The 68,743-nt window shown below is 43.8% G+C and overlaps 1 protein-coding gene across 1 annotated transcript; it reads right to left on the bottom strand.

Annotated features, from left to right (window-relative positions):
- Positions 1-17,086: 17,086 nt before the first annotated feature.
- Positions 17,087-25,219, bottom strand: LOC138663567 (oocyte zinc finger protein XlCOF8.4-like). Its single transcript, XM_069749813.1, has 6 exons — positions 25,074-25,219; positions 24,762-24,941; positions 24,555-24,678; positions 24,374-24,471; positions 22,180-22,270; positions 17,087-18,476 (listed from the first exon to the last, which is right to left on the bottom strand). The coding sequence occupies exons 1-6, from the start codon at positions 25,149-25,151 to the stop codon at positions 17,545-17,547; spliced, it is 1,503 nt and encodes a 500-aa protein (XP_069605914.1). The 5' UTR covers positions 25,152-25,219; the 3' UTR covers positions 17,087-17,544.
- Between the last annotated feature and the right edge of the window lie 43,524 nt (positions 25,220-68,743).

Genomic DNA, 68,743 nt, shown 5'->3' on the forward strand with positions numbered 1-68,743 from the left:
AGCGTCTAGTGGTAGTAGGTGGAGGTACACTAGACATGGCGACATTTGCCTCCAAATTGTCCTTTAAGGGGACAATTACTATAGGCTCATCCACCCACTCGGTAGAGCTCTGCGTGGATTCTGGGGCGGAGGGCAAGTTTATGTCTTCTGCCTTCGCCCAACGTCACGCAATACCCCTGGTGATGCTAGCTCAACCAGTAACGGTACGAGTGGTGAATGGGTCGACACTGCCCTCACAGATAACACACCAGACCATCCCTTTTACTCTGTCCATGTCACCATCCCATCAGGAGATTATATCTCTGCTCGTCATTCATGAGGGAATTGATGAGGTCCTGTTGGGGATACCCTGGCTACGGTACCACTCTCCTCATATCGAGTGGTCCTCAGGCAGAATTCTGGGATGGGGTGAATCTTGGGGTAGGTGTCAGAGGGAGTGCGTTCAGGTTGCCACTACTGAGATACCCGCAGATCTATCCTCTCTCCCCAAGCAATATTGGTCCTATGTGGACGTGTTCTCCAAAAAGGCGGCAGAGACCCTTCCGCCCCACCGCCCCTATGACTGTCCGATTCATCTCTTGCCTGGTGCTGAGCCTCCCTGGGGTCGAGTCTATCCGTTATCTCTCCCGGAGACGGAGGCAATGTCTCAGTATATTCAAGAGAATCTGGCAAGAGGATTCATTAGGAAGTCAGTGTCACCTGCAGGGGCTGGGTTCTTCTTCGTGCAGAAGAAGAGTGGAGACTTACGTCCATGCATAGACTACAGGTGTCTTAACGCCATTACCGTTAAGAATAAGTATCCTTTGCCCCTGATATCTGAGCTTTTTGATAGGCTTCGGGGAGCAAGGGTATTCACTAAATTAGATCTGCGGGGTGCTTACAACCTGATTCGCATCCGTGAGGAGGACGAATGGAAGTCGGCTTTTAACACCAGGGATGGGCACTATGAATATCTGGTGATGCCCTTTGGGCTCTGTAATGCCCCAGCCGTTTTCCAAGACTTTGTGAATGACATCTTCCGGGATATGCTTTCCACCTCGGTCGTAGTCTATCTGGATGATATTCTCATCTACTCTCCAGATATTGACTCCCACCGGAGAGATGTTTGCAAAGTCTTCGACCTCCTATGGGCAAACTCCCTCTATGCCAAGTTGGAGAAGTGTGTGTTTGAGCAGGAGTCCTTACCTTTCCTAGGCAATATCATCTCCGCTGTTGTGAATTCTGCTTTTGAGCTACCTCTGGTGGTAGTAGATGGTAATGCAGTTGTTCCTGGGCCGCAGTCTTGGACAGGTGTATCTGCTAATTGCAGTTCTGACTGGGGTATTTAGGCTTGCAGGACTCATTAGTCCTTGCCAGTTGTCAATGTGTTTTGGGATATTATGGATCTCTTTCTGGCTTCTCCTGCTTGGTTGCCATTTCAGCAAAGATAAATGTCTGTTTCTTTTTCTGTGGCACACTGCTGTGTGCTTGTTTTTGATTGTATTCCTGCTCTGAGTGTAGGATTCGCTGGAGTTGCAGATTTACGCTCCTACGTCTTTAGTTAGATGTAGGAAGTTTTTGTATATTCTGCTGTGGATATTTTTTGAAGGGTTTTAATACTGACCGCACAGAACTCTGTCCTATCTTGTCCTATGTAGCTAGAGTGGCCTCTTGTGCTAAATCCTGTTTTTCTGCCTGTGTATGTTTTTTCCTCTCCAACTCACCGCCAATATTTGTGGGGGGCTGTCTATCCTTTGGGGTTCTGCTCTGAGGCAAGATAGTATTCCTATTTCCATCTTTAGGGGTAATTAGTCCTCCGGCTGTGACGAGGTGTCTAGGATTGGTTAGGTACACGCCACGGCTACTTCTAGTTGCGGTGTTAAGATCAGGATTCCGGTCAGTATAGTGACCACTTACTCCAGCGAAAGTTTTCATGCTGCTCCAAGGTCACCGGATCTTAACACTCCGCCCAGGGATTGGCTATGGATCCTGCCAAACTACAGGCTGTGATGGACTGGCAGGAACCCCATTCTCTCAAAGCGGTGCAGCGCTTTATGGGGTTCATCAATTACTATCGCCAGTTCATTCCCCACTTCTCAACTTTGGTGGCTCCCTTGGTTTCCCTCACCTAGAAGGGGGCAAATCCCAAGTTGTGGTCTGAGGAGGTCTCCAAGGCCTTTAACTCCATTAAGTCACACTTCGCTAGCGCTCCCATCCTACATCGCCCCGATGTAGATAAGCCATTTATTATGGAGGTGGATACCTCATCCGTTGGTGCTGGAGCAGTCATCTTCCAAAAGTCCAAAAGGATGCTCAAGGTCGGAAGCATCCTTGCTTCTTCTCTAAGACCTTTTCGCCGGCGGAGAGGAATTATTCCATCAGGGACAGGGAGTCGCTAGCTATAAAGTTGGCTTTCTCAGAGTGGAGACATCTTCTGGAGGGAGCTCGCTTTCCCTTCCAGGTGTTCACAGACCACAAGAACTTGGTATATTTACAGACAGCCCAGCGGCTAAATTCTCGTCAGGCTAGATGGTCCCTGCTCTTCTCCCGGTTCCATTTCACCCTCCATTTTCTTTCCGGGGAGAACGTTCGTGCCGACGCTCTCTCTCGCTCTGTAGTGTCATCAGAGGAGGAGGAAGAGGAGCCTCGGCTTATTGTCCCTCCAGAGAGCCTGAGAACTGTGGCTCCGGTTTCGCTAGAGTCTGTGCCCCCAGGCAAGACTTTCGTTCCATCTAATTTGCGACCGGAGGTTCTCTCTTGCGCTCACTCGCCCAGAGTGGGTGGACATTTTGGGACCAAGAGGACATCTGAGCTCTTGGCGAGGACGTACTGGTGGACGCATATGGCCCGTGACGTCGGGGACTATATTCGGGTGTGTGTCTCCTGTGCCAAGAATCGGTCTCCTCGGCAATGGCCTGCTGGGCAACTGTACCCCCTGCCGGTGGCAGACAGGCCCTAGGAGATGGTTGGGATGGACTTCGTGGTAGGCTTACCCAAGTCTCATAGCAATAGTTAGCTGGGTAGTCACAGACCATTTTTCTAAGATGGTGCACTTGGTTCCGCTTCCACGGTTACCTTTTGCACGGGCTTTAGCGGCGTTGTTCGTCAAACATGTTTTCCGTTTGCATGGCATGCCTGACAAAATTGGCAGTGACAGAGGTCCTCAGTTTGCGTCTCGGTTCTGGAGAGAACTCTGTCGTTTACTCAGCATTGAGCTTAATCTCTCTTCTGCTTATCATCCTGAGACGAATGGGTTGGCAGAGAGGGCCAACCAGATTCTGGTCACATACTTACGACATTTTGTCTCCACCATGCAGGATGACTGGGCATCTTTGCTACCTTGGGCGGAATTTGCTTTGAACAACACCATAGCTGACTCTACCGGGCAGACTCCTTTTCTCCTTAATTACGGCCAGCATCCGCGTGTTCCTGTGCCCATGCCCATGTCATCCACCGATTCTAAGGTGGCAGACTGGGCGGTGGAGGCATGTGACATTTGGGACCGCACACATGATGCCATCCGGGCCTCCAAGGAGAGAATGAGGGTTTCTGCTGATGCACACCTGCGCCCTGCTCCGACCTTTGCTCCTGGCGACTTAGTGTGGCTCTCCGCCCGTAACAGGCTGCGAGTTGAGTCCACTAAATTTGCGCCTCGCTACATAGGCCCTTTCAAGGTTCTGGAACAGGTCATCCCTGTGGTCTATGATTTGGCTATTCCTCCGCACCAACCACACAACTGAAGAACCGATATCAAATCTTTGTAGAGGATGAAGATGGCACACCTAAGAATGAAGCAATACCAGCAAGCAAAAAAGAAAAGGGCACACAGCAACAAGTGACAGCAAAAAGTACAGCCAAGAAGCAACGAAGAGTGGTGGTGGTGGGAGACTCACTACTGAGAGGCACCGAAGCAGCCATCTGCAGACCGGACATAACTGCAAGAGAAGTATGCTGCCTTCCAGGTGCGATGATCAAGGATGTGACCGATAGGATACCAAAGCTCTTCAGCTCCAAGGACGTCCACCCATTTCTTCTGATACATGTTGGCACCAATGACACGGCAAGGAAGGACCTACCGACAATCTGCAAGGACTTTGAAGAGTTGGGGAAGAAAGTAAAGGAACTGGATGCACAGGTAGTTTTTTCTTCTATCCTTCCAGTAGACGGGCATGGCACCAGGAGATGGAACAGGATCCTTGATGCAAACAACTGGCTAAGACGATGGTGCAGACAACAAGGATTTGGATTCCTGGACCACGGTGTGAATTACTGGTATGATGGACTCCTCGCCAGAGACGGACTACACCTCAACAAACCTGGGAAACACACATTCGCCAGAAGACTCGCTACACTCATCAGGAGGGCGTTAAACTAGAAGAAGAGGGGACGGGAAGAAAAACATTAGACTCGAACAAAGACGACCCAGGAAAACATACTCAGAAGGGAGGTAAGAACATTTCTAAAACAATCCACAGTGAGGAGATTGGAACAAAACAAAATCCTCTAAACTGCATGCTCGCCAGAAGCCTGACAAACAAGATGGAAGAACTAGAAGCAGAAATATCTACAGGTAACTTTGACATAGTGGGAATAACCGAGACATGGTTAGATGAAAGCTATGACTGGGCAGTTAACTTACAGGGTTACAGTCTGTTTAGAAAGGATCGTAAAAATCGGAGAGGAGGAGGGGTTTGTCTCTATGTAAAGTCTTGTCTAAAGTCCACTTTAAGGGAGGATATTAGCGAAGGGAATGAGGATGTCGAGTCCATATGGGTTGAAATTCATGGAGGGAAAAATGGTAACAAAATTCTCATTGGGGTCTGTTACAAACCCCCAAATATAACAGAAAGCATGGAAAGTCTACTTCTAAAGCAGATAGATGAAGCTGCAACCCATAATGAGGTCCTGGTTATGGGGGACTTTAACTACCCGGATATTAACTGGGAAACAGAAACCTGTGAAACCCATAAAGGCAACAGGTTTCTGCTAATAACCAAGAAAAATTATCTTTCACAATTGGTGCAGAATCCAACCAGAGGAGCAGCACTTTTAGACCTAATACTATCTAATAGACCTGACAGAATAACAAATCTGCAGGTGGTTGGGCATTTAGGAAATAGCGACCACAATATTGTGCAGTTTCACCTGTCTTTCACTAGGGGGACTTGTCAGGGAGTCACAAAAACATTGAACTTTAGGAAGGCAAAGTTTGAACAGCTTAGAGATGCCCTTAATCTGGTAGACTGGGACAATATCCTCAGAAATGAGAATACAGATAATAAATGGGAAATGTTTAAGAACATCCTAAATAGGCAGTGTAAGCGGTTTATACCTTGTGGGAATAAAAGGACTAGAAATAGGAAAAACCCAATGTGGCTAAACAAAGAAGTAAGACAGGCAATTAACAGTAAAAAGAAAGCATTTGCACTACTAAAGCAGGATGGCACCATTGAAGCTCTAAAAAACTATAGGGAGAAAAATACTTTATCTAAAAAACTAATTAAAGCTGCCAAAAAGGAAACAGAGAAGCACATTGCTAAGGAGAGTAAAACTAATCCCAAACTGTTCTTCAACTATATCAATAGTAAAAGAATAAAAACTGAAAATGTAGGCCCCTTAAAAAATAGTGAGGAAAGAATGGTTGTAGATGACGAGGAAAAAGCTAACATATTAAACACCTTCTTCTCCATGGTATTCACGGTGGAAAATGAAATGCTAGGTGAAATCCCAAGAAACAATGAAAACCCTATATTAAGGGTCACCAATCTAACCCAAGAAGAGGTGCGAAACCGGCTAAATAAGATTAAAATAGATAAATCTCCGGGTCCGGATGGCATACACCCACGAGTACTAAGAGAACTAAGTAATGTAATAGATAAACCATTATTTCTTATTTTTAGTGACTCTATAGCGACAGGGTCTGTTCCGCAGGACTGGCGCATAGCAAATGTGGTGCCAATATTCAAAAAGGGCTCTAAAAGTGAACCTGGAAATTATAGGCCAGTAAGTCTAACCTCTATTGTTGGTAAAATATTTGAAGGGTTTCTGAGGGATGTTATTCTGGATTATCTCAATGAGAATAACTGTTTAACTCCATATCAGCATGGGTTTATGAGAAATCGCTCCTGTCAAACCAATCTAATCAGTTTTTATGAAGAGGTAAGCTATAGACTGGACCACGGTGAGTCATTGGACGTGGTATATCTCGATTTTTCCAAAGCGTTTGATACCGTGCCGCACAAGAGGTTGGTACACAAAATGAGAATGCTTGGTCTGGGGGAAAATGTGTGTAAATGGGTTAGTAACTGGCTTAGTGATAGAAAGCAGAGGGTGGTTATAAATGGTATAGTCTCTAACTGGGTCGCTGTGACCAGTGGGGTACCGCAGGGGTCAGTATTGGGACCTGTTCTCTTCAACATATTCATTAATGATCTGGTAGAAGGTTTACACAGTAAAATATCGATATTTGCAGATGATACAAAACTATGTAAAGCAGTTAATACAAGAGAAGATAGTATTCTGCTACAGATGGATCTGGATAAGTTGGAAACTTGGGCTGAAAGGTGGCAGATGAGGTTTAACAATGATAAATGTAAGGTTATACACATGGGAAGAGGGAATCAATATCACCATTACACACTGAACGGGAAACCACTGGGTAAATCTGACAGGGAGAAGGACTTGGGGATCCTAGTTAATGATAAACTTACCTGGAGCAACCAGTGCCAGGCAGCAGCTGCCAAGGCAAACAGGATCATGGGGTGCATTAAAAGAGGTCTGGATACACATGATGAGAGCATTATACTGCCTCTGTACAAATCCCTAGTTAGACCGCACATGGAGTACTGTGTCCAGTTTTGGGCACCGGTGCTCAGGAAGGATATAATGGAACTAGAGAGAGTACAAAGGAGGGCAACAAAATTAATAAAGGGGATGGGAGAACTACAATACCCAGATAGATTAGCGAAATTAGGATTATTTAGTCTAGAAAAAAGACGACTGAGGGGCGATCTAATAACCATGTATAAGTATATAAGGGGACAATACAAATATCTCGCTGAGGATCTGTTTATACCAAGGAAGGTGACGGGCACAAGGGGGCATTCTTTGCGTCTGGAGGAGAGAAGGTTTTTCCACCAACATAGAAGAGGATTCTTTACTGTTAGGGCAGTGAGAATCTGGAATTGCTTGCCTGAGGAGGTGGTGATGGCGAACTCAGTCGAGGGGTTCAAGAGAGGCCTGGATGTCTTCCTGGAGCAGAACAATATTGTATCATACAATTATTAGGTTCTGTAGAAGGACGTAGATCTGGGTATTTATTATGATGGAATATAGGCTGAACTGGATGGACAAATGTCTTTTTTCGGCCTTACTATGTTACTATGTTACTATGTTACCTTGGTATCACCGACACCTTTCACGTTTCTCTTTTAAAGCCCGTCTATATGTCCCGGTTTTCCAAGTCATCTGCCGGGACATCGGGTTCATCCACGGGTGAGTTTGAGGTGAATGCTATCGTGGGGTGCAAGGTGGTATGTGGCAAGAAATATTATCTGGTGGACTGGAAGGGTCACGGCCCAGAGGACAGAACCTGTGGAACACATTCGGGCTCCACTCCTCGTTGCAGCCTTTGAGCGTAGCGAGGCCCAAAGAGGAGGGCCCTAGGAGGGGGAGTAATGTTAGGAGTCGAGTTCCCACCGCTCCACAGGGGGAATCTCGAGCCGTGTCTGCTGCGGTCTCCCATTCTGCATCTGCCGCAGTGGAGCTTGCTCAGCGGAGACGTCGGTCCCAGCATCTCACTCAGCCTGATACTGTGCAAAGGGTTACTCTGCCTTTTCAGGCTCTGCTATTGCACCCTGCACTGGTCTGCGGTGAGCAGGCTTTTCTGGGACTAAGTCCTGCTTTGCACACACTGAGCATGCCCAAGGTAAGATCTCTCAGTGGAGGTCTAGGGTCACATGCTCAGGTACTGCAGCGACTTCCATTGGTCCTCCAGGAAGGCCCTGTACCTGATCAAGTTCTGTGGCAGCCTTCCATTGGTCCTTCTTGGAAGGTCCTGTACGTGCTGCAGCTATAAAAGGTTCGCATGGCCGCACGGCCATGCGGTAGTATCACCTCATGTCATGAGCTTGTTAATTGTGGTTGCGCCTGTATGTGTGTGTTCAGGGACCCGGCTGAAATAAGCCCCTAGAATACTTTCACCTCCAGTGAGGAGTATTGTATGTATGTATTCAGGGACCCGGCTGAAATAAGCCCCTAGAATACCGGCTCCTCCTGTGAGGACTGTTTGTATGCTTTTCTAGGTGCGTCACCACTGACTGCCTCCAGCTCAGCAGTTAGCTGTGTTCCCCTGTGATGCTAACAGGGCACAGCATCTTATTTCCAGTGACTCTGTGCAGTTAACAGAGTTCGCTTATACCGCCATATAGCGCCGCCATTTGCCAGCAGCAGGTTCCTCTCCTGCACGGTGGACCCCGGGCTGCGAACACACCTATTTATACATATATATATATATATACATGGTGCGTTCCGCCAACCCTAACAATATACTCTGCATTTTGGGGGATGATATCATGTGTGGGAATACCCGATTATTTCTTCCATTTATATTTGTGGATATTTTGGGGGTATGTGTATATGCCTCATGATACCTATCCCTGGATTGCGTTAACATGCCTGCTGATAGGTGTTTGGTATGACCGGCTCTATATGGACACTCTCTCTGGTTGGGTATCTATATATATAATTGTCTAAGGGGTACTTCCGTCTTTCTGTTGGCAACTTCCGTAATGGAAATCCCGCGTCGCTGATTGGTCTTGCCAGCTGTCTGTCATGGCTGCCGCGACCAATCAGCGACGGGCACAGTCCCCCCCCTACTCCCCTGCAGTCAGTGCCCGGCGCTCGCTCCGTAATCCCCTCCAGTCACCGCTCACACAGGGTTAATCCCAGCGGTAACGAGCCGTGGGTACCGCACTCCGTTACTGCTGCTATTAACCCTGTATGTCCCCAACTTCATTAATATTGATGCTGCCTATGCAGCATCAATAGTAATAAGATGAAATGTTAAAAATAATTTAAAAAAAAATTCTCACCTTCTGTCGCCGACGATGCGCTTGCGCCGGCCGCCATCTTCCATTCCCAGAGTTGCATTGCGAAATTACCCAGAAGACTTAGAGGTCTCGCAAGACCGCTAAGTCATCTGGGTAATTTCGCAATGCATCCTGGGAGCGGAAGATGGCGGCAGCCACGCGCGCATCGCCAGAGTTTCGCTGGCTCCTAGGGGGTGAGTATATAACTATTTTTTATTTTCATTATTTTTTTAACAGGGATATGGTGCCCACACTGCTAAATACTGCGTGGGCTGTGTTAGATACCGTGTGGCTGCTATATACTACATGGGCAGTGTTATATACTCCGTGGGCTGTGTTATATACTACGTGCCCTGTGTTATATGTTATGTAAGCTGTTATATACTGCGTCACTTGTGTTATATACTGCGTGGCTGCTATATACTGCGTGGGCAGTGTTATATAGTACGTGGGCTGTGTTATATAGTACGTGGGCAGTGTTATATACTCTGTGGGCTGTGTGACATACTGCGTGGGCTGTGCTATATACTACGTGCCCTGTGTTATATACTGCATGGCTTGTGTTATATACTACATCGCCTGTGTTATATAATGCGTGGCTGCTATATACTGCTTGGGTTATGTTATATAGTATGTGGGCTGTGTTATATACTGTTTGGGCTGTTACATACTGCGTGGCCACTGTTATATACTGCGTGGCCTGTATTAACGCATCGGGTATTCTATAATATGTATGTATTTATATAGCAGCCACATAGTATATAGCACAGGCCACGTAGTATTTGCTATATACTACGTGGCCTTTGCTATATACTATGTGGCTGCTATATACATACATACATATTCTAGAATACCCGATGCGTTAGAATCGGGCCACCATCTAGTTTATATATATTTTCTCTTGGATGCAGTGAAGCATTATGTATAGAACTGTCCTGAGGATAGTGGGGACTGCCCTCTGGTATTTATAGCAATTATTAATGTGATGGTTTCATAAATGTGAAGGGATTCTATGAGCAGTTTTACATTCACCAGAGAGCCTGTCCATATGGGGTGTTTTGTGATGTGCTATTTATGCAGGATTTTTCATAATAATCATATTGCTGTACTGGTTTGCAATTGTGTGGGATGTTAGTTTTATGCCTTGATGGGTCGAATTGTGTTTATATTTGTTTATATTGGCATGTCATATTAATGCTTTTGTCCTAGGTTTATGTTTTTCCTAGGTATTTTCCTATATATGGGGCTGACCTTTTTCCATATTGCTTGATTTTGTATGCTGACCCAAAAATAAGGGGGATGTGTTATGAAGATTTCCATCTGGTTAATTCTATTGCTCTGTCTAGGCTATGGCACAATGAAGATATATGCAATACTATTGGAGACCACTGGGATATGAGCAGTGCTGTGGAATGGTGGCGCTCTGAAACAGGATGCATTATACCTTTGCTTTGATTGGACTAGAGGCTGTATGAGCGCATCCGTGGGAGTGGCCAGAACCATGGCAAGAGGGAATGCTTTATATTGATAGGTGGGATGATTTGTGTTTACATTCTACCATGGGGGCTTTGTTTTATGCAATTGTGATCTATGTTGTGTGTATATCACCGGTCAGGGTTAGTGATCTGATGTTAGATTAGATAGTAATGCAATAGATGCTCAAACAGGATTGTTTTTATTTATATATGTCTCTTTGATGGGATTGTATTTACTATTCTGTCTGTATCCTATTGGTGTTGTGTTAATTAGGGGGGTGGTATTTGCTTTATATAATGGTGGTTAGACACACTCTGTACTGTGCTTGCAAAAAGGTCTTCGGAGGCAGAATAAAATTTAAGACTTACTTTTCACCATTGTTTGAGGCGCTGTCATTTGACTTCTTATGATGGAGTGTACTTTGGGATGGACTCCCTGGTTATGACGTGCGCCTCTTTGTCTTAATAGACTTGGAAATTTTTTCAGGGTGCGGTTTAAACTCTTCATATTTTGATATCCATGTCTATTACAGTAATATGTCTATTATAGTCACATGTCTATTAGGGTATGTGCACACGATGCAGATTTAGTGCAGAACTGCAGCAGATTTTTCTGCAGCAGAAACGCTGCAGAACTGCGCTGTGATCACAGTACAATGTAAATCAATGTGAAAAAAAAAAAGCTGTGCACATGGTGCAGAAAAATCTGCGCAGAAACGCTGCAGATTTCAAAGAAGTGCCTGTCACTTCTTTTGTGCAGTTCTGCAGCGTTTTTGCACCCCTCCATAATAGAAATCCGCAGGTGCGTTTTTTATGCGTTTTTTGTGCGTTTTTGATGCGTTTTTGATGCGTTTTTTGTGCAGATTTGTGCACAAAAAACGCATAAAAAACGCACCTGGGGATTCTGCCAGGAGATGCAGATTTAGTGCAGATTTTATGCAGAAAATTCTGCACCAAATCTGCATCGTGTGCACACAGCCTTACAGTCACGTGTCTATTACGGTCACGTCTTATTACAGTCACATGTCTATTACAGTCACGTCTTATTACAGTCACATGTCTATTACAGTCACATGTCTAAAAATGGGCCACCTGAAAATATACAATTACAAATGTTTTCTACCAGGTAGGGATAATAAACATATGTTGAAATGTGTCAGATTATATATAAATAAAAAAGTGTTAAAATCTGTTAGTATTGAGGTCATGTATTTTTTGAGATGTGATCTGGTAATAAGAGGAGAAAAGAACCAAGACATGAATGACTACTTGTAGAACTATAGGTCGGTGCGATTAATAGTTGTGCTCGTGGGTTATTATTATTATTATTTATTGTTATAGCACCATTTATTCCATGGCGCTTTACCTGTGAGGAGGGGTATACATAATAAAAACAAGTACAATAATCTTAAACAATACAAGTCAGAACTGGTACAGGAGGAGTGAGGACCCTGCCCGCGAAGGCTCACAATCTACAAGGGATGGGTGAGGATACAGTAGGTGAGTGATACAAGTTGAAATGACCTGGTAGCTAAACATGGTTTAAATTATGCAATGGATGTTCCTCATGTTCTACATTGTGTTTTAGTGGATTTATAAATATTTATATCCAGGTTAATTTTATTTATTTTAAATTTAAAAAATTCAATAAAAAACACTTATTTGAATAAAAAGTACAGTGGGCTCATACTTCACTGCCCAAAGAGCAGACACCGAAAACGGAGAAAAAGATGGAGCCAACCGTCGCATCAGGGGGAAGCTCCAGGATGGCATTACCCTCAGTGCCAAGCTCAAAGACTGAGATCAACTCAGTTCAATATGTGAGAATTCACTCCACTCACAACTAACTGCTGACAGGAAACAAGAGAGGTAAGATACCAGGGTCATGGACAAGAAACCAGAGAGATAAGATTCCAGGGTCATGGACAAGAAACCAGAGAGATAAGATACCAGGGTCATACTGATGTGTATTTTTGTGGCTATTTAAATGTAGAAATATTTTTAAGCTAGTTAATTTTATTAATATTTTATTCCAATTGTTTGAATAAAAATAATTCTAAGCTCAAACTTCACTGCCTGAAAAGCAGGCACAGAGAGCAGTAAATCACCAGAATGAGCCGAACGCTGCGTCAGAGCTGGGAATCCGCTCCTGCTGAGGTCAGAAAGTGAGGTGAACGGAGTTCAATATCGTGGGAATCCATTCTGCTCAAAAATAGCAGTAAAGACAGGAGACCAGAACAACAGTGCACCAGGACCACAGAGAGAAACATGGGTTCTAGGAGATATGGGCCTGTTAAAAATTAGAAATCAGAAATCTCAAGGAATTTATGGGGAAAAAAAAAAAAATTGGGACGGAAAGAAAAGGGTACGTTTTTCATATTAAGCTCAATATATACCTGGCTTGGTTTTAATAAGGGGGAAATATAATTTTCACACCATTAGGGTTCAGGAATAGACAAGGAAATGATCAATTGTAAGAACCGTTGAAACTTTGGAATATTACAGACCCGTTTTTTAGTCTCACATATGTTAAATCTACCGATCTCAAAGAACAACTGCCCATAATAATACTCTATTTTCCGGCGTATAAGACGACTTTTTGACCCCAAAAAATTGTCCCAAAAGTCGGGGGTCGTCTTATACGCCGGGTACGGCGTGTGCAGTGAGCGATCCTGCATTTCGGCGTGTGGTTCCCAGGGTCTGGAGGAGTGGAGACTCTCCTTCATGCCCTGGGATCCATATTCATGTAAAAAATAAAGAATAAAAAACATGGATATACTCACCCTCGGACGGGCCCTGGCTGTCACCGCTGCTAGCATCTCCCTCCGTTCCTGAGAATGCGGTGAGTGAAGGACCTTCAATGACATCGGTCACATGAGCGGTCATCATCGAAGGTCCTTCACTCTCTGCATTCTTAGGAACGGAGGCAGACGCTAGCAGCGCTGTGAGCCAGGGGCCGTCCGAGGGGGAGTATATCCATATTTTTTATTTTTATTCTTTATTTTTTACATGAATATGGATCCCAGGGCCTGAAGGAGAGTCTCCTCTCCTCCAGACCCTTGGAACCACACGCCGTATAAGATGACTGGGCGTATAAGATGACCCCCGTCTTATACGGCGGGCATATCCAAAATTCCATATTTATATGGAAAAGTTGGGGGTAGTCTTATACGCCCAGTCGTCTTATACGCCAGAAAATACGGTATATGCTATTCACAATAAATACTGGACGTGAAGCACCATGTATCTTATCAATGGTATCTAGTGGAGGGACTATTATTAGTGTTCATCAGCAGGAACTATCCTCCAGGGACAACAAACTAATATAGTATATCATTTATCTGCATAGTTTATCACCATGAGGATTTAATTTAGTTGGATGGTAGATATATATCTAGATAGGAAAAGATGACTAGGGGAGAAAGGGGTGGGTATGGAATTACGATGGGGAATTGTGGCTAGGGGGAGAAAGCACAGTAGGTTCTCATCCACGCTGATTCTCCCTGCAAGTATCTTGATATGGGACAGAAAAAGGGGGGGAACTAAAATGTATTTGATTTATATTATATTTATAGCTAATTTATAATCCAAACTTGTTGATTGTGTGGAGAGTCTGGCCTAAGAGAGACAATTACAGGGAGTGAGTGTGTGAAGACAAAATAGTATTTTGACACGGTCACTGCATCAAATAGTCTTCATTACTAGTGCACAAATCAAGAAGCAGTAGAATGTGGCAAACCCCACAATTTCCCTATATAGCAAAGAGGCATAACCAGTCAAGACAGAGCTAGAGAGATGATTACATTACCCAGATATGCCCTTTTATGCACGTTTCACTTCTAGTGCTTCCCAGGGTTTCTGAGGAAGCATTACAAGCGAAACGTGTGTAATGTGCGGTTTGCCACGTTCTGCTGCTTCTGGATTTATGCACTAGCAATGAAGACTTTATTTGAAGCTGTGACCATGTCATACCCATAATGTCACACATGCCCTATGGAACTGGGTTTATAACATTTATTGTGTGTAATATTTTTTGAATGTTTACATGACTATCACTTTATTAGTCTACAATTTAATATTTATTCATGTGTGAATTGTAAACCCGTTCTATATATTTTTTTGTATCTGGGCTTATTGTGAATTGCTATTTACCACTTGACGGAGACCGTATACCTGAGTGTTAAGGATATAGGATGATATGGTATATAATTGTTATACTTCTTCCATATGGGCTTTCCACTTAAAATTATTTATATGTAAAGGATTTTACTAAATTATATTTTCGGACATAAGTTTTATATACTTACCTGATGATTTTTCTCTGTATAATCTCTTTATATGTTTTATGTGTTTTGTTGAAATAAAGATGTTGTATTTCATACTAAAATTTTGTTTATGGGTGTAATGTTTGTAGGCTATGTTGTTGATTTCTACTCCTGAATATAAGCTTGTTTGGAGCTTTTTATATATATGGTTAGACAAAGGAACTACATATTGCGGCAAAAGGCGTATACAGTGGGGCAAAAAAGTATTTAGTCAGTCAGCAATAGTGCAAGTTCCACCACTTAAAAAGATGAGAGGCGTCTGTAATTTACATCATAGGTAGACCTCAACTATGGGAGACAAACTGAGAAAAAAAAATCCAGAAAATCACATTGTCTGTTTTTTTATCATTTTATTTGCATATTATGGTGGAAAATAAGTATTTGGTCAGAAACAAAATTTCATCTCAATACTTTATAATATATCCTTTGTTGGCAATGACAGAGGTCAAACGTTTTCTGTAAGTCTTCACAAGGTTGCCACACACTGTTGTTGGTATGTTGGCCCATTCCTCCATGCAGATCTCCTCTAGAGCAGTGATGTTTTTGGCTTTTCGCTTGGCAACACGGACTTTCAACTCCCTCCAAAGGTTTTCTATAGTGTTGAGATCTGGAGACTGGCTAGGCCACTCCAGGACCTTGAAATGCTTCTTACGAAGCCACTCCTTCGTTGCCCTGGTGGTGTGCTTTGGATCATTGTCATGTTGAAAGACCCAGCCACGTTTCATCTTCAATGCCCTTGCTGATGGAAGGAGGTTTGCACTCAAAATCTCACGATACATGGCCCCATTCATTCTTTCATGTACCCGGATCAGTCGCCCTGGCCCCTTTGCAGAGAAACAGCCCCAAAGCATGATGTTTCCACCACCATGCTTTACAGTAGGTATGGTGTTTGATGGATGCAACTCAGTATTCTTTTTCCTCCAAACACGACAAGTTGTGTTTCTACCAAACAGTTCCAGTTTGGTTTCATCAGACCATAGGACATTCTCCCAAAACTCCTCTGGATCATCCAAATGCTCTCTAGCAAACTTCAGACGGGCCCGGACATGTACTGGCTTAAGCAGTGGGACACGTCTGGCACTGCAGGATCTGAGTCCATGGTGGCGTAGTGTGTTACTTATGGTAGGCCTTGTTACATTGGTCCCAGCTCTCTGCAGTTCATTCACTAGGTCCCCCCGCGTGGTTCTGGGATTTTTGCTCACCGTTCTTGTGATCATTCTGACCCCACGGGGTGGGATTTTGCGTGGAGCCCCAGATCGAGGGAGATTATCAGTGGTCTTGTATGTCTTCCATTTTCTAATTATTGCTCCCACTGTTGATTTTTTCACTCCAAGCTGGTTGGCTATTGCAGATTCAGTCTTCCCAGCCTGGTGCAGGGCTACAATTTTGTTTCTGGTGTCCTTTGACAGCTCTTTGGTCTTCACCATAGTGGATTTTGGAGTCAGACTGTTTGAGGGTGTGCACAGGTGTCTTTTTATACTGATAACAAGTTTAAACAGGTGCCATTACTACAGGTAATGAGTGGAGGAAAGAGGAGACTCTTAAAGAAGAAGTTACAGGTCTGTGAGAGCCAGAAATCTTGATTGTTTGTTTCTGACCAAATACTTATTTTCCACCATAATATGCAAATAAAGTGATAAAAAAGCAGACAATGTGATTTTCTGGATTTTTTTTTCTCAGTTTGTCTCCCATAGTTGAGGTCTACCTATGATGTAAATTACAGACGCCTCTCATCTTTTTAAGTGGTGGAACTTGCACTATTGCTGACTGACTAAATACTTTTTTGCCCCACTGTACATGATAACCTCATATTGCAGGGAAAGACATGTATTTTAGAACAACAAAAAGTGATAATACAACATGACAATATTTAGGAGTATTTCACCAAACTCCATTACAATCCATAAATCCCCAGGTCCCATTTAACTAAAGTCATTTCTCACATAACTCTTCACATATTGACAACTGTATTGTCCTTGTCACAGACACTACTTACTACCATACGACACCACTTATTCACTCTCACAATGCCCTGCAGATACTCCTATTAAACTTTGTGTATGCCAACCATACCTGCCAATGGCTCTGATGTCATTTTATGTCTCCATTCTGGCTAGAGCTCCCATAAGGACATCTCATTAGCTGCAAAGTTAGTTAGCGAAAGTTTTTCAAGATGGCAGTTCAGACCGACATGGCTGTTCAACATATTTAGTACTGATCATTCTTGCAATGAGTGTTTTTATTTTAATGTGGCCAAACATGAGAAATGACAAGGTGTTGTACTAGTAATGGTCAAACCCTTTAGGAAGATAACATTTTCAGTTAAAATATTTTCAACATTCTGAACATGAAAAAGCTTCTCTCCTTGGGACTTTCCTGATGTTTATTAAGAGTTAATTTCTGTGTAAAACATTTCCCACATTAAGAACATGAAAAAGGCTTCTCCCCTGTGTGAATTCTTTGGTGACTAAGAAGAGATGATTTCTTCACAAAACATTTTCCACATTCTGAACAGGAAAAACGCTTCTCTCCCGTGTGAGTTCTCTGGTGTCTAACAAAATTTGATTAATTGTTAAAACCTTTCCCACATTCTTAACAGTAAAAAGGCTTCTCCCCTGTGTGAGTTCCCTGGTGCTTAACAATATTTGATTTATGGTTAAAACATTTCCCACATTCTTAACATGAAAATGGCTTCTTGCCTATGTGGGTTTTCTGGTGCCTAACAAAATTTGATTTGTGTATAAAACATTTCCCACATTCTGGACAGCAAAAAGGCTTCTCCCCTGTGTGAGTTTTCTGGTGCGTAACAAAATTTGATTTATGGTTAAAACATTTCCCACATTCTGAACATGAAAAAGGCTTCTTTCCTGTGTGGGTTCTCTGGTGCCTATCAAAATTTGATTTTTGGTTAAAACATTTCCCACATTCTGAACAGGAAAAAGGTTTCTCCCCTGTGTGAGTTCTATGGTGCTTACCCAAATGTGATTTCTTTGTAAAACATTTTCCACATTCAGAACAGCAAAAAGGCTTCTCTCCTGTATGAGTCCTATGGTGATTAATCAAATCTGATTTCTGTTTAAAACATTTCCCACATTCTGAACAGGCAAAAGGTTTCTCCCCTGTGTGAGTTCTCTGGTGCTTAACCAAATCTGATTTCTGGTTAAAACACTTCCCACATTCTGAACAGGAAAAAGGATTCTTCCCTGTGTGAATTCTCTGGTGCTTTTCCAAGTCTGATTTCAGGATAAAACATTTCCCACATTCTGGACATGAAAATCTATCCTCTGCTGTGTGATTTTTTTCATCTTTAAGAAAAGTATTCTTGAGAAAACAACTTCCATATTCTGAATATGAAAATGGCTTCTTTCCATTAGAATCAATTTGTTTTTTAATGCTTATATTTTTAATTTGATTTTCCTTAGTAGTTGGCAATGAACCGGAACACACAACCTGTTTCAAAGGATCAGATGACAAGTCTTTGCTGTGAAGGGATGGTGGTATATCTGGAGTAATGGCATTTACTTCAAATGTATCCAGTGTGATCTCAAGATCTTTCAATTTAAAAATTGAAGATGTCAGCTGTCCCTCTGATCTCCTGGTACAGTCATCTGTTAAAAAATAAAATCAATTAATAATTTTGAATAAAATATCTTCAAATGTTATACTTTTGAACATTTCTACTTAAGCTGTCCATACAAATTACAAGTTATGCATAAAATATTGAATTCTTCACCAAGACAGTCACAGTTCTCAGTCTAATCGAAAACCTCATAGCATGAACCACCATAGCATGGTGTTCAACTGTTTGTTTATTCTGCCTCCCAAACATGGAATAAAAAGTCACCAAATAATGTTATGTAGGCAAAAATTATACCAATAAAACTTCTACTCATCTCACAAAACACAAGACACCAACTGTTAGTGGAAATACAAAGGTTTCCACACTATTAGTGGCTCAAAAGCTCTTAAAAAGCAACATGAATTCCATAAACCAATCCAGCAATATCTGCTCTCCCAAAGTCAAATTTCTACTCGCTTCTGAGCCTTGCAGTGTACACAAACCACATTTAGCATCCATATATTTGCCATTACTATAGTGAGAAGAGTCCACTTAATTTTCCATGTGTGTGTCTCCTGGAGCACAATCTGGGCATTATGCGTTTGATAATAAAGTGGCAAATGTGCAATTTTCACCTTGCAACATCCAGTGCGAGCTAATTTCCAAAAAGTGGTTGTAGAATCAAAATAGTCACTACTCCTATAGAATAATTCACTGACAGTTATAATTTCCAAAATGGGGTCATTTTATGGGGATTTCTACTGCTTTAGTTTTCTGCAATTTTGTTATATTAGGACATCTGCAAATGGTGTGTCCCATATCCACTGGAATCTGCTCCTGCGAGGTTTTATTCCATCACCAGGCAGTGCCTTATTTATTGTGCAGGCATTGCTGGCAATAGAGGTTGCGTTGAAACCAGAAGCTTTGGCTCTGTCTCTGTCCAGCCACTAAGATTAGGGTATCTGGGACCAGAAGTAACATCCAGTCTGTCAGTATGGGTTTGTGTGCTGTTCAGCAGGAGCAATCTGCTACCTGCTTAAGCCAATTGGAAAGCACCATACCCTACTAAAGCTTGAAGCATATTGCCGGAAGCTGCCAGATACAGCCTTGTTTTCCTCTGGTTCAGTCCTCTGTGGTCATCTCCCCGCTCTTGTATTTGTTTCCTGTTGTGATCTCAGCCCATTTACTGACTACTCTTGCGTTTTCTGATTTTGTATTTTCTCTGCCCTCCCGGTTCTGACCTAACTAACTGACTATTTTTCTTACCATCTGACACCACAGAATAGCAAGTAACACCATGGCCAAAGCCTAGGGGTCTCTGTGTAAGTCCAGATCCATGTAGAGGGGTTAAAGGATGATGAGCAAGGAAATCCCTGGGATCTGAAAAATGGAGTAGATAGAGCCAAATCTTCTCATGGTGGCCATCTTTTGATCTGCCAGGTGATCACTAACAGTGTTCCCAATACATAGTGTCTGCAAGCTATTACAGCAAGATCTGCATTCAAATAGTTAAATGGCACTCCTTCCATTCTTAACCCTGCTATGTGCCTAGAAAATAGTGTATACCCATATATATGGTATTGTTGGATTCAAGAGATGTTGGAAAATAATTTGTAAGGTCCATTGATTTCCTATTATCCTGGTGAAAACTCTATGGGTAATTAGAGTATGTAGCTTAATGGCTATTGGCAATCTAAACAATCGTAATGGCCAATATTTTCTGTCAAATGAGTTTCAAGAAGAAACATTAGACATTCATAGAAAACTTTTAATAATATTGCAGAGCTGAGGTGTCTTAAATTTAAATCTCAGGCATTTGGAAGAGGTAATTGAGACCTTCTTTTAAAGACTACCAGGTAGTTGCAGACTCACATAAGTGAGGCAGTCCGATCCCACCACCATCGAACTACTATACAAAATGTACCTGTAAAAAAAGACATAGAATAAAAAAACATGTTATATCCCCAACAACAACATATGTTTGGTTTTAAGCTCCATCACGAAACTGGAGTTGCACTTATTTATGGTGGACTATTGGAGCTACTGAGTTCTAAAAATATTTATTGCTCTCCATATCAGGAGAGATTGTGCAGTAATGTCAATTCCCAATTCCTTAGGCTCGAAAACATAATGTAAATTATGACGTTGGTTGATTCCATGAAACCAGGGCTCGAGTCATGCCAACACATCTCCTGCAGGTGTGAAAAAAAGTACAGTATACTTCAGCCATCATCCACACACAGCTTAGAGATATATCATGGCACAGGTGTAATGTTTTTTATTTAGTTTATCACAATCCTGTTTAAAGTTAGTTGATTTTAAAAGAAATTGAAAGTCAGGATAAAAGGAAACTCTGCTGTTATTGTACAGAAATTCACACTTGGCCCTCACTGCTCATTTAACATTGTAAATCATAAAAGTCAAGTTTGGCCAGAAAGACTGGACCTGGTCTTGTAGGGACCATATGAGCACATTCAGCAGCACAGAAGAGAGAGAATGTAGTCATCCGACAAGATATCAGTGATGTAGGAAGCCAACAGCATCATTACCCTCCGCTTTCTCTTACCAGCCCATCATAATATTTTTCTTTAAGTGATTTTCTAACTTATCAGCACGTTCAACGTACGCTGTCATTTGGCTGTGTAGTTTACAGATCTGGGCAGGTAACGATCAGCGTCTTCTAATTGAAGTAGACAGATCTTCCAGTTTTACGATATTATAAACACTGACGCTCACCCAGAGAAACTGCCTAGTGATATTGCAGCTGCTGGCATCAGTCAGGGTAGTGCCCCCCTGTGTAACAATATAAACCAAAAAACAAACAGATAGATGCCGCGCTAGCAAATGTGGAAAACAATATCACTTATGGGTTATAGCACACGATAACCGACTAAAAGCAATAAACAAAGACAGAAAGCAAACAGACAAAACTCCCCGTGGATTCACGTCAGTGGAACCCCCTGACCCAGAAACAGATACTCCCCCCACCACTATAGTAAAAAAGGGAGGGGAGAGGGTTTAAACCAACGCGTTCCAAAGAGCAGCGCTCTTCTTCCTCCTTTTGAGCGATCCAGCGCTCCTTACTGCAGGTGACGTCACTAGGTAGGAGGAGCCTATCGGCCATTGTTGTTTTTGTGTGGGGTATCCGGGGAATGCTACCGGCCGGGGCATCCCTGAGGTACGCTGCATAGCATCATCTCACGCGCACCACGCCGGAACCCTTGGCGGTTTACATTGGACAGAGGCACATCTACCCTCACGCAACGCGGACCCGCACTTAGCTGTGTCAGTCATACCATTGGTAAGTTAGAGATATTGGCACTTAACTCATTGCAGGATAGACTGTGCTGCTGGTGCGGTACTATAGTGGTGGGGGGAGTATCTGTTTCTGGGTCAGGGGGTTCCACTGACGTGAATCCACGGGGAGTTTTGTCTGTTTGCTTTCTGTCTTTGTTTATTGCTTTTAGTCGGTTATCGTGTGCTATAACCTATAAGTGATATTGTTTTCCACATTTGCTAGCGCGGCATCTATCTGTTTGTTTTTTAGATCTTCCAGTTTGTAAGTTCTATAGAAAAGGACTTTAAATGTCCAAAGTCATTTGAACAGAGTTTGCCGAAGGGGAATGTTGTGGTCTAGAGGAAAACTAGTGATCGCGCGATTGTGACACGGCCGGACTACATGACTGATAAAGAAGTCACAGCCAGTGACTGAGAAGAATCTGACTTTTCTGCATTTTGTGGTCACTACTCACCTGGGTAGTCATATGTATAAGTCTTTTCTTTACACCGTTCATAACCCCTCACATATGTCTCTGTAGTATTAATATGGGTCAGATCTTCACCCTGAAACAAATATTGTAAAAGTCACACACAGATGGAGAATTCACATATACAGTGCCTTTTAAAAGTATTCGACCCCCTTGAATTTTTCAACCTTTTCCTACATATCATGCTTCAAACATAAAGATACCAAATGTAAATTTTTGGTGAAGAATAAACAAGTGAAACACAATTGTGAAGTTGAACAAAATTTATTGGATATTTAAAATTTTTGTGGAAATTCAAAAACTGAAAAGTGAGGCGTGCAATATATTCGGCCCCTTTACTTTCAGTGCAGCAAACTCACTCCAGAAGTTCATTGTGGATGTCTGAATGATCCATTTCTCAAAGATATCCATAAAAAGTGTCGTTTAAAGTTTGCAACAAGCCACCTGGGAGACACACCAAACATGTGGAAGAAGGTGCTCTGGTCAGATGAAACCAAAATCGAACTTTTTGGCAACAATGCCAAACGATATGTTTGGCGTAAAGGAAACACAGCTCATCACCCTGAACACACCATCCCGACTGTCAAACGTGGTGGCAGCATCATGGTTTGGGCCTGCTTTTCTTCAGCAGGGACAGGGAAGATGGTTAAAATTGATGGGAAGATGGATGGAGCCAAATACAGGACCATTCTAGAAGAAAACCTGTTGGAGTCTGCAAAAGACCTGAGACTGGGACAGGGATTTGTCTGCCAACAAGACAATGATCCCAAACATAAAGCAAAATCGACAATGGAATGGTTCACAAATAAACGTATCCAGTGATTAGAATGGCCAAGTCAAAGTCCAGACCTCAATCCAATCGAGAATCTGTGGAAAGAGCTGAAAACTGCTGTTCACAAACTATCTCCATCAAACCTCACTGAGCTCGAGCTGTTTGCCAAGGAAGAATGGGCAAGAATTTCAGTTTCTCAATTTACAAAACTGATAGAGACATACCCTAAGCGACTTGCAGCTGTAATCACAGCAAAAGGAGGCGCAACAAAGTATTAAGTTAAAGGGACGAATAATATTGCATGCCCCATTTTTCAGTTTTTGAATTTCCACAAAAATTTAAAATAAACAATAAATTTCATTCAACTTCACAATTGTGTTCCACTTGTTGTTGATTCTTCACCAAAACTTTACATTTGGTATTTTTATGTTAGAAGCATGATATGTGGAAAAAGGTTGAAAAGTTCCAGGGAGCCAAATACTTTCGCAAGGCACTGTATGATCAGCTCTAATTACACATGTTCTGTGATGTATTAAGAGAAGCATACAGTCTAGATCACGTCAAATAATTATTCTCATCTACTACTCCTCTGTCAGATCTCTTCTGGAATACTGTGTCCAATTCTGGGCACTACATTTAACCCTCAACTGGTGAGGTTTGCCACACCCCAGGGAATTTTTGTTCAGCTGTCACTGAAAAATGCTGGTATAAGGATACCTGTCTCACTAGCTTCCATCCATTTCCTTGTCAACAGCATGTCATCAAGGTCTCTCTCTTCTGGCCACGCATAACAGAGCTAGCTGTCGCTAAGTGCTGTCTTGGCCTTGCTGAACCCCACATCACCACTCATGTAATTCTTTTTTACACATTTTCAAATTTTTGAAAACTTTTTTATTTTTATCAAAGTATTACATTTCCCGATACTTGTGGGTGTCAAAAATGTGTTATACTCATGTGTAAATCAATCACCAATAAGAAAACGATTAAAACAAATGTGATCTTTACATTTTCTGTAAAAAACCACACCTCACCAGTTGAGGGTTAAAAAAAAACACATTGAAAAGCAGGAGAAAGTTCAGAGAAGAGATACCAGGATGGTGAGCAGACTGCAAACTATTTCCTACGGGGAATGGTTAAAGGATTTGGGAATGTTTATCTTGTAAAAAAAGAAGGCTAAGAGGAGAGTTAATAACTGTCTACAAATATTTGAAGGGATGTCACAGTGTAGAGGGATCATCATTTTTCAAATTTACACCTGGAAACCCGAGGAGCAATGGAATATAACTGAAACTATGATTCTAAGTATAAAACATATAATACTGGTGCATAAAGCAAGACTGGACACAAGACCTTCACAGCCATCTACACATCATAGGAGAGATCTCATGGCACCTTCTCTCCATCTACCTGATGATCCTGAGGAACATTGGGATCTTTTTTCTTATAGTCCTGTGGAAGAAGTGGATGTGGACATCTCTCTGGTGTTGTTGTCTTACTGGATAAAACTGGAGGAAACACATACAGGTAATGAATTTATTCTTTACATACAGATAATTATATTCCGATTGCATTTAGTCCTATCTATTACCTGGTGATGTGAGCGGCTGGGAAACCTCCATCATGACATCCTTGTACAGATCTTTGTGTCCTTCTAAATACTCCCACTCCTCCATGGAGAAATAGACGGCGACATCCTGACACCTTATAGGAACCTGACACATATAATGATGCAGTCATCCCCCAGATCCCTTCATGGCGTTATTGTATAATCTCCCGGCATTCCCAGCAGTGTCACCTCTCCAGTCAGCAGCTCAATCATCTTGTAGGTGAGTTCTAGGATCCTCTGGTCATTGATGTCCTCATGTATCACGGGGTGAGGTGGAGGCCCAGTGATTGGGCTCAGGGGTCTTCCCCATCCCTCAGACACAGGGTCATGACAGCACTCACTAGAGGTCTTCTTCACTACTGTGTAATCCTGGTTATGGAAAGACACATTAATAAATCTCACTACTTACATTTCCAGAGTCCTCGTCACCTCTCCAGTTCTGTCCATCTGTTGTTCCCACAGATAAGAATGATGTAATGTGACGTCATGAGAATCTCTCACCTCTCCAGTAAGCCGGAAGATGATCTCTAGGGTGAGGTGTAATATCCTCTCCGCCATCTTGTCTCTGTCCATATCCATCTTTGATGGGTAATTTAGAAAAATTCTCTTATATGGAAGATCTTCACTGAGAGAATCCGATATTGTAGAGACCTGAATGAGAAGAAGATGAGCCGATGTAACATCATAAAAATCCTGTGTAATAATACAATTACTGGAGATAATAAGGGAAACTTATGAGGAGATTTATTAATTTACAGTATTTAGTTTTCTTCTTTACATCTAATATATAAAGCTGAATGTGTGTATGTGTGTGTATGTATGTCCGGGATTGGCATCTGCACCGTCGCAGCTACAGCCACAAAATTTTGCACAGTCACACGTCTGGACCCCGAGAGCGTCATAGGCTATATTGTAAGGTGAAATTTTAACCCCGCGCTTTCCAATTCACCAAACAATTTTGCCCCTATCTACATAATGGGGAAAAAAGTGAAAGGAAAAGTGTTGGAAGCGTCGCAGCTACAGCAACAAAATTTTGCACAGTCACATGTCTGGACCCTGAGAGCGTCATAGGCTACGTTGTGAGGTAAAATTTTAACCCCGTGCTTTCCAATTCACCAAACAATTTTGCCCCTATCTACATAATGGGGAAAAAAGTGAAAGGAAAAGTGTTGGAGGCGTCGCAGCTACAGAAACAAAATTTTGCACAGTCACACGTCTGGACCCCGAGAGCGTCATAGGCTACGTTGTGAGGTGAAATTTTAACCCCGCGCTTTCCAATTCACCAAACAATTTTGCCCCTATCTACATAATGGGGAAAAAGTGAAATGAAAAGTGTTGGAGGCGTCGCAGCTACAGAAACAAAATTTTGCACAGTCACACGTCTGGACCCTGAGAGCATCATAGGCTATGTTGTGAAGTGAAATTTTAACCCCGCGCTTTCCAATTCACCAAACTATTTTTCCCCTATCTACATAATGGGGAAAAGTGAAAGGAAAAGTGTTGGAGGCAAATTGACAGCTGCCAGATGTGAACAAGGGGGACTTAAAGAATGAGAGCGATGGCGCCAAAGAGTATATACCGTACAGTTGCTAAGGTGGGGCCCCGACATGGAATACTCACCATACACGGGGATATGAACACACACAAAATGCGCCACACACTACCAGATGCTTGAACACATATTACCCTCAGCACGCATTTCACCACACATACACCAACCTCGCCACATAAAAGTCCAAACACAAAAGTCGCCGCTCAAAACTCACCACGTGCAAAACTCGCCACATGCAAAAACTAGGCTCACGCAAAACTCGCCACAAGTGCAAAACTCACCTCATGGAAAACTCGCCACACGCAAAACTTGCACATGCGGAAAAATTGCCACATGCACAAAATTTGCAACACATGCAAAAGTTGCCTCACACAAAACTTGCACATACTCAAAAGGCACCAGACATAAAACTCACCACGCGCAAAACTCGCCATGCGCAAAACTTGCTGCACACAACTTGCTACACTAACCTGTCACATGTAACTCGACACACAAAAAGTTGCTACACGCATGTCGCCACACGCAACTCAACACACACAACTTGACACACGAAACTCGCCCTAAAACACACACAAGTCTGGTATTATCCTTCAAAAATAAAAATCTGATTAATAAGCAAACTACAAGAGCAACAAATGTACCATATAGGAAATCCAGCAGCTGTCAGTCACATGACCTGTCTATTATGTGTATGTGTGAGCTAATATATACTGCCAGGGGGGAGGGCTTCCTGTTGGCTGGGGATTTATCAGGCTGCCAATTTAGCTTACAAATACTGAGGTAAAAATATTGACCAAATAACATGTGAACGAGGTCTAATACAGGAGGAAATGACATACAGATATATACTATATACAGGAGAGATGACACACAGGTATATACTATATAGAGGAGGAGATGACATACAGGTTCATACTATATACAGGAGGAGATGACATACAGGTATATACTATATACAGGAGGAGATGACACACAGGTATATACTATATACAGGAGCAGATGACCTACAGGTATATACTATATACAGTAGGAGATGACATGAAGGTATATAATATATACAGGAGGAGATGACACACAGATATATACTATATACAGGGAAGATGACACACAGGTATATACTATATACAGGAGGAGATGACATACAGGTATATACTATATATAGCAGGAGATGACATACAGGTATATACTATATACAGGGGAGATGACACACAGCAGGTATATACTATATACAGGGGAGATGACATACAGGTATATACTATATACAGGAGATGACATACAGGTGTATACTATATATAAGGGAGATGACAAACATGTATATACTGATGTGAAAATGAGAGGTGTGAGGTGAAAATGAAAAGGTGTGAGTGCAAAATGAGAGGATTGAGGGAAAATAGTGGAGTGATCGGAAAATGAAAGATGTGAGGTCGAAATGACAAGTGTTAGGGGGGAATGAGAGGTGTGAGGGGGAAAATAAGAGGAGTGAGGGGGAAAATGAGAGGTGTGAGGGAGAAAATGAGAGATGTGAGAGGGAAAATGAAAGATGTGATGGGGAAAATGAGAGGCGTGATGGGAAAATAAGAGAAGTGGGGTGCTATAACTAACCACAGATATTTACTATACCCAGGCAACGCCGGGCTCTTCAGCTAGTCTACTAATAAAACCTATATATCTTAGGCCACAGACAATAAGCAGTTTCTTCTTTGGAGTCGGCAGCTGAATAAGTTTCTCATAGACTCATCTTCCATAACGCTAATTCTCGTCTCATTTACCGACACTGGAATCGGCATTAGCAATACTGCAGGAGATATTCATTACACGTGACAGGAGAAATAACTACAGTACTTCATGATGAGGACGACATCTTCATCTTCTACTACGGCTCTAGAAACATATTTGGCCAGAGTCCGTCACTGACTCCATCCCCACCGGCCGTCTATATGAAGGTTTCCCGTCTTCCCCGCACTGTAATCTTCTAACACATGAGATCTCAGGTCTGATTCACACACAGAAGTTTGGGGCTTTTATAAAAGCTTTTTTCTTTCCACAAACACCGGGGACAGAAATGATATGATACCAAAGTCTCCATGTACAGTGTTTTATGGGGTTTATTTCTGGCCTTAGGCTTTTCTAACTTACAGGAAAAACACCAGGAAAAAAAGCAGATATTAAAATGTAAAAAAAGAAGAATATAAAAAAACACCTTTAACATTTGTTTTTAAAAATATTTTTAAACTGTTTTGGGCACCAGAACATAGATGTACACCGGAGTGGCTACAACAAAAACCCTGGCAGTTTAACCACTTGCTGCTGCCAAAAGCAAACATGGCATCTAGGAAGGTGTGACAGAGTCCGGCTGAATGCCCCTCTGCCCCCAAGTACTCGATAGTATGGGGCGGCCTAGTTGCGATGAAACTTAGATACCTATAAATGGTGTCTGGGCCTGCAATGTACGAAGGTCTATTAGGCCGAGCCAGAGGCAGTGCCCAATAAGTTGCCTATTATTGCCCCATACACATTAGAGTAAAGTTACATATAAGCACTGATTTTGGGGAGTTTGGGTGAATATATAATGTATTTGGGGGCCTCCTGACAGATGATGTCAGGACAGAGAAAAATCTGGCATCCTGAATGTCAGAGGCTAATCCATTTGTTCTTCCTGTAGATCAGCGGTTCTCAACCTGGGGGTCGCGACCCTGAGGGGGGTCGAACGACCAAACCACAGGGGTCGCCACCTCTCTCACCTCCCCATCCACCTTCCCAGTGGCGTAGGACGGGGGGTGCGGGGGGGGGGCGGGCCGCCCCGGGCGGCACACTGCGGGGGGCGGGTTGGCCGGCGCTGCAGAAGGAGGAGAAAAAAAAAAACTGTGGGCCCTTTAAGTCTTCGGGTGCCCGCCCCCTTCCCCCGGTGCCAGCGCTAATACTCACCTCTCCTGGTTCCTGCAGCTGCGCGGTAGCTGCAGCCAGCGTCTTCAGCGCCCTCTGACTCTGCGACGTCTCAGGGCAGAGGGTGCGATGACGTCATCACTGCGCGCTCTGCCTCTCTGTCCTGAGCGTTGCAGAGCCGGAGAGACGCTGACTGCACCGGACCTGCACTGGGAACGGGAGAGGTGAGGATTTTACTTTTTTTTTTTTTTTTTCTTTATGTCTGTCTGGGGGCAATGCTGGAGACCCTGGGGCAGATTTCTGGACAGACTGGGGCAGATTTCTGGACACACTGGGCAATGCTGGACACTGGGGCAGATTTCTGGACAGACTGGGGCAGATTTCTGGACACACTGGGCAATGCTGGACACTGGGGCAGATTTCTGGACAGACTGGGGCAGATTTCTGGACAGACGGGCAGATTTCTGGACACACTGGGCAATGCTGGACACTGGGGCAGATTTCTGGACACTGGGGCAATGCTGGACACTGGGGCAGATTGCTGGACACGCTGGGGCAATGCTGGACACAGGGGCAGATTGCTGGACACACTGGCGGCAATGCTGGACACACTGGGGCAATGCTGGACACACTGGAGCAATGCTGGAGACCCTGGGGCAGATTGCTGGGCACACTGGGGGCAGAGTGCTGGACACACTGGGCAATGCTGGAGACCCTGGGGCCCATTTCTGGACAGACTGGGGCAGATTTCTGGACAGACTGGGGCAGATTTCTGGACACACTGGGCAATGCTGGACACTTGGGAAGATTTCTGGACAGACTGGGGCAGATTTCTGGACACACTGGGCAATGCTGGACACTGGGGCAGATTTCTGGACAGACTGGGGCAGATTTCTGGACACACTGGGCAATGCTGGACACTGGGGCAGATTTCTGAACAGACTGGGGCAGATTTCTGGACAGACGGGCAGATTTCTGGACACACTGGGCAATGCTGGACACTGGGGCAGATTTCTGGACACTGGGGCAATGCTGGACACTGGGGCAGATTGCTGGACACGCTGGGGCAATGCTGGACACGGGCAGATTGCTGGACACACTGGCGGCAATGCTGGACACACTGGGGCAATGCTGGACACACTGGGGCAATGCTGGAGACCCTGGGGCAGATTGCTGGGCACACTGGGGGCAGAGTGCTGGACACACTGGGCAATGCTGGAGACCCTGGGGCAGATTTCTGGACAGACTGGGGCAGATTTCTGGACAGACTGGGGCAGATTTCTGGACAGACTGGGGCAGATTTCTGGACACACTGGGCAATGCTGGACACTTGGGAAGATTTCTGGACAGACTGGGGCAGATTTCTGGACACACTGGGCAATGCTGGACACTGGGGCAGATTTCTGGACAGACTGGGGCAGATTTCTGGACACACTGGGCAATGCTGGACACTGGGGCAGATTTCTGAACAGACTGGGGCAGATTTCTGGACAGACGGGCAGATTTCTGGACACACTGGGCAATGCTGGACACTGGGGCAGATTTCTGGACACTGGGGCAATGCTGGACACTGGGGCAGATTGCTGGACACGCTGGGGCAATGCTGGACACGGGCAGATTGCTGGACACACTGGCGGCAATGCTGGACACACTGGGGCAATGCTGGACACACTGGGGCAATGCTGGAGACCCTGGGGCAGATTGCTGGGCACACTGGGGGCAGAGTGCTGGACACACTGGGCAATGCTGGAGACCCTGGGGCAGATTTCTGGACAGACTGGGGCAGATTTCTGGACAGACTGGGGCAGATTTCTGGACAGACTGGGGCAGATTTCTGGACACACTGGGCAATGCTGGACACTGGGGCAGATTTCTGGACAGACTGGGGCAGATTTCTGGACACACTGGGCAATGCTGGACACTGGGGCAGATTTCTGGACAGACTGGGGCAGATTTCTGGACAGACGGGCAGATTTCTGGACACACTGGGCAATGCTGGACACTGGGGCAGATTTCTGGACACTGGGGCAATGCTGGACACTGGGGCAATTTGCTGGACACGCTGGGGCAATGCTGGACACTGGGGCAGATTGCTGGACACACTGGCGGCAATGCTGGACACACTGGGGCAATGCTGGACACACTGGGGCAATGCTGGACACACTGGGGCAATGCTGGAGACCCTGGGGCAGATTTCTGGACACACTGGGGCAATGCTGGACATACTGGGGCAGATTGCTGGACACACTGGGGGTAATATGCTGGACACACTGGGGCAGATTGCTGGACAACCTGGGGGTAATATGCTGGACACACTGGGGCAGATTGCTGGACACACTGGGGCAGATTGCTGGACACACTGGGGCAGATTGCTGGACACACTGGGGGCAGGACTTGAGGCATGGGCAGAATGTAGATACGGGGCATGATTGGAGACACGGGGCAGAATGAAAGACATGGAGCAGGATGGATACGATGGAGACTGATGGGGCAGGATGGGGAGATCATATGGGGTAGAATGGATACTCATGAGGGCAGGATGCGAGAACATATGGCTGGAGCCAGGAATGAGATAAACGGGGCCAGGGTGGGGAATATTATTACCATAGGGGCTAATTAAGGGATATTATTACTGCAGTGATGTATTTATTTTATTTTTTGAGTATACTGTTTTAAATGGGGGGCGGTCCTGTTACTGTGCAGAGTGACACTATATCGCCTTTTTTTCTTCGTGGTGTAATGTAGAAGTTGTTAAAAATTAAGTAATGTGTTCTACAAGCGGAGCTCGAGATAACTGTGTTATTTCCTGCAGAAACGAGTCCTGGCTAGAAGAAATGATGGCGGTCTGTGCTGGATGAAAGATGAAGGACTTCACCTAGAGACGTCACTGGTGAGTCAGTGTTACCTATACACTGACACTATACACTGTATACTATATAGAGGTCCTGTGTATAATGTCACCAGTGATCTCTGTATTACCTCTCTACACAGACACTGCATACTAAGTACAGATCTCCTGTGTATAATGGCACTTATGGTGATAGTATTGTGTTTTTTTTTTATTACTGATCAGTATTGTAGTATTCAGTCACTATGTGGTGATAATATGTGGTCTGGAAATGGTGTTGTGGTATTTGTCCCTTGTATGTGCTATTTGGTCACCAAGTGGTGGTAATATGTGATCTGGTCATGGTGAGGCGGTATTTGTCCCTTGTATATAGTATTATTTGGTCCCTATGTGGTCTGGTCATGGTGTGGTGGTGTTTCTTCCTGTGTGATATTATTGGTCTTGGTATAGTGGTGCCGCAGCCTCCTCGAGTATATACGGTAATTGTTTTTGTGATTATTTATTATGTTTGATTTGTAGCAATGAGAATACAATACATAATGCATATCAGATATTTACATTCCGAATCATAACTAATAAAATTACAGTTTTAAAGTAGCCACCAAAATTATTTTTTGGGTTGGGGGTCACCGCAACATGAGGAACTGTATTGCGGGGTCACGGCATTAGAAAGGTTGAGAACCACTGCTGTAGATGATCCTCCGCTGGAGGCGACTATCTCATACAGACTACAGGAAAGCTGGGATATTTGTGTATATTTGGGGAGTCAGAAGAGATAGCCATTAATATTACACTGACAGTGATGATACACGGCACTACCGTAGCACAGTGCATCATTGAAGCCATCAGAGGCTTATAGTATGATTGCACTAATCAGAGTTGTTTAAAAAGGTTTAAAGTGAAAAAAAATCACACTTTTTGGCAACAAGAAATATCCATTACTATAGGGAAAACAGAGTCACTGTACAATGTTAGTTGAGTCTTGCCCATAACAACCTTATTATACTCTATTATCCTATACACAGTGGAGTAGATAGAAATCACAGGTCCTTCAGCAATAGCTATTATTGGACCCCCCAACTTAAAGGGAAAAAGATGCACAGATATATATATATTACAAGATGGTGGCCCGATTCTAACGCATCGGGTATTCTAGAATATGTATGTACAGTATGTATGTACAGTGGGGCAAAAAAGTATTTAGTCAGTCAGCAATAGTGCAAGTTCCACCACTTAAAAAGATGAGAGGCGTCTGTAATTTACATCATAGGTAGACCTCAACTATGGGAGACAAACTGAGAAAAAAAAATCCAGAAAATCACATTGTCTGTTTTTTTAACATTTTATTTGCATATTATGGTGGAAAACAAGTATTTGGTCAGAAACAAACAATCAAGATTTCTGGCTCTCACAGACCTGTAACTTCTTCTTTAAGAGTCTCCTCTTTCCTCCACTCATTACCTGTAGTAATGGCACCTGTTTAAACTTGTTATCAGTATAAAAAGACACCTGTGCACACCCTCAAACAGTCTGACTCCAAACTCCACTATGGTGAAGACCAAAGAGCTGTCAAAGGACACCAGAAACAAAATTGTAGCCCTGCACCAGGCTGGGAAGACTGAATCTGCAATAGCCAACCAGCTTGGAGTGAAGAAATCAACAGTGGGACCAATAATTAGAAAATGTAAGACATACAAGACCACTGATAATCTCCCTCGATCTGGGGCTCCACGCAAAATCCCACCCCGTGGGGTCAGAATGATCACAAGAACGGTGAGCAAAAATCCCAGAACCACACGGGGGGACCTAGTGAATGAACTGCAGAGAGCTGGGACCAATGTAACAAGGCCTACCATAAGTAACACACTACGCCACCATGGACTCAGATCCTGCAGTGCCAGACGTGTCCCACTGCTTAAGCCAGTACATGTCTGGGCCCATCTGAAGTTTGCTAGAGAGCATTTGGATGATCCAGAGGAGTTTTGGGAGAATGTCCTATGGTCTGATGAAACCAAACTGGAACTGTTTGGTAGAAACACAACTTGTCGTGTTTGGAGGAAAAAGAATACTGAGTTGCATCCATCAAACACCATACCTACTGTAAAGCATGGTGGTGGAAACATCATGCTTTGGGGCTGTTTCTCTGCAAAGGGGCCAGGACGACTGATCCGGGTACATGAAAGAATGAATGGGGCCATGTATCGTGAGATTTTGAGTGCAAACCTCCTTCCATCAGCAAGGGCATTGAAGATGAAACGTGGCTGGGTCTTTCAACATGACAATGATCCAAAGCACACCGCCAGGGCAACGAAGGAGTGGCTTCGTAAGAAGCATTTCAAGGTCCTGGAGTGGCCTAGCCAGTCTCCAGATCTCAACCCTATAGAAAACCTTTGGAGGGAGTTGAAAGTCCGTGTTGCCAAGCGAAAAGCCAAAAACATCACTGCTCTAGAGGAGATCTGCATGGAGGAATGGGCCAACATACCAACAACAGTGTGTGGCAACCTTGTGAAGACTTACAGAAAACGTTTGACCTCTGTCATTGCCAACAAAGGATATATTACAAAGTATTGAGATGAAATTTTGTTTCTGACCAAATACTTATTTTCCACCATAATATGCAAATAAAATGTTAAAAAAACAGACAATGTGATTTTCTGGATTTTTTTTTCTCAGTTTGTCTCCCATAGTTGAGGTCTACCTATGATGTAAATTACAGACGCCTCTCATCTTTTTAAGTGGTGGAACTTGCACTATTGCTGACTGACTAAATACTTTTTTGCCCCACTGTATGTCGCGCTTAGCAGAGCCACGTAGTATATAGCACAGCCACGTAGTATATAACACAGCCACGTAGTATATAACACAGACAGCCACGTAGTATATAGCACAGCCACGTAGTATATAGCAGCCACATAGTATATAGCACAGCCCACGTAATATATAGCACAGCCCACGCAGTATAACACAGGCCACGTAGTATATAACACTGCCCATGTAGTATATAGCAGCCAGGCAGTATATAACACAGCCCATGTACTATATAACACAGCCCACGCAGTATATAACAGCCCACGCAGTATATAACACAGCCCACGTAGTATATAGCAGTGTGGGCACCATATCCCTGTTAAAATAAATAAATAAATAATAGTTGTTATACTCACCCACCGGCGTCTACGGAAGCTGTCCCGATGCGCGCGATGCTGCCGCCAGCTTCCGTTCCCAGTGATGCATTGCGAAATTACCCAGATGACTTAGCGGTCTCGAGTGACCGCTAAGTCATCTGGGTAATTTCGCAATGCATCACTGGGAACGGAAGTTGGCGGCAGCATCGCGTGCATCGGTGGACGGCGGAAGGTGAGAATAGCACAATTTTTAAGTTGTTTTTTATTATTTTTAACATTATATCTTTTTACTATTGATGCTGCATAGGCAGCATCAATAGTAAAAAGTTGGTCCGGGATGGGGCAACACACTGGCACTGACTGGAGGGGAGTAGGGAGGGGGCACTGACTTGAGGAGAGTAGAGAGGGGCCAATTTGCAGCCCGACTGTGCCCGTCGCTAATTGGTCGCGGCCGGCCGCAACCAATCAGCGACGCAAGATTTCCGTGACAGACAAACAGACAGAAGTACCCCTTAGACGATTATATAGATAGATATATATTTGTTCGAGTCATAGCTCCCGACTCAGTAGGCATATTGCCTTTGTCAATTTAAGTCTGCAAATAGACAAAAAGTCTGTTTTTTTTCACTTACTAATCCCGATCTGACTCATCACCGGGAAATTTTTCCCCTAGTGACCCAGGTAACTCAGAATGAGGTCTCCCACACAGTATGATGGTCCAAACAGCACCTCACACAGTATTATGGTCACCACAGCCTGCTACACAATTTAAGGACTGCCACTCAGTATGGGGATTTGGGTACTGTGGGAACATTATACAGTGCATGGAGGGATGATGGTACTTTGGTAGCATTGTACTGTGTGTAGGGGGATAGCGGTACTATGGGGACAGTATACTGTGTGGAGGAAACACGGATATTATTTACCAGTAATGTGTTTTTTTCGTAACCCATGACGGCACCACAAGAGAGTGGATCCGCCCTTCAAGGACAGGAAACCTTCAAGATAAAAAGGGCGGCTCCTCTCTCTGCGTCAGTTGGTTTACAGAGCACGGGAGGAAACTCCAAGGTTAGTGTACACATATAAATCATATACTCATAATCCTATTAATTCTTGACTTCCAGCACCCAAAAGGAGCGCAGAAACCAAAAGAAAGATTCATTGAACCAAAAAGAGTGATTAGAAAGGGAGGGAATATAAGGGTGCCATCATGGGTTATGAAAAAAGACATTACCAGTAAGTACCGTAATATCCGTGTTTTTCAGTCATCCATGACGGCACTACAAGAGAATTTCAGAGACTTATATTCTTAGGGAGTGACCACAGCCTGTAGAACCCTTCTCTCGAATGTGATATCAGAGGAGGCAGACAGATCCAGCCTGTAGTGTTTAAAGAAGGATTATGGAGAGGACCAAGTGGCCTCCGAATGTGACGTCAAAGGAGTCCGACAGATCCAGCCTATAGTGTTTAGCGAAAGTGGATGGAGAGGACCAAGTGGCCGCCTTACAAATCTGGTAGAGGGAGACATCTGCTTTCTCCACCCAGGACGTCGCCATGGCTCTTGTAGAATGGGCTTTCAGACCTTCAGAAACGACCCTACCTGCACTAGCATAAGCTAGTTTGATAGCCTCTTTAACTCATCTCGTTATGGTTCGTTTAGACACTTTAACGCCCTTCCTAGCCCCTTGAAAGTATACAAACAGGGCGCTCTGTCTCCTCCAGGGGTTCTGTCACCTCTAGATATCGCAGTAAGCACCTCCTTCCTGAGCCCTGTGGAATTTTGTAACCACCATGATCTGAGTGTAAGGAGGGTCTGCTGACAAAGCCTGTATGTCACTTAATCTGCCGGCTGATGTAAGTGCCACCAGCTGGGATGTCATCAAAGAGATCACTTTCTTTGAGATGGAGAGCAATGGTTCAAAGGGGCTCTCTGTTAACTCGGTTAATACTAAATTCAGATCCCATAAAGGGCTTCTACAGGACGGAACCGACCAGGCCTTAAGAAATCTGGAAACCCATCTAGTACTCGCTACGTCATAACTGAAAAGATCCCTCCCGTAGGGCCGAGACCTGCACTTTAAGGGTAATAACAGAAAGGCCAAGTTCTAGCCCCTTCTGGAGGAACTCCAGTAAAGATGTTAACGGGACTTCTTCTTACCGTTCTGCCCCTGAAAAGGATAGGAACTTTCTCCAGATCATCCTGTAGATCTTAGTGGTCACCGGCTTCCTGCTACAAAGCAGGGTAGAAACTAACCTAGCCGAGAACCCTTTTCTTTCTAAGAATGACCTCTCAAATTCCAGGCTGTTAAATGCAGCCTGGACATCTGAGAATGTAGAAACGGCCCCTGGGATAGAAGATCCTGATCCTCAGGAAGTACCCATGGATCCAATACTTACATCGTCCTTAGCCAGTAAAACCAAGGTCTCTTTAGCCAAAACGGGGCTATCAGGAAAATTCTGGCTCTGTCTTTCCTGATCTTCCTCAAGACTGACGGGATGAGGCACACCAGGGGAAAGGCATAAAGTAGACCGGAGGTCAATTTCATCCTGAAGGCATCTGTGAGGGTTGTCTGCTGGACTCAGAGAACAGAATTTCTGGACATTCCTGTTGTACTTTGCGTCTGGAGGAGAGAAGTTTTTTCCACCAACATAGAAGAGGATTCTTTACTGTTAGGGCAGTGAGAATCTGGAATTGCTTGCCTGAGGAGGTGGTGATGGCGAACTCAGTCGAGGGGTTCAAGAGAAGCCTGGATGTCTTCCTGGAGCAGAACAATATTGTATCATACAATTAGGTTCTGTAGAAGGACGTAGATCTGGGGATTTATTATGATGGAATATAGGCTGAACTGGATGGACAAATGTCTTTTTTCGGCCTTACTAATGTGGAGATCAGACTGAACTAAAACAATCCATCTTGTCTTCTTCCTGAGAAATCTCGCTTACAACAAGATACATTTCTGCTGACTTGACATTTCCTTTTATGGAAGTAATCATGTGTGCATTCCTTCTTTCAATAGCAGCCTTTATTCACCTTCCAGATGATGTAACTTTCTACTGATAAAGACTGGTATAGATTGTTTATGTAAGAGATAGTGAAATATGAGCGCTTGTGCGCATGTCTGTAAAAGAATAATTATTTTCTATATAAAGGGAGGGCAAAGCCCAGAGAGAGAGATGTGCTCCTGGGCTTCCCCTGTACATGATCACACAATACCTTGTTTGCGTGTCATTTACTCTGGATCCCTACCTCTAGTAAGCCAGGGACTGAGAAGGACTTAACATTTCTTTGGCGCACCGAACGGGGACCCGAGATGAGAGTATTTGCTCGAGATTCACCTGCAGATACGGACAATGGAGATCTGGGATAATGGACGGCAAATGAACTGAAAAACCTGGCCAGGTAAGAGACATTATTAGTTCTCTTTTATCTGCCTTGTATTATCCGAAAGATCTCTATGAGCCGTGTCACGCTGGGTTAGTCTAGTAGTGAGTAGATACCTATAAAACTCGGGTTACTATATTGTATAGATTTATGAGTCCTGTCCCTGGCAGTGTGTGAACAGAGTGAAGGTTGTGGTATGTTGTGAAAGAAGAGCAAAAGTGCGTAGAAAAATACGCCGAAATAGTTGGGGTATAAGCCTTATACACGGAAGTCAGCCTAACTGGGTCATGTGGTTGCGTCCTTTCGGGGAGACCTCCGCCCATGCTTGACTCTCATTTAAGTGCTTAACCTCCTTCATTTCTGGATAAGGTTTGATAGAATGAGCCCAGGACGCGGGTCCATGAGCCTGGGACAAGTATGCTAACTGACACAGAAAGTTTTGTGATCTGTATGGTGTTGCTGGGTCTGTTTGCGTGCATAATAGCACTTAAGTACATTCTGCACATTAGAAAGAATGGAGCAGATCAGCCCTTCAATATTTTAGCTCCCTAGGAGAGAAGGCAACGAGACATCACCTAGGATAAGTGATTGTCCAAACGTCACCTGGGGTAGAAATAGCTAATATTGAAAAAAAAAAAAAAAGAAAAATGGGAAATAAACAGACAAAAACCGTCTTAGGACAAGTGGAAGCAGCAGATATCATACAGGAAAGATGTGGGAAGACAGTCAGAAGTCAGATTAGAAGGGTAAGAGAAAAATTGGGAATTTCAGAAGCACTTATGTTTAGCACTGAATGGGAAAGACTGAGTAAAGAACGAGGTGGAATTATCAAAGACAATGGGTGGGAAGAAATCATACACTGTATGATAGAGGTCTCAAAAACAGCTAAAGAGGAGAATTGGAAGTATGATCCAGACACTTCCAAATGGATTATGGGGAAGGGAAAAAGTTGTGACATAATCCCACCACCTTACCTAGATCCAAAAGCCCAATCATTTGTACCATCTGGAGGAGCAGAAGGAGGAAAACAATTTCCAGCCTTGTATCCCAATCTTGGTGGGGTAGGAGGATGGGTATGTTCACACTGTGGACAACAAAATCCAGATTGGAGAAATGATTGCCTAGTCTGTGGTACACCTAGACATGGCGCTGTACTTGCCCCTGTTAGGGTAGTACCAAGACCCTTTAGGGAACCTGGTGCTGACGGGGTAATGGGAACTAGATATCACCAGACCCGACAGTATTTTCCTTGGTCCCCTGCTGAAGGTATGTCCCTCCTGCATAATGCGCCTGATCCCACTCAATATCCCATCCGATTTGCACAATACATACAACAAATCATGCAGACTCATGCTGGGGTCTGGGCGGACGGGGAAGAATTATGTAGAATGAAAATGTCCCCCGGACTTTTTCAGGAATTATTGACACACCTACAGCCCAATAGACCAGTGGCAGAAGGGGGTGCCTTACAGACAGAAGCATCAGGTACCCAGTTCACAGAGGCATTAATAATTTTCATGAGAGAAAAACAGAGGGAAAGGGGATCTACGGGTGTGATTATGCAGAAATTTGGGCAAAGTATTGAAGAATATAGTCAAGAATTAGAAAATAGCTTTAGGGATGAAGGATTGGATTTGACTGATGCTTCAGTAAGGAGACTTTTTACAAAACAATTAATAGAGGGGCTAGATCCGAAAATCAGAGAAAAATTTAAATCCTCTACTCCAGATTGGAGAACAATTGAACAACCAAATATTGTGAAACAACGATGTTTAGGAATAGTCATGGATATGAGAGAGAATCGTAAGCCTGTTAGAATAGCACAAGCTAATACAGGAGGAAGAGTGAGACACAACTTTCCTTGCCACTACTGTAAAAAGCCAGGTCATTTCCAAAGAGAGTGCAGGAAGAAGTTGGCAGATATAAAGTCAGGCAAATTTGTTCCCAGAAATAACCCTCCCCAAACGGACAACCAGCAGAAATCTACCATCATAGATGGTCCCATACCAGATTCAGATTGACTCGATGTGTTACAAACTTCCCTACCAGCTAGAAGACCTATGATACAGGTGAATGTGGGGGGGAGAGAGATTCCATTTTTGATAGATACAGGTGCAACTTCCTCAATTTTGAATCAAGATTTTCTTCCGAATCCGGAAGATATTTCAGAACAAACAACTTTTGCTGAGGGTTATGATGGGGTAATTCGAACACTGCCATATACTGTGCCCCTAGAGGTCTCATTAGGACCTAAATGTTTTGCATCCAGATTTTTGTATGCCAGAGGTGCCCCAACATGTTTGTTAGGAACTGATGTCCTAAAGAAATTAGAAGCTAACATCAATTTTAGGGAAGATGGCACAGTTATACTGACTATCCCTGATGATGCAGAAACATTAGAACAATATGTTAGAATTCAGGCTTTTGAGGATTATGCTGAAGAAAAAGAGTACACCACAGATCTAGACCTCTCAATGGTCCCAGAAACACTGTGGGCACAGGGTGACACCGATGTGGGACTATTGCATATCTCTCCTGTAAAACTATCTGTGCAACCAGGAACTGTTCTCCCACAGCTCAGACAATACCCTGTGAGTGCCCAGCAGGAACTAGCGATTACACAACAGACAGAGGGATATAGAGAGAAAGGAGTTTTGGTAGAGATACAATCACCTGCTAACACTCCTCTGTATCCAGTCAAAAAGAGAACTCTTGATAAGAGTTCTATGCCCAAATATCGTATGGTACATGATTTAAGAGAAATAAACAAAGTTCTAGATCCAATCACCCCAGTTGTACCCAATCCTCATACGTTACTATCACAGATACCAGCCAGTTCTCAAGTATTTACTGTAATAGATCTTTCAAATGCATTTTTCTCGGTTCCTTTACACCAAGATAGTTGGCATTTGTTTGCATTTACATTTAAGGGCAAACAGTTGGCGTGGACACGCCTTCCACAGGGAATGATACACTCCCCTACTCTTTATTCAAATGCCCTACAAACAGTCCTTCAGAGGTTTGAACCCGAACCACAGGTAGTAATTTTGCAGTATGTGGATGACCTACTACTTTGCTGCCCAGATCTAGAAACTGCAGAAAGGTCCACTGTGAGTTTACTATGTTTTTTAGAAAAAGAAGGGTGTAAAGTGAATAGACAAAAGCTACAAGTTTGTCAGACCAAAGTGGTCTTTCTAGGTCATTGCATTTCTCAAGGTAAAAAGCATCTTACACCACAAAGAACTGAAGCAATAAGACAGATGAATGAGCCTAGAAATCATAAACAGCTACGAGCATTTTTAGGAATAGTGTCTCATTGTAGACAATGGATTATACATGCAAGTCAACTAATGCAACCACTGTATGACTGTGTAAAAAGTGAACCTTATTTGTTGACAAAAGAAGGTCAGATTTCGTTCCAACAATTAAAAGATGCCCTTGTTTCAGCTCCAGCGTTAGGGCTACCAGACTACACCAAACCGTTTCAGCTTATGGCTGCAGAAGTTGATTCCCATGCTACAGGAGTTCTTACCCAGAAGCATGCAGGGAAACAAAGACCAATTGCATATCTTTCAGCAAGGTTAGATCCCGTAGCTAGAGCAGCGCCAACCTGTGTACGTGTAGTTGTTGCTGTCTCACTATTGTTGGACAAAGCATCAGAAATTGTCCTAGAGTATCCACTCACAGTTCAAACTACACATGATGTTTATGGGATATTAAACCAGGTCCAACCAAAACACATTTCCATGGCCAGACATTTGCGGCTGCAGTGTTCTTTGTTGCTCCCCTCTACTATCACATTTGCTAGGCTTCAGACTCTCAATATAGCTACACTGCTACCTCTCGAGTCTGAAGGGGGGAATAAGGACACTGATCCACACGCAAATTTTTTCCCTACAGACACACATGATTGTACAGAGCTCATTTTACAAGAAACGGTAGGCTTACCCAATGTATCCGAAACACCACTTCAAAATCCAGATTTAGAGCTGTTTATAGATGGTAGTAGGTTTGCAGATGACACAGGTAACTTCCATACAGGGTATGCAGTTGTGTCAGAATCTGAAACTCTCAAAGCAGAACCACTTCCACCGAAACAGTCTGCACAAGAAGCAGAACTAACAGCATTGATTGAAGCTCTTAAAATAGCTGAGAACCAGACAGCTAATATATACACTGATTCTAGGTATGCACATGGTATTGTGTTTGATTTTGGAGTAATCTGGAGAGCTAGAGGTTACATGACAGCGTCAGGACAACCTGTAAAACATACTTCTCTGATCAAACAGATCTTAGAGGCTGCACAAGAAACAAAAGAAGTAGCAGTAATCAAGGTAGCTGCACATGTGAGACTCGACACTAGGGAATCTAGGGGAAATGATAGGGCTGATAAAGCAGCCAAAGCAGCAGCTGTCAAACCCTTACAACAGGTTCATACTGTAAACCCCACAGAAAATACTGAAGATAGACTGAGACAAGCACAGGAAGATGCAGGAGAAGAGGAGAGGGACAGGTGGAAAAAGGAAGGGGCAGAAGAACAAGCGGGAATTTGGAAGAAAGATGGACTAATATGTCTACCTAGAGCCTGGTACCCGATAGTAGTTGGTGGATTACATCACCCTACGCATGTGTCTGCAAATGCAATGACACTACTGGCAAAGCAAGTCTGGTTGGCTCCAGGTTTTGGCAACTATGCAAGAGACTATTGTGCTGCATGCGCTATATGCCTGACACATAATCCCGGACAGACAGCAAAGACCCCTATGAAGCACCACGTCCGACCTCTCTACCCGTTTCAGCGATTACAAATAGACTTTATCCAGCTGCCAAAAAGTAATGGGTATGAGTATGTGTTGGTATGTGTGGACATGTTCTCGGGGTGGCCAGAGGCCTATCCAGTTCGGAAGGCTTCAGCTAAAAACACTGCTGTAAAGCTAGTTGCCGAACTGATACCCCGTTACGGTCTCCCTGAAGTGATCGAGTCAGATAGGGGTACTCATTTTACTGGAGAAATATTTCAAAATGTACTGAAAATGTTGGGTGTTGAAAGTCAGTTACACACTCCGTATCATCCTCAAAGTTCTGGTAAGGTAGAACGCATGAATGGAACTTTAAAATTAAAAATACAGAAAGCCATGGCTGAAACAGGAAAGCCTTGGACAGAATGCCTTTCACTGGCCCTTTACTCAATACGCAATACCCCAAGGGGTAAGACTAAACTGTCTCCATATGAAATTTTGTTTGGCAGGACTGCCAATTTAGGATGTTATTTTCCACAGCAACTTGTGTTAAATATTGAGTCATTGACTTCTTATGTGCAAAATCTTCAGAAACAATTAACTAAGGTGCATGCACAAGTTTTTGCTTCCCTTCCAGATCCTGACAACACAGAAGGAAGTCACAAGTTGGAACCAGGTGATCAAGTCTATATAAAAAGACACACCAGAAAGGCTCTAGAACCAAGGTTTGACGGACCCTTCCAAGTCCTGTTGACAACACCTACATCAGTCAAGCTTGAAGGAAAGGCATCATGGATACATGCAAGCCATTGCAAGAAAAGCAGTATAAACTCATGATATTGATGTTAATAATGATAACCTCAACGGAGGCGTGGGATAGACTGAATTCTCTAGCCCCTTTGAACAATAGATTCGTACAACATCATAGAAAATTAGTGCATGACTTGTTAAACAATACACAAACCCTGACAGATTGTTGGATCTGTACCCATTCGCCGGTATCAGCCACAAGTATACCTTTTCTAGCAGTTCCCGTATTAGCAGAAGAAATATTCGCTTGGCCTAATTGTTCAGACAACCTGGCCAACAACCAAATTGGTAATGCTAGGCTGTGGAATACTACAATCGCCATACCAATTGTGGGATGGGTAGAATTTCCTTGGTGGCAGGGTAATCTCTCAGGGAGTAACACACATCTACAATATTTAGCATTTAGGGGAGGAAAATGGGTACCTAGAAATAAGACTGGATTAACTAATTTAGGACAGGTCCCCACAGAAAATCTACAGCTTAGTTTCAGTACAACCGTCCCCCCCTCTGATGCTTTCAAACCTGTAGTATTGGAAAGATACATACATAATAGAAAATGGAAACATTCTAAATTGTTCCCCCAAGGTGATGCAAACAGTTGTACAAGTAAGCTGGGGAACCTGGTTTGTAATGAATCCAATGAGTATATCAAAGGAATGCCTGTATGTGGGAATCCCGCAGCCGGGTACTGTAGCCCCTTGGGACAAAAACCCTCTTGGTGTATGCTTCAGAATGTATCTAGATTTGTGGACTTGGCTCACAGATTGGTATTGCAGCACTCAGCTCTATGGGATCTGCCTGAAGGTACATTTTGGATATGCGGAGAAGGAGCATATAAATGGCTTCCCGTAGGTATAAAGGGTACTTGTACATTAGGACGCCTAACCCCGGCTACATTCATAATTTCAAATAAACAAGTGAATATGCAAGCCGTGCCCAAGCACACACTGTATAAAAGAGCTGCAGATAACTCACCACGTCCCTCGGGGAGGCCACATATAGTACAAATGGGAATTCCTAACAAAATTGCTAGTACCATTTTTATTTATCCTATGTTAACACAGATGTGGGATAAATTAGTTAGAGCCACGGATTATCTAGATGATCAGATCTGGGATATATTGGATATACTAAACACTAGTATAGCTGTACAGAATCAGCTTATAATAGTCACTAACCAACATACCCTGGTATTGGATTACCTAACTGCCTCACAAGGGGGTATGTGTCAAATCATCGGACCCACCTGCTGTCATTATATAGACCCGAATAGTACTATGAGTATGACATTTAAATTAAAGGACGTACAACGACTCAGAGATCAGTATGACAAAGACAATGACCAGAATAAGGATAGCTGGTGGTCAGATACCTTTTCTTTTCTTAACCCAGCCAACTGGTTCAGAGGAATCGGTGGGTGGGTTGCTGGGATTATGCAGAGCATAATACATATAGTTATGATTATTGTAGTCATATATGTACTATTCCAGATTGTGCTCAAGAGTATCTCAGTATGCACAGATAAACTTTGTGTAATAGATGCAAGAGTATAAAGTTTTTTTTCCTTCTTCTCTTATGTTATCCTTTGCTAATACTGATTATTGCGCTTATTTTGCTATCCCTTTGTAATATCTGTACTTATTGCAAAACAAAGAAAAGGTTGCGAGAGTTAAACGGAAGAATTAATACTAGATTTGATTCTCTTATTGAATACAAGCATGTACATGTGTAATACCAAATAAAGGCTTTGTCTTTGGCCCTGTGGTAATAAAATAAATAAAAGAAAATGTCAAAGGGGGGAATTGTGGAGATCAGACTGAACTAAAACAATCCATCTTGTCTTCTTCCTGAGAAATCTCGCTTACAACAAGATACATTTCTGCTGACTTGACATTTCCTTTTATGGAAGTAATCATGTGTGCATTCCTTCTTTCAATAGCAGCCTTTATTCACCTTCCAGATGATGTAACTTTCTACTGATAAAGACTGGTATAGATTGTTTATGTAAGAGATAGTGAAATATGAGCGCTTGTGCGCATGTCTGTAAAAGAATAATTATTTTCTATATAAAGGGAGGGCAAAGCCCAGAGAGAGAGATGTGCTCCTGGGCTTCCCCTGTACATGATCACACAATACCTTGTTTGCGTGTCATTTACTCTGGATCCCTACCTCTAGTAAGCCAGGGACTGAGAAGGACTTAACACTAACTATGTTACTATGTTACTTTGAGGTGAAAAGATCTATCTGGAGCAGACCCCATAATCTGCTTGAACACCGTATCCTTCAGGGACCATTCTCCCTGACTTAGCTGACCGTGACTTAGGAGGTCGGCCTTTATATTCTCTGGCCCTCTGATATGCAGGGCTGATAATGAGAGATATTTTTCTGCCAGTAAAAATACCCGCTCTGCAACTGACATTAAAAACCAGGAATGAGTGTTCCACTGGTGATTTATATAGGCCACCGTGGTCCGGTTGTTGGAGAGCACTCTCACATGGTGGCCCTGCAGAAAAGGTAACAGTTCTTTTCAATGCTTTCTCCATGTTAGGAGCTCCCAGTTGTTTGACGAGAGTAACCACTCCTCCTGTGACCAGGCCTCTTTTAGCCATTGGACATCTAGGTGGGCTCCCCACCCCCAGTGACTGGCATCCATTGTGACTACTCTGGATATCTCGTTCACCCAGGGAACCCCCCTGGGCGTTGAATCGATCCCTAGCCACCACCGGAGGATTACAGTCTCTGGAAGGATTATGTTGTTTTCCAATCGCCCCCTCAAGACTGCCTTGTTCTTCAAGACACACCACTGAAGACTTCATGTGTGGTACTCGGCCCATTTGACTGCTGGTATACAAGCGGTTAGAGATCCCAACAAGGACATTGCTCTTCTGAGAGACATTCTTGGACTTGCTGCAGCTGATGAGATAAGGCTTTTGATGTTTCTTTCCTTTTCTTACAGGAGGCGGCAATCCTGGCTTATCGAGTCTATCACTAGACTCAGAAAGACCTGTGACGTTACTGGTTCTAAACTGGCTTTTTTTCAAGATTCGGGGCCACCCTAGCGACTCTAAAGCCTCTCTGACCATTTTGACGCGTTCCTGGTACTGGAGAAAGGAATCCCACACAATCAGAAAATCGCCTAGATACGGTATGGCCAATATGTTCTCCTTGAGATGAGCTGTCACTTGCGAAATTAGTTTTGTAAATATACGGGGGGCTATCACTAGCGCAAAGGGAAGAGCCATGCACTGTAAGTATCTGATTTGTGACTGAATCTGTTCTCCAACTCTGAGGAATCTGCGATGTTGTTTGTGAATAGGTACATGGTAATAGGCATCCTTGAGGTTCAGGACTGCCATGTAGCAGCCTAACCTTCAGGGACCTGGTCGTGCATGTGGCTGCGATGGCTGGTCTCAGGGCCCCTGCTGAGGACTTCCAGGCCACCTAAAGGAAGCTGTCAGTCTTACTGTCCTATGACTCTTTTAATGACCCCAAAATCTCAAATGGAAGGGAAAATCTCCTAGAAATCTTGGATACTGCCACGTCTACCTTTGGGGCTTTATCCCACAAACAGCATGCTTCCTCTTCAAAGGGGTACTTCTTTTTAAGAGGCCAAACCTTGTCCCTTTCTATCCGATCTTTCCCACTCCCATTTAATGAGATTCTGGACCGGGAAGGATGTCAATGGGACCAGGGATTCCCAGCCAGTCTCCCATGCAGGTATTTTCCCAGCCACTGGCCTGGCGAGGCTGCTGGGGCGCTTGCTTCTTTCTCTCATCAGGACATGACAGGCGTCTTTTCTCTGGCTGCTAGGGCAACTCCTGTTGCTCCTGCTGACGTGGTGGCTGTAGCTGCTCAGGCAATTGCTGAGCTTACATCCTGATGCTACCATCTGCCTGCCGGCGGTCCCCTTTAATACTCACATGGGACTGCAGATGGAGGAAGCCCTGCAGCCCCTACAGGTGAGGCACCGGTGCAGCTTGTCGGCTTTTCATCACCGGGCACGCCAATGCATCGGGGCATCAAAGCATGGAGGCACCACACACCAGTGCCTAGCACATAGCCGTTCAGGGAGGGCACCCCACGGGGCCTCCGAGGCGCTACCAGTACCTGGTGATGGCCGCAGCAGACCCATGCCTGACAAACCCTGACCGTCCCAGAACCAGGCATCCACTTCTATCTTCACCGTCGATCTTACTGAAGGTTTCCCATCAAGGACAGGAAACCAACCGATGCAGAGAGAGGAGCCACCATTTTTATCTTGAAGGTTTCCTGTCCTTGAAGGGCAGATCCTCTCTTTCGTGGTGCTGTTATGGGTGACTGAAAAATGACAGTACTGTGGGAGCATTATACTGTGCATGGTATAATGGCGGTACTGTGGGAAGGATATTCTGTGTGTGGGGGAATGGCAGTATTGTGCGAATATTATACTGTGAGGGAATGACGATACTGTGAGAGGTTTACTGTATACTGTGTGTGGGGGAATGGCGTTGCCATGGAAACATTATACTGTGTGTGGTGGGATGGTGGTACTGTCGAAATATTATACTGTGGGGATGGAATGGTGGCACTGTAAGAAGATTATACTGTGCGTGGTGGATTTGTGGTACTATAAGAACATTATACTGTGTGGGGGGGGATGACGGTACTGTGGGAACATTATACTGTGTGTGGGAATGACATTGCCGTGAGAACATTATACTGTATGTGGTGGGATGATAGTACTGTGGGAATATTATACTATGTGGAGGGAATGGTGGTAGCATGGAAATATCTTTTGTGTGAGATGTCAGCACTGTTTGAACATTATACTGTGTGAATGGCATCAGACATACTGCATCATGGGTTTTAAAAAGGAGTGCCATAGGAAGCAGGAATTCTCAGCAATGTGCGGCATTTGTACAAGAAGACTGCCATCTGCCATCCAGGCGGGACCCTGAGGAATCAATAGGAAGATGGAGAGTTTCAGCAAGGAAGAGTCTAGATGGTACCTTGATGATGCAGTTTCTTGACATACAGTGGGTACGGAAAGTATTCAGACCCCTTTAAAGTCTTCTTGAGAATGATGCAACAAGTTTTTCACACTTGGATTTGGGGATCCTATGCCATTCTTCCTTGCAGATCCTCTCCAGTTTCATCAGCTTGGATGGTGAACGTTGGTGGACAACCATTTTCAGGTCTTTCCAGAGATGCTCAATTGGGTTTACGTCAGGGTTCTGGGTGGGCCAGTCAAGAATGGTCACAGAGTTGTTCTGAAGCCACTCATTTGTTATTTTTGCTGTGTGCTTAGGGTTATTGTCTTGTTGGAAGGTGAACCTTCGGCCAAGTCTGAGGTCCATAGCACTCTGGAAGAGGTTTTCATCCAGGATATCTCTGTACTTGGCCGCATTCATGTTTCCTTCAATGACAACTAGTCATCCTGTCCTTGCAGCTGAAAAACACCCCATAGCATGATGCTGCCACCATCATGTTTCACTGTTGGGATTATATTGGGCAGGTGATGAGCAGTGCCTGGTTTACTCCACACATACCACTTAGAATTATCACCAAAAAGGTATATCTCAAGGTGGATCACAAGGAAATGGACAGCATGTGACTTAAATTTGAGTGTCTGAGCAAAGGGTCTGACTACTTATGACCATGTGATACTTCAGTTTTTCTTTTTTATTAATTTTGCTAAAATTTCTAAATTACTGAGTTTTTTTTCAGTCAAAATGGGGGTGCAGCGTGTACATTAATGAAAAGAAAAAAGGAACTTTTTTGAATATACCGAATGGCTGAAATGAAACAAAGAGTGAAAAATTTAAAGGGGTCTGAATACTTGCCGCACCCACTGTAAAAGGCCAGTGCAAAAAAAAGCGCAAATTTGGCGGCACACAAAAAATGGGCAGGATGTGTGTAGGGGAAGAAACTGAGGCCGAGATACCAGGCCATGGTAAAATGCCCAAGGCAGCAGGTTGTGGCATGACGGGAAGCAGAACCCCGGTGGCACCAGACGAGTCCCTGAATCCAGGCTATGCCATTCAAGGCTTGAGAACCAGATGTGCGCCAGTCAAGACCCGGAGTACATAGTACTCTAGGCAACAGCTGAGTCCCAGACCAAAATACTTCAGCTACGAGAGACATCCTCCGCTGGTCCAGCACTGAAGATCCGAGAGGATATTCTGCTCGGGAGTATACACCTGCAATGGAGAGGAGGCACGAGTGATCTGGGCCGTTGCTTCCAGCACTGACGTACAGAATAGGTGTTGGTCTGGGATAGAACAACAGTCAGGACAGGGGCAGGTTGAACTGAAGGCAGTTCAGCGAGCCTTAATAGTCTTTATCAGGTGGACATGTGGCCTAGCGGTAAGAACCAGAGACCTCAACTATGGCCTGTGCTCACGGAAGAAGTAGTGTTGAGACCTATATGTGTCAGGACCATCACCCTTGTAAGTAGCTAAAGTAGCATACGGTTAGAGGCTGCTATTCCAGTGAGTGTGAGCCAAAGAATTCATTGTATTAATGATATTGTATATTTAAACTTGTAATCACCCTTTTTTGCAGTATATACTGTTGCTGTAGGGATCACAGTTCCGTCACATCAGGGAAATAAATAATGATACTGGCTACTTCTGCCTTGTGTTTGTGTGTTGTATCTGGTCACGCAATACAGGGACATAATGAGAGCATTAAACTGTGTGGGGGATGGCGGTACTGTGAGAACATTATACCGTGTAGGGGGATGGCGGTACTGTGGGAACATTATATTGTGTGGGATGGATGACGGTACTGTGGGAACATTATACTGTGTGTGGTGGGATGATGGTACTGTGAGAACATTATACTGCGTGGGGGGATGGCAGTAATGTGGGAACATTATACTGTGTGGTACAGCTGGTATAAACTCATATGAACTCGAGCGTGAGAAAATATTCAGAAAAATTCCCACGCTCAAGTTCATATGAGTTTATGCCAGGAGGGGGCGCAGCACCGCAAGTCTAGGTAGCTAAGTTCCCCTGCATTACACAGCTGCATTAGCAGGCTCCTGCTTGTAAAATTATTTATCCCCTTCTGATGGATTTACATCGTGGGACTTGACTGTTACGCCGGAGAGGTATGGGATATTGTTGTTTTTTTTATTTTAACTTTGTTTCAGGTGACAAGGGTCTTCAATTGGATTGAGCATTTAATAAACTATTACATCACCCTATGTCTTTATTTCATTAAAATACTTTTTTCCTAATGTGTGTGTTTTTTTAACCCTTTATGAACATAGGATTAATAATGGATAGGTGTCTTATTGACACCTCTCCATTATTAACCTGGCTTAATGTCACCTTACAATAGCAAGGTGACATTAACCCTTTATTACCCCATATCCCACTTAGCCAGGGTGGGCCAATAACCATGGTCCCTCTCTAGGCTATTAATATCTGCCCTCAGTCACTGGCTTTCTCTCTCTGGCGGAGAAAATTGTGCGGGAGCCCACACCAGTTTTTTCCGTGATTTAACCCTTTATTTTAACAGCTAGAGCCCCCAAATTTAGCACACAGACACTTCTAACATTAGTAGTGAGGAATATGCAAAAAAAAGGGATATGAAAAGGTTTACCGTATGTAAACCATGTCTCATATCATGTCTGGTTTGGGAAGGAGATAGCAAAAGCCGGCAATTGAATTACCGGCTTTTTTGCTATCTAGCGCTTTATGAAATATAAATATATGTATATATGTGTCTCACTGACATATATATATATATATATATATATATATATATATATATATATATATATATATATATATATATATATATATATACTAGATTGTGGCCCGATTCTAACGCATTGGGTATCCTAGAATATGCATGTCCCCGTAGTATACGGACAATGATGATTCCAGAATTTGCGGCAGACTGTGCCCGTCGCTGATTGGTCGAGGCAACCTTTATGACATCATCGTCGCCATGGCAACCATTATGACATCATCGTCGCTGTGCCCGTTGCTGATTGGTCGAGGCCTGGCGGCCTCGACCAATCAGAGACGCGGGATGTCTACGTCCTTTATGACATCATCGTCGCTGTGCCCGTGGCTGATTGGTCGAGGCCTGGAGGCCTCGACCAATCAGAGACGCGGGATTTCTACGTCGATGCTGTGCCGGTCTCTGATTGGTCGAGGCCGCCAGGCCTCGACCAATCAGCCACGGGCACAGCGACGATGATTTCCAGGACAGGGATTTCCAGGGATTTCCAGGACAGACAGACAGACAGACAGACAGAAAAACCCTTAGACAATTATATATATAGATATATATAACCAAACTATGTGGATACATTAATTTTATCTGTTCTATTCTAACCTGTCAGTGTAATTTTACTGTACACCGCAATGAATTGCCCGCTTTTCTATAGAACACCGGTGCGTATTTCTCGCAAGTCACACTGATGGTCCGTGTGTAATCCATTTTTATCTCGCACCCATAGACTTGCATTGGCAATTCTCGGCCGAGATATGCTGACAATCGCAGCATGCTGCGATTTCACTTGGATCCTGAATATGGCCGAGAAAACAACGGATAATAGGAGCTGCCCCATAGATTAACATTGGGCCGAGTGCTATGCGGTTTTTTATCGCATTGCACTTGTCCGTATTCCGGTCTAGTGTGACTCCGGCCTTAAGGCTTGGTTCACATTGCGCTATGGCTCTAAGTTTAACGGACTATGTTACACCGTTATAACGCCATAGACTACAACGTCGGACGCATCTCTAGCACATGCCCACACTGGGCGTGCGCTAGCGATGTGCCGTCATTTCAGTGACGGACCCGAGACGTGGGCTGCAGCGTTTCCGGGTCCGTCACTGCTAGCGCAGATGGAGCTAGCAGAAGCTCCATCTGCGCTAGCGCTGTGCAATCGCCGGCACTTGCGTTAGTGCAGTCCGTTTAACGGATATGTTGAACGGACTGCACTAACGTAGTGTGAACCTAGCCTTAGGAGCATTACACTGTGTTGGGGCCAAGATGGCCAAGAAAGGGGCCCAGTACTATGAGAACAATCCATTTCCTCCCTTCCTATCTTCTATAGTTGGGTTGTATGTATCTATTAGGCCCCTTTCACACTTCCGTCTTTCTGTTTCCGTCACAATGCGTAGCTTTGTGAAAAAAACGGATCCAGTGAATTTGCCGGCTGGATCCGTCTTTTTCTCATAGACTTGTATTAGCGACGAATTACGACGGATGGCCACACGTTTCGTCCGTCTTGCGCTGGATCCATCGGAATTTCTTTATCCATTGTCTGGAAAAAACGTCCAAAGAAACAATTTTTGTCTGCATCGAAAAAACGTACAGTGACGGATCCTCCAGCATCCATCGTTGGCTAGAAAGGAAGACTGTGGGCGCAGGATCCGTTGCTGTCCGCCAAACTACGGAATACGGCAACGGATTCCGTTTTTTTACACTGAGCATGGCTGGAAGAATTTCTATACCTTTAATTTAACCCATTTTTCCTGCAACTGCTGCATCGACGGATCCGTCAAAAAACAGGATCTCGTGCATCCTTTTTTTACAATCTGCACAGGATCCGTCTTTTCAACACTTTGACGGATTGTAAAGCGCTGCGGAGTATGTTAGCGCTATATAAAAATAAAGATTATTATTATTATTGTGACTGATTCTAAAAGACGGAAGTGTGAAAAATGCCTTATAGGAAACAGAACAAAAAGTTATGATTCTTATAAAGTGGCAACAAAAACACCAAAAGAGTCTCGGTGCTGAAGGGATTAATGTCCCGCACTCAGTAATGGGGAATCTCCAGCACCTACCTCCACCCGCAGAGCCGCACTCCACATATACGGCTGTTCTGTGCGCACAGGACCTGTGATGAGGTCACAGGAGGGGAGGAGTCAGGGGTCACATGATCAGGGGCCTCAGTGAATGATATCCGCAGTGTAGACCCTACATGGAAACTTCTCCTCAGTCAGTGACATTCCCGCCATTATTCCCCCTCACTACTGGCACAATTACCCCGCGCCGCCTTTTCTACACAGTGTTATGTGTGGACTGTAACGTGTGATTTCTCTGGAGACAAATAGACCCCACACATGAGGGAATTATCACCAGTTACCGGACGTCTACTATATGGCGGCATATTTCTCTTGACTTATTGTATTTTATTATAGTGGTAAAATTTCTTTCATATGACTTGTGTTTATTTGTGAAAAAAATCAGAAATCTGATGAAAATGTTGAAAATGATCAAATTTGTCACTTTTATTTTTCACTCAAGAGAGATATGTCACACAAGATAGTTAATAAATATCATTTCCTACATGTCTACATCATTTTTTTTTGTTAGGATGTTATAAGCATTAAGGCTATGTGCACACGTCTGGAATTGCGTATTCCCGCTAAACACTAGCGTTTTCCAAGCGATCTGTAGCATCGCTTGGAAAACTGATTGACAGGTTGGTCACACTTGTGAAACATAGTGTTTGGCAAGTGTGACCAACTTTTTACTATTGATACTGAATTTTATTAATAATACATTAAAAATTCTAATAGAGTCCAATAACAATCAGTGGAGATACATAAGACAGAATATACTGTCTGCTAAGGAAAATATATACACAACACCTATCAAAAATTCAAATGATCCCAAATATTAGCTGGTAAAGCTCAGTAAAGTTCAGAAAGGCATGAATGGCAATCAGTAATATATGCAAAAGGACCATGGATATGTCATAATAAAAAATGCCTAAGGTATATGAGCTGAATAATTCTGCCTAAGGCGTAGCCACATGTCTAATGCCACATAGATGAAGGATGCACAGGGTTAAGTAAGTAATCAAATGTATGTTGGCAAACCTAACACATTTAGTAAAAAGAACCGTAGAGATCCAACAGGTGGTATTGCTCTATGTATTCATGTGATGGCCACAAGGTGCATATAGTGCTAAAGTGCAAGGCATAGGGGAGAGGTAGGGATATATTTACCTGAAGCAGAGCAGTAAATGGACCCCGACGCGCGTTTCGCGGTTAAGCTTCGTCCAGGGGGATAGTCTCAAACAGCAGTGGCCATATGGGGGTTTATATAGCGGTAAAGAAGCAGTGGAGGTAGCGGTCTGTAATGGCGCTCACATCACACGGTTCGGACGTCACTGCCGCTAAGCGTCACAAGGAGCTCGTCCACTCCCCTACCCGACGCGTCAGAGCAGGGGGGCGGAGAGAGCCACAGAAGAGATGCGTCGCCACAGCAACCCGATACGAGGAGTCTCAGAGAGCGCACACCGCCGGAGAAGGGAAGGGAGATCAGCTGGGATAAAGAGATCAAAAGTCCGCCTGTGTACGCGATAGTGAGAGGGCAAATGTGAACAGCACATCAGAAAGCAAGCTGTATGTGCCTGATGTATGCTATACCCACAATACTAAACTAAGTATATTGAGGAAATATGCATAGATAAAAGTGTACTAAATACATAGACTAGTGGGACTATCATAAATGTGAGTACCGTATATATAAATGTATAATAGTGCAGCTGAATAGTACTGGCATAGTGAGCCAGAGAAATAAGCTAACTAATGTGTCACTTGTTAATCAGCCAAAAAATTGTATAAACGTTGACCAGCAAATTCTATTATTTTTACCCACAAGTTTGCAAAAGCATTTTTTTAGGGACCACATCACATTTGAAATGACTTTAAGGGGCCTATGTGACAGAAAATACCCAACAATGACACCATTCTAAAAACTCAGGGTATGTTTCCATGTTCCCACAGTCAGGAACCAGCAGTGCTTTGGACGCAGCACATGTCTGCTCAGGTGATTTTGCATGTGATCATTGAACCGTGTGGAATCACCATGCCCAATACACTGTACGGTGATATTTATCTTGCGGACTGAGCGTCTCTGCAAGATAAATTGAAATGCTGCAGTCTGGAAAGATGTGCCACATGTACATCTCTGCAGGGAAGCTGTGAGTGCCAGTGTACGCATAGTGGAGGTGGGATTTCTTGAAATGCCATCCACTATGCTGTAGCATCTGGACACGGCGGATGTACGCAGCGCCCAACCTGTAGCGTTTACTGACAGTGGAAACATACCCTTAAGGTTCTCAAAACCACATTCAAAAAGTTTATTAACCCTTCAGGTGTTTCACAGGAATAAGTAGAACATGGAAAAAATGAACATTTAACTTTTTTTCACAAAAATTTTACATTAGACACCATTTTTTTTTATTTTCATATGGGTACCAGGAGAAAACGAAATGCAATATTTGATGTTCGTTTTCTCCTGAGCATGCCATATGTTGAGGAAAAGTACTGTTTGGGCGTATGGCAGGTGTCATAAGGGAAGGAGCACTATTTTACTTTGTAATCCAAAAAATTGCTGGAATCATTAGCAGACACTGTGCCATGTTTGGAGAACCCCTGAAGTGCCCAAGGAGTGGAAAACCCCTCAAGTGTCACCATTTTGGAAACTAGACCTCTCAAGCAATTATCTAGATGTATGGTGAGCACCTTAAACCCCCAGGTGATTCATAGAAGTTTATAACATTGAGCAATGAAAATAAAAAAAATAACATTTTCCCAACAAAAAAAAATGTTTTTGGCCCCCATTTTTTTATTTTTACAAGGTTAACAGGAGAAAATGAACCTCAAAATTGGTTTTGCAATTTCTCCGGAGTTGTGATGGACGAACCCCTAGATGTTCAGGGTTCGACCGAACAGTTAACCCCCAGCTGTCAGCTTCAGCAAGGCTAGTTATCAAGAATAGAGGGTTCCTCACACTTTTTTTTTAAATTATTTAAATAAATAATTTAAAACAACGACATGGGGTCCCCCCCATTTTTGACAACCAGCCTTGCTAAAGCTCACACCCAGGGCTGCCACTAGAAATTTCGGGGCCCCATACTGGCAAAATTTTCGGGGCCCCCTTGAAACTCCGCCCAGGCTCCACCCCAGCCCCGCCTCCAGGCTCCACCCCACGAACTGTCCACAGTCCCACCGCTCTCTCTTGGAAAATCTCCACTTCTCACCTTACGCATTAACAGTTCCCATCACCAGATCACACATATAGCCGGCAGCTTTTGTTTTGGCCAAAAGATTTTTTAAGCCGCCACCATAACACGGTAGACACTTTTGGACGGGCCCTACTCTACTGTAACCTACTAAATATTTGTTAAAATATGCAATACAATTTAGGTATATTTTTATTTATTTTTCAATTTTTAAAATGACCTATAATACTACATACAAGGAACAAATACCACAGCACTATGACCAGATGACATATTACCACCACAGTGATCGAATAATATAAAATACAAGGAACAAATACCGCTACACCATGACCAGACCGCATATTACCACCAATGACTGAATACTACAATACTGATCAGTAATAAAAAAAAAAACCACAATACTATCACCAGCAGTGCCATTATGCACAGGAGATCTGTAATTAGTAAGCAGTGTCTGTGTACAGGTAATACAGTGATCACCAGTGACATTGTACACAGAACCTCTGTATATAGTATACAGTGTATAGTGTCAGTGTATAGGTAACACTGATTCACCAGTGACGTCTCTAGGTGAAGTCCTTCATCTTTCATCCAGCACAGACCGCCATCACTTCATCCAGCCAGGACTCGTCTCTGCAGGAAATAAAACAGTTATCTCGAGTTCCGCTTGTAGAACACATTGCTTAAATTTTCCCAACTTCTACATTACACCACATGAAGAAGGCAACATAGTATCACTCTACACAGTAACAGGACCGCCCCCCCATTTAAAACAGTATACTCAAAAAATAAAATAAATACATCACTGCAATAATAATATCCCTTAATTAGCCCCTATGGTAATATTCGCCATCGTAGCCCCCGTGTGTCTCATTCCAGGCTCCAGCCATATGTTCTCCCATCCTGCCCTCATGAGTATCCATTCTGCCCCATATGATCTCCCCATCCTGCCCCATCTGTCTCCATCGTATCCATCCTGCCCCATCTGTCTCCAATCTTGCCCCATCTGTCTCCATTCTGCCCCATCTGTTTCCAATCCTGCCCCATCTGTGTCCAGCACTCTGCCCCATCTGTGTCCAGCACTCTGCCCCATCTGTGTTCAGCACTCTGCCCCATCTGTGTCCAATCCTGCCCCATCTGTGTCCAGCACTCTGCACCATCTGTGTCCAATCCTGCCCCACCTGTGTCCAGCACTCTGCCCCATCTGTGTCCAATCCTGCCCCACCTGTGTCCAGCACTCTGCCCCATCTGTGTCCAGCACTCTGCCCCATCTGTGTCCAGCACTCTGCCCCATCTGTGTTCAGCACTCTGCCCCATCTGTGTCCAGCACTCTGCCTCATCTGTGTCCAGCACTCTGCCCCATCTGTGTCCAGCACTCTGCCCCATCTGTGTCCAATCCTGCCCCATCTGTGTCCAATCCTGCCCCATCTGTGTCCAATCCTGCCCCATCTGTGTCCAATCCTGCCCCATCTGTGTCCAACACTCTGCCCCATCTGTGTCCAATCCTGCCCCATCTGTGTCCAGTACTCTGCCCCATCTGTGTCCAATCCTGCCCCATCTGTGTCCAGCACTCTGCCCCATCTGTTTCCAATCCTGCCTCATCTCTGTCCAGCACTCTGCCCCATCTCTGTCCAGCACTCTGCCCCATCTCTGTCCAGCACTCTGCCCCATCTCTGTCCAGCACTCTGCCCCATCAGTGTCCAGCACTCTGCCCCATCAGTGTCCAGCACTCTGCCCCATCTGTGTCCAGCACTCTGCCCCATCTGTCTCCAGCACTCTGCCCCATCTCTGTCCAGCACTCTGCCCCATCTCTGTCCAGCACTCTGCCCCATCTCTGTCCAGCACTCTGCCCCATCTGTGTCCAATCCTGCCCCATCTCTGTCCAGCACTCTGCCCCATCTCTGTCCAGCAATCTGCCCCATCTCTGTCCAGCACTCTGCCCCATCTCTGTCCAGCACTCTGCCCCATCTCTGTCCAGCACTCTGCCCCATCTCTGTCCAGCACTCTGCCCCATCTCTGTCCAGCACTCTGCCCCATCTCTGTCCAATCCTGCCCCATCTCTGTCCAGCACTCTGCCCCATCTCTGTCCAGCACTCTGCCCCATCTCTGTCCAGCACTCTGCCTCATCTCTGTCCAGCACTCTGCCCCATCTCTGTCCAGCTTTCTGCCCCCCCTGTGTCCAGCTTTACTGCCCCCTCTGTGTCCAGCTTTCTGCCCCCTCTGTGTCCAGCTTTCTGGACCGCGCGGGCCCGCACGTCAATAGCGTTAAACAGCTGTAGCGCCGGCCGCCGCTAAGGGCCCGGTTCAGCCTGCGGCTGCCGGTAGGGGCCCGGTGAGCAGGTAAGAGGGGGCCCGATGCGGGCCCCCTCTGCTCACCGGGCCCCATACGCCAGTCACGGCTGTAATGCCCTGATGGCGGCCCTGCTCACACCCAGTTAAAGGCCCCCCAGCCTAAAAATAGCAGTCCGTAGCTGCCCAGAAAAGGCGCATCTATTACATGCGCCAATTCTGGCACTTTGCCCGACTCTTCCCACTTGCCCTCTAGTGGTGGAAAATGGGGTAATAAGTGGTTAATGTCACCTTGCTATTGTAAGGTGACATTAAGCCGGCTTAGTAATGGAGAGGGGTCAAGACACCTATCCATTACTAATCCTATAGTAATTAAATGGTTAAATAAACAAACACACATGCAGAAAAAAGTCTTTTACTGTAATGAAATAAAACACCACACAGTTTTGACCATATTTTTATTGTTCTGCCGTTCCAAGCGAAGCCCTCGATCTTCTGTAATAAAATAAAAAAGCAAAAGTATACTCCCTGTTCCATCGTAGTCCAATGTAACGAGTGTCCCACGCAGTATCTGGGGGAGATAAAGCTTACAACCGGGAGCGATGCTAATGCGACCGCTGCTAATGCGACTGCTCCCGGCTGTAAGCGACTGGGGGATGAATGAGATGTAGCGGGCGCAGGCTCAGTAACGAGCGGTGATGTCACCGAGACTGCGCTCCCTCACAGCCTGACCGGAAGTAACCTCTGCATCGTGGGAAAATGCTGGGGAAGAGGATGCCGCAGGTAATGTATCTATTCTATTTTATTCTATCTATTCTATCTATTCTATAAATCTATCTATTCATTCTATCTATTCTATCAATCTATCTATTCTATCTATTCATTCTATCTATTCTATCGATCTATCTTTTCCATCTGTTCATTCTATCTACAGGAAGTTGTTTTTTTTTCTCTGTGTGCACTCAACTTTATTGGCATGCACAAAGAGAAAAAAAACATGAAAAAATCGCACCCAAAACGTGGCAAAAATGCCTTTAAAAAAGCACCAAAAACGCACCTAAACCTGCTTTTTTGGCGCAACTTCTTTCCTGCCAAGATGATCAGGTTTTGCTGCAGAAAAAAATGCAGCAAAAACGCCCTGTGTGAACTTACCCTTAGGCCGGCGTCACACTAGCGAGTTTTACGGACGTATGAGCACATAAAATACGTCCGTAAAACTCGCCTAACAAACGTCCCAATTATTCTCTATGCCCCTGCTCCTATCTGCCGTATTTTACTGATCAGTACTATACGGCTTTCTATGGCCGTAGAAAATCGCAGCATGCTGCGTTTGTCACCGTATTGCGCAAAAAAAACGCCAATGAAAGTCTATGGAAGCCCCAAAAATACGGATTACACATGGACCAGCAGTGTGACTTGCGAGAAATACGCAGCGGTGTTAGAGAGAAAAGCCGGCAATTCAGTGCGGTGTACAGTAAAATCACACTGACAGCTTACAGTAGAATAGGTAGAATAAATGTGTACACATACAATAGGTATATATATATATATATTTATATGTCAGTGAGACACATATATGTATATATATTATTACTTCATACAGCGCTAGATAGCTTTAAAGCCGGTAATTTAATTGCTGACTTTTGCTATTTCCTTCTTAAACCCGACATGATATGAGACATGATTACATACAGCAAACCATCTCATATCACCATTTTTTAAAAATATTTCACACTACTAATGTCAGTAGTGTGTATATGCAAAATTTGGCCGTTCTATTAAAATAAAGGGTTAAATGGCGGAAAAAATTGGCGTGGGCTCCCGCGCAATTTTCTTCGCCAGAGTAGTAAAGCCAGTGACTGAGGGCAGATATTAATAGCCTGGAAAGGGTCCATGGTTATTGGCCCCCCCCTGGCTAAAAACATCTGCCCCCAGCCACCCCAGAAAAGGCACATCTGGAAGATGCGCCTATTCTGGCACTTGGCCACTCTCTTCCCATTCCCGTGTAGCGGTGGGATATGGGGTAATGAAGGGTTAATGCCACTTTGCTATTGTAAGGTGACATTAAGCCAAATTAATAATGGAGAGGCGTCAATTATGACACCTATCCATTATTAATCCAATACTAGTAAAGGGTTAAAAAACACACACACACATTATTAAAAATTATTTTAATGAAATAAAAACAAAGGTTCTTGTAATAATTTATTCTACGCTCAATCCTTCTGAAGACCCTCGCTCTGTAACAAAGTAAAAATAACAAACCAACAATATACATACCTTCCGAAGATCTGTAAGGTCCCACGATGTAAATCCATCTGAAGGGGTTAAAAAAATTTGCAACCAGGAGCTCTGCTAATACAGCGCTGCTCCTTGCTGCAAAACCCCGGGGAATGAAGGTAAAGTAGGTCAATGACCTATATTTACCTTCATTTGCGGTGAGGGCGCCCTCTGCTGGCTGTTCCTGGAGCGTGGGAACTTTCCTAGAATGCTCCCAGGCTCGAGTTCATATGAGGACAACCAGCAGAGGGCGCTTACAATAGCAAGGTGGCATTAACCCTTCATTACCCCATATCCCACCGCTACACGGGAATGGGAAGAGAGTGGCCAAGTGCCAGAATAGGTGCATCTTCCAGATGTGCCTTTTCTGGGGTGGCTGGGGGCAGGTGTTTTTAGCCAGGGGGGGCCAATAACCATGGACCCTCTCCAGGCTATTAATATCTGCCCTCAGTCACTGGCTTTACTACTCTGGCGGAGAAAATTGCGTGGGAGCCCACGCCAATTTTTTCCGCCATTTAACCCTTTAATTTAATAGCTAGAGAGCCCAAATTTTGCATATACGCACTACTAACATTAGTTGTGTGGAATATGCAAAAAAAAATGGTGATATGTTATGGTTTACTGTATGTAAACCATGTCTCATATCATGTCGGGTTTAGGAAGGAGATAGCTAAAGCCGGTAATTGAATTACCGGCTTTAAAGCTATCTAGCGCTGTATGAAGTAATAATATATATACATATATGTGTCTACTGACATATATACGTATATATAGACAGTATATATGTTTTTTGTTTTTTTTACACATGGATCCCTTGTATAGCCGTATGTCGGTTTTGCAAGCCTGCGAGAAAAACACGCAGTACGGATGCCATACGGATTACATACGGAGGATGCCATGCGCAAAAAACGCTGAAACACCCTGCCTACGGAGGAGCTACAGACCACTATTTTGGGGACTTTTCAGCGTATTACGGCCGTAATATACGGACCGTATTGTCTTACGCTGAGTGTGACTCCAGCCTTATAGTGATAAAAGTTCAAATCATGGGGCCAAATAGACACATCATAGACGTCTTATGTGTCACAGTTCATCAAAGTTCATCAGGGAAAAAAAAGAGAGAAATAAGGATTCTTTACAGGTTGGTAGTAAATAGACTTATACTTTCATTTGTATTTATTTCTAACCCAAGAAAACACAAAGAAGAATAAGAAAAACAAATTTTATATGTATTTAAAAGGAAAAAATATATATTTATGTGTAGATAAAATTGAGTTGAATTTAGGACATGAAATGCTCTAATCTTATATTGCACTGAACTCAGAGTGCCCTGTTAGGCCGGTTTCACACGTCAGTGGCTCCGGCACGTGAGGTGACAGTTTCCTCACGTACCGGAGCCACTGACAAACATAGACGCATTAAAATCAATGCATCTGTGCAGATGTCATTGATTTTTTGCGGACCATGTCTCCGTGTGCCAAATACGGAGACATGTCAGTGTTCGTGGGAGCGCACGGATTACACGGACCCATTAAAGTCAATGGGTCCGTGTAAAACACGTACCGCACACGGACATTGTCCGTGTGCAGTCCGTGTGCCATGCAGGAGACAGCGCTACATTGAGCGCTGTCCCCCCCACTGGTGCTGAATCCGCCTGTCATATCTTCCCTGCAGCAGCGTTTGCTGTAGAGAAGATATGAATAATAGTGTGTAAAATCCAGATCCAGGTCCCCAAACCCCCTCCCACCCCCTGTGCGCCCACCCCCCCTCCCATTGTGATTAAAATACTCACCCAGTTTCCGGCTCCCTCGCTGCTTCCTGTCCTGGCTGCACCTTGCACTGTATGAGCGGTCACGTGGGGCCGCTCATTTACAGTAATGAATATGCTGCTCCACCATCACCCTGACAAAGGCACGTTGCCAAAACGCGCGTAGGGGCTGTGGCACCATCTCCTGAGCTCTGGTAAGACCCTGCTATTTATGTTTGTTACGGTTGCTGCAAGTACAAACGTGTTTTTCCCTGCTGCTTATTATATATTTGTGCATGACAACTCTGGCACGCCACTATGGCTGTATACTGTTGCTCTTAGCTGTGTATACCTTGTGGGTTGCTGTGTTCCCCATTGCAGGAGTCCCTTTCCATATAGCAACACACCATATTACTATAGTTTACTAGGTCTTGCCAGACCATCTGCTCAGTAGTGGTGCCACTTACGTTTCTTGGCTCATTAACCAAACATCCCCTGTGGGTACTATTTTTAGATATGTGTTTGTCCATTTTTATTCTAATAAAGATTGTTATACTTTGTTCGAAATACGCTTCAGTCTCTATGATTCTATCTATTATTGCGTAGAACAGGTGCGTACTAATAATTGGTATGGATGTTATATGACAGTACAATTAGTTATTATATAACCATTTTTAGCATCCTTTCAATTTTGGGATTATTGTTTGATTTTCATCCTCTCAGGGTCGCTGCTTGTCCTGTATGAGCGGTCACGTGGTGCCGCACATTACAGTGATGAATATGCATATGCATATTCATTACTGTAATAAGCGGCACCACGTGACCGCTCATACAGGACAAGCAGCGACGCTGAGAGGATGTAAGCGCCGAGGGAGCTGGGTAAGTATTTTAATGCTAGCAGGGGGGCGCACAGGGGGTGAGAGGGGGCAGATTACCGGCAACTTTATTTTAAAAACAAAAATAAATAAAAAAAAAAGATTATTCATTCCTTCTTTCCAGCGAACGCTGCTGGGAAGAAGGGATGAATACCGGCTTCAGCACCGCACGCAGGTGACAGCGCTTAACTCTAGTGCTGTCTCCTGCACGGTCTGTGTGGTCCTCAGTCGGCACACGGGCGGCACACGGCTGCCTCACGTGTGCCACACTGATGTTCAACGTAAGCACACAGACACACGGACACGGATAATTCCGGTACCGATTTTTCAGGTACCGGAATTATCTGGACGTGTGAGACTGGCCTTAAAGACCTGTGGGAGCAGTGAAGAGACAGGATATCCAGAAGTGTTTTGTTGGTATGTTATCATTATATTCTAGGGATATGTCCTAAAAGTGACATGCGCCGTACTGCGGGATCTGCATTTGTGCCAGCAGCAGTACTAGTATGGTGCCGCAGCTATTACGTCCGGGTGTCAGCTGTATGTGATACCCCACAGCAATGCTAGCACCGATCGCAGGCATTTAACCCCTCTGATGCCGCTGTTAGTAGTGACAGCGACAAAGAGGGGCTCCCTGTGCGCTAAGATCAAGTTATTCTCTTGGTCTCCATGGAGACCACCAGCTCCAAGATGGCCGCGGGGTCCTTTCGGGACCTGCAGTGAGGTGGCTTGCGAGCGCCTGCTGAGAGCATTCGCAGGCAAGCCTCCTGCACTGCCTGTCAGATTGCTGATCTGACACTGTGCTGTGCAAAGTATCAGATCAGCGATCTGATGTAACATAGTGATATCCCAACCTGGGACAATGTTATAAAGTAAAAAAAAAAATTAGAATGTGTAAAAATATTTTAAAAAAAATCTCCAAATAAAGAAAAAAATATATTTTTCCAATAAATCCATTTATTTATGTAAATTTTAAAAAAAAATTAAAGTACACATAATTGGTATTGCTGCGTCCATAACGACTCGCTCTATAAAACTGTTCCACTAGTTAACCCCTTGAGTGAGCACAATAAAAAAATAAATAAAAACAATGCTTTATCTTCATACCACCGAACAAAAAGTGCAATAAAATGCTATCAAAAAGACTGCTGAAAACGTCATCTTGTAATTATTTTTTCTATAAAAGTTTTTATTGTGTAAAAGTGCCAAAACATAAAAAAATATAAATGAGGTATTGCTGTAATCATTCTGACCCGAAGAATAAAACTGCTTTATCAATTTTACCACACGCGGAACAGTGTAAACGCCTCCCCCAAAAGAAATTCAGGAATTGCTGGTTTTTGTTCATTCTGCCTCCCAAAAATCGGAATAAAAAAATGTCATGTGCCCGAAAATGGTACCAATAAAATACCTCATATAACTCTGTGGGCTAAAATATGGAAAAATTATAGCACTCAAAATGTGGTGATGCAAAAACGATTTTTTGCAATAAAAAAACATCTTTTAGTGTGTGACAGCTGCCAAACACAAAAATCCGCTATTAACCCCTTTACCCCCAAGGGTGGTTTGCACGTTATGGACCGGGCCAATTTTTACAATTCTGACCACTGTCCCTTTATGAGGTTATAACTCTGGAACGCTTCAACGGATCCCGGTGATTCTGACATTGTTTTCTCGTGACATATTGTACTTCATGATAGTGGTAAAACTTCTTTGATATTACCTGCGTTTATTTGTGAAAAAAACGGAAACATGGCGAAAATTTTGAAAATTTCGCAATTTTCCAACTTTGAATTTTTATGCAATTAAATCACAGAGATATGTCACACAAAATACTTAATAAGTAACATTTCCCACATGTCTACTTTACATCAGCACAATTTTGGAACCAAAATTTTTTTTTGTTAGGGAGTTATAAGGGTTAAAAGTTGACCAGCAATTTCTCATTTTTACAACACCATTTTATTTTAGGGACCACATCTCATTTGAAGTCATTTTGAGGGGTCTATATGATAGAAAATACCCAAGTGTGAGACCATTCTAAAAACTGCACCCCTCAAGGTGCTCAAAACCACATTCAAGAAGTTTATTAACCCTTCAGGTGTTTCACAGGAATTTTTGGAATGTTTAAATAAAAATTAACATTTAACTTTTTTTCACAAAAAATTTACTTCAGCTCCAATTTGTTTTATTTTGCCAAGAGTTACAGGAGAAAATGGACCCCAAACCTTGTTGTACAATTTGTCCTGAGTACGCCGATACCCCATAAGTGGAGGTAAACCACTGTTTGGGCGCATGACAGAGCTTGGAAGCGAAGGAGCGCCATTTGACTTTTTAATGCAAAATTGACTGGAATTGAGGTGGGACACCATGTTGCGCTTGGAGAGCCACTGATGTGCCTAAACATTGAAACCCCCCACAAGTGACACCATTTTGGAAAATAGACCCCCTAAGGAACTTATCTAGAGGTGTGGTGAGCACTTTGACCAACCAAGTGCTTCACAGAAGTTTATAATGCAGAACCGTAAAAATAAAAAATATTTTTTTTTTCACAAAAATTATCTTTTCGCCCCCAATTTTTTATTTTCCCAATGGTAAGAGAAGAAATTGGAACCAAAAAGTTGTTGTACAATTTGTCCTGAGTACGCTGATACCCCATATGTGGGGGTAAACCACTGTTTGGGCGCATGGGAGAGCTTGGAAGGGAAGGAGCGCCGTTTGACTTTTCAATGCAAAATTCACAGGAATTGAGATGAGACGCCATGTTGCATTTGGAGAGCCACTGATGTGCCTAAATATTGAAATCCCCCACAAGTGACACCATTTTGGAAAGTAGACCCCCTAAGGAACTTATCTAGATGTGTGGTGAGCACTTTGACCCACCAAGAGCTTCACAGAAGTTTATAATGCAGAGCCGTAAAAATAAAACAAAAATTTTTTCCCACAAATATTATTTTTTAGCCCCCAGTTTTGTATTTTCTCGACGGTAACAGGAGAAATTGGACCCCAAAATTTGTTGGCCAATTTGTCCTGAGTGCGCTGATGCCCCATATGTGGGGGGGAACCACCGTTTGGGCGCATGGGAGGGCTCGGAAGGGAAGGAGCGCCATTTGGAATGCAGACTTAGATGGAATGGTCTGCAGGCGTCACATTGCGTTTGCAGAGCCCCTAATGTACCTAAACAGTAGAAACCCCCCACAAGTGACCCCATATTGGAAACTAGACCCCCCAAGGAACTTATCTAGATGTGTTGTGAGAACTTTGAGCCCCCAAGTGTTTCACTACAGTTTCTAACGCAGAACCGTGAAAATAAAATAAAAAATTCCCCCCAAAATTATTTTTTAGCCCCCAGTTTTGTATTTTCTCGAGGGTAACAGGAGAAATTGGACCCCAAAATTTGTTGTCCAATTTGTCCTGAGTGCGCTGATGCCCCATATGTGGGGGGGAACCACCGTTTGGGCGCATGGGAGGGCTCGGAAGGGAAGGAGCGCCATTTGGAATGCAGACTTAGATGGAATGGTCTGCAGGCGTCACATTGCGTTTGCAGAGCCCCTAATGTACCTAAACAGTAGAAACCCCCCACAAGTGACCCCATATTGGAAACTAGACCCCCCCACGAACTTATCTAGATGTGTTGTGAGAACTTTGAGCCCCCAAGTGTTTCACTACAGTTTGTAACGCAGAGCCGTGAAAATTAAAAAATCTTTTTTTTCCCACAAAACTTATTTTTTAGCCCCCAGTTTTGTATTTTCCCAAGGGTAACAGGAGAAATTGGACCCCAAAAGTTGTTGTCCAATTTGTCCTGAGTACGCTGATACCCCATATGTTGGGGTAAACTCCTGTTTGGGCACACGGGAGAGCTCGGAAGGGAAGGAGCACTGTTTTACTTTTTCAACACAGAATTGGCTGGAATTGAGATCGGACGCCATGTCGCATTTGGAGAGCCCCTGATGTGTCTAAACAGTGGAAACCCCCCAATTATAACTGAAACCCTAATCCAAACACACCCCTAACCCTAATTCCAACGGTAACCCTAACCACACCTCTAACCCAGACACACCCCTAATCCTAATCCCAACCGCAAATGTAATCCAAACCCTAACCCTAACTTTAGCCCCAACCCTAACTGTAGCCTTAACCCTAACTGTAGCCTTAACCCTAACTGTAGCCTTAACCCTAAATGTAGCCTCAACCCTAACTGTAGCCTTAACCCTAGCCCTAACCCTAGCCCTAACCCTAGCCCTAACCCTAGCCCTAGTCCTAACCCTAGCCCTAACCCTAAACCTAGCCCTAACCCTAACCCTAGCCCTAACCCTAGCCCTAACTCTAGCCCTAACACTAACCCTAGCCCTAACCCTAGCCCTAACCCTAGCCCTAATGGGAAAATGGAAATAAATACATTTTTTAATTTTTTTTTATTTTTCCCTAACTAAGGGGGTAATGAAGGGGGGTTTGATTTACTTTTATAGCGGGTTTTTTAGCGGATTTTTATGATTGGCAGCCGTCACTCACTGAAAGACGCTTTTTATTGCAAAAAATATTTTTTGCGTTACCACATTTTGAGAGCTATAATTTTTCCATATTTGAGTCCACAGAGTCATGTGAGGTCTTGTTTTTTGCGGGACGAGTTGACGTTTTTATTGGTAACAC

The sequence above is a fragment of the Ranitomeya imitator genome, chromosome 2 (genome assembly GCF_032444005.1).
Source record: "Ranitomeya imitator isolate aRanImi1 chromosome 2, aRanImi1.pri, whole genome shotgun sequence".
Classification (NCBI taxonomy): Eukaryota; Metazoa; Chordata; class Amphibia; order Anura; family Dendrobatidae; genus Ranitomeya; species Ranitomeya imitator.

Coding starts and splice junctions, on each gene's coding strand:
- LOC138663567 (XM_069749813.1), bottom strand. CDS start 25,151: ATGGATATGGACAGAGACAAGATGGCGGAGAGGATATTACACCTCACC. Junction 24,942..25,073: donor TCTTCCGGCTTACTGGAGAG/GTGAGAGATTCT, acceptor TTCCATAACCAG/GATTACACAGTAGTGAAGAA. Junction 22,271..24,373: donor ATGTTCCTCAGGATCATCAG/GTAGATGGAGAG, acceptor TATTTGTTTCAG/GGTGAAGATCTGACCCATAT.